This window comes from Ochlerotatus camptorhynchus, unplaced genomic scaffold (assembly GCF_037179485.1).
Source record: "Ochlerotatus camptorhynchus isolate MF236.1 unplaced genomic scaffold, CSIRO-AGI_Acam_v1.1 ptg000176l, whole genome shotgun sequence".
Classification (NCBI taxonomy): domain Eukaryota; kingdom Metazoa; phylum Arthropoda; class Insecta; order Diptera; family Culicidae; genus Ochlerotatus; species Ochlerotatus camptorhynchus.
Window position 1 is genome coordinate 2,536,178 of NW_027040666.1, and position 72,089 is coordinate 2,608,266.

The window sequence follows — 72,089 nt, forward strand, 5'->3', positions numbered from 1 at the left end:
GAATACATTTCATTCATGTTTTATCATCCCAAGTATGGTGTGTAGAAGAGAAACGTAAGATAACTAAAAATAAGTTAACATTCTATTTTTTCCCAAAAAAAAAGATGTTTGCAAAAATTGGGAATTTTATGAAGAATATGGTGTACAATTCTATTAACATATCAAGCTTTTTCTAAAGAGCCCATGAGTTTTTTGAAAGTAGAATGTAAAGATTCTCCAAAAAATTGCATCTGCATTGGGAGTATGAGATCTCATTTTATGCCCTTTTTTCACACAATTAAATACCCCAGAATAATAACTTTTGTTAGTTGATGATGGAAACATAAAAAAAAATTCATTCGTTGGAAGGATGAAATTTATTTGCAACATGCCCAAATTAGTAGGTTGCGTTTTAATTATAATTAAGTTGCGCTAGCCAATTATATTTACCATAACATATGTGTTTTATATAGAAATCACCTCTTGCGCTTTTATCGTGTGACTAGACTAAGTAAAAAATCTTGAAAGCGATTCTGCTGATTTTTACTTGATTTATTTGGTTTAGTCCTAAGAAAACATTTTTTTTTAAATAAACTGCAATGTCTCATTTACACCAATGACTGCGAGCAGAATGCTCTCATTTTCTGAATCAGAAATGAATGAAATCAGCATGCGTTGATTGAAAATGCCATAGATATGAATTTTAATTTCAGGAGGAAATTAAGATACTATTTATTTGGCTATTTGGAAGAATATTTCAATAAAAATATTACAATCATAATCTGTGGCGAATATAAAAGTTTCACCTGCTATATTTGTTGTCACCCACACACGCTCAAATTCTTTAGATTAAGATTGGATAACGACTTCCTAATTATTTTTTTTTATGAAATTGCGATGCACTATTCATGTGATTGAAATTCTTACAATAAACCAGAATTACAATAAAAAGTGTTTCGGAGAAAAAAATTTCTGATCAGCCGTAAGGCTTCTATATAATTTCTGATGATTCGAAAGAATTTTATATGATGGGAGAATTTGGAATAATTCCTGATCATTCTTATATGGTGGGATACTATTCAAACGATGTAGATTCAATTTTTGGTCATTTGAAGGTCTCGACATTATTCCTGAGATCCTTATATTTTGAAATACATTCTAACTGAAAAGATCTTCAGATGAATTTATGATCAATTTGACATGATAAGAAAATATAAGGAGAACTCGATACCAATTTCTGATCAGCCGTAAAGCTTCCAACTAACTTCTGATAATTCGGAAGAATTTCGAAATATTTCCTGACTATCGTTGTATTTTGAAATACATTCTAACTGCCCGAAGATTTTCAGAAGGATTTCTGATCAATTTGATATGTTGATGGAATATATGGAGAACTCAATTTCAATTTCCCGTCAGTCGTAGGTCTTCGATGTAATTTCTTATAATTCGGGAGAATTCCTGATCAATTGATGTGATGATGGAATATATGGAGAACTCGATTTCAATTTCCAATCAGTGGCAATTTCTGATAATTCGTAAACAATTCTGATCAATATGATATGATGAGGGAATTAATGGAGAATGCGATTTCAATTTCCAATCAGTCGTAGGGATTCCATATAACCTCTGATAATTTGAAAGAATTTCAAAATAATTCCTGACCATCCTTGTATTTTTAAAATCAGTCTAACTTCCCGAATGTCTTCAGAAGGATTTCTGATCAATTTGATATATTGATGGAATCTATGGAGAACTATATTTCAATTTCCGATTAGTCATACGTGTTAGGTATAATTTCTGATAATTCGCAAGAATTCCTGATCAATTTGATATGATGTGGAAATATTCAAAGACCTCGAATTCAATTTCCGATCAGTAATTGGTCTTTTTTATAATTTCTGCTGATTCGGAAGAATTCCTTATAAATCTGATATGATGAGGGAATATTTGGGGAACTCAATTTTAATTTCCAATTAGCCGTATGTGTTCGATATAATTTCTGATATTTCGGAAGTATAGCCGATCAACCTGATATGATAAAGATATACCTATATGGAAAAATCGATGACAATTCTTCTATAAGTCGAAGGCCCTGAATATGATTTCTGATAATTCGGAAGAATTCATTATCACTTTGCTAGGGTGTATATGGATCATTCGATTTCAATTTCCGATCAGTCGTAGGTCTTCGATATAATTTCTGATAATTTGGAAGATGTCCTGATAAAACTCGATTTCAATTACCCACCATTCGTAGGTATTCGATACAATTTTTGGTCACACGAAAGAATTCCTGATCAATTTAATATGGTAAGGGCATAAGGACAACTCGATTTTAACTTCTGATCAGGAAGTTTTTTTTTATAATTTCTGATAATTCGAACGAATTCCTGATCAACCTGATTTGATTGAGATATATATGGAAACTTGGTTGCAATTGTTCTATTAGTCGAAGACCTTCAATATAATTTCTGATAATCCGGAAGAATTTCTGAACACTTTGATATGGTACATAGGGTACACATTATGGTGAAATCGATTTCAATTTCCAATCAGTCATAGGGTTTCCATATAACTTCTGATAATTCGGTGAAATTTCGAAATAATTCCTGATCATCCTTGTATTTTGAAATACATTCGAACTGCCCGAAGTTCTTCAGAAGGATTTCTGATTAATTTGATATGTTGAAGGAATATATGGAGAACTCAATTTCAATTTCCTATAAGTCATACGTGTTCGATATTAATTCTGATAATTTGGAAGAAATCCTGATCAATTTTATGTGATGAGGGAACATATGGAGAACTCGATTTCATTTTCCGATATAATTTCTTATTATTCGGAATAATTCCTGATAATTCCAATATGATATGATCAAGGAATTAATGGAGAATTTGATTTCAATTTACAATCAATCGAAGGGTTTCCATATAACTTCTGATAGTTTGGAAGAATTTTTGACCATCCTTGTATTATGAAATATATTCTAACTGCCCGAATGTCTACAGAAGGATTTATGATCAATTTGATGTGTTGGTGGAATATATGGAGAACTCATTTTCAATTTCCGATTAGTCATACGTTTTATATATAATTTCGGATTATTCGGAAGAATTAATGATCAATTTGATGTGATGAGGGAATATGCAGGATTCGATTTCAATTCCCGATAAGTCGTAGGTCTTCGATAGATAAGATAAGATTTTGAAGAACTCCTGTTCAGTTTGATATGATGAAAGAATATATGGAGATCTCAATTTCAATTTCGGATCCGTCGTAGGTCTTCGATATAATTTTTGACATTCGGAAGAATTCCTGATCAATTTGATATGATGAGCGAACTAGCGAAAAAGGACTCGTGGACCTACGAACAAGAAAATGTGGCAACGTGGTAAAACAAATGCGTAATTGCTTATTGCTTCTTTACTATGTCCGTGACGAATTTACAGCGAGAATGTTTGGCGCATGGTTTGGAAATTGAAAAACCATGCTACAAATTTTCGAAAATCATATGTTTATGTATACCATCATGTTGTGCATAGTCTGCAGAATGTCCTGGTATAAAAATATGGTATACTTTCTTGGGAAATTCCCGGGAAAACATAGGCGCAAGATTGCATTTCCTTGCGCGCACATATACACTCACGTGCATATTCTCTTTGGGTGGAAATGCCATTTTCCCGGAAAAAGCACACCACTTGAAGTTGAATGCACTTTTCCACCCAAATTTTACCCCACTAGGAAAACAAAATCCTTGGCTACAATCGGACGGAATTTGTTTCCCGATATTCGCTTTCCTTCACAGGATTTTCGGGACGTTTCCTGGAAAACCACCCAAATCACAGACAAACGGCTCAAAATGTCCGAACGATGGCCTTAAATTGGCTCACTACTTGACTAGCCACAGCGAAAGCAAACGAATAACGTACACCATTCTAGTCGAAATTCTAGTACTACACAATGTTAGTTTTGATTCGCTATGAAAGTTTGACAGATAAAATGAGGGGTTAGTGGATTTTTCTATGTTTCGAGGGGTGCATCGATTAAGCCAAAAAGTTGAGCTCGTTTCTTCGGGACCTTCTAGCATAGAGGTAACTCTAAGACTAGAAGGTCCCGAAATAACGTGCTCAACTTTTTGGCTCAGCTCTGGTACTCTCTTCGGTCCCAAGCTAATCGATTCACCCCTCGAAACGGTTCTGTGACACTACCCCGAATGTCACTACCCCGAACGCCGTTACCCCGAACGGTACACTACCCCGAACGCCGTTACCCCGAATAGTACACAACCCCGAATGCCCATTACCCCGAATGACCATTACCCCGAATCCATTTCCAAAAGCTGTAAGCTGTATTTTTGTTTATTATAGTCACTCCTGGAATCTTCCTTCGCATATATAAAAAGAAGAGAAAAACTTATTAATGGGTCAAGGGGTTTTAGGAGACCTTAATGGATCAAAGGGTTTTCCCTTGTTTGAAAATATAAGAAAAGGAAATAATGAATTCTTTGGATATACGATAAAGAAGGAAATATTTCCTTCTTTGCATATATAACAATATAAAATGACAAAAAAAAGTGATAAATTACTAATTTCATCATCTTTTCTGGAGAATGGTACATTCTGCGGAATGGTTTTCTGGGGAATGTTATAGAATCGGTGTAACTGGTATTATTAGCAGTAAAAACAAGCAGATTTTTTTCCAAAGGCATTATAATCCTTCACGCAGCGATCTGGGTGTATGAGATTCACATGTTCTGCATTGAAGTTTCCCTCTTTAGTGACACTTTAACAAATGGATTGAAAATATAATAATATTCCTTCATAATCGAATATTCTAAGATGAGAATATTCCCATTTTCCTTCTGAAAGAACTGCTCATATTCAAAAGAAGGAGAAATATCCAATAAAGATTTCTTTTCCCTTAATTTCTTCATGAGCTGTTCTTTCGTATTAAATTGAACCATAGTTCATGAAAAGAAGAAAAAATATCCATTTATTTTCTAAAATTAATTATTATTATTTTTAATCATGTTGTGGTCCAATTAAGTTTGAAAGAATAGCTCATGATCAAAAGAAGGAAAAAATTCCAATTACTGTTTATTAAATTACTTTTTCTCCTTCTACAATTACATTCCAGTGTTTAAAAGTATGAAAACCTCAAAACTCCAAAGAACTGCTCATGTCTAAAAAAAGGAAGAATTTCTCAACGGTGTTCCAAGAAACAAATCAAATAATGATGAATAATAAATGAACTGAAAACAAGCATACTGGTTTTGGATTATTATTCTATATATAAAAATGAAAATGCTTTAAACGGCTCAATACATTAATATAGGGAAAAGAGGGGCATAGTGAGCATCCTGTGCTTTGGGAATGGGTTTCTAGCTACTCGAAGCAAATTAATTGGTAGTTGGGTTAATCTCATATTAAATCTTCCATTTGCATGGTTTGAAATTTAAGGTGGGTTGCAATCTGCTCACTATGCTCAATATATAGTAAGAAAATTGCCAAGGTTGAAAAATTCCTAACTTTTTTTTTTTCGTGGGTATGGTATTCGGGGAAATGTAGCACAATCCTTATCCTTTTAATCGCATGCTGTTCTTCCGTTTGTCTTAATTTCGGGGTTATGGTCATTCGGGGTAGTAGGGTATTCGGGGTAATGGCCATTCGGGGTAGTAGGACATTCGGGGTAGTAGCTTTCGGGGTAACGGCGTTCGGGGTAGTGACATTCGGGGTAGTGTCACAGAATCCTCGAAACATAGGAAAAACCAATAACCCCTCATTTTATCTGTCAAACTTTCATAGCGAATCAAAACAAACATTGCGTAGTACTAGAATAGGGTACGTTAATCGTTTGCTTGGGACCAATAGGCTACTAAAGTGGTGAGCCAATTTAAAATCGTTAGTTTCGTATTGATTGTTGCTTCTAGTCTTAGAGTTACCTCTATGGTGCAACTCAAAACACACATCGTTGTCTTAAAATGACGTTTCTGTTGGAAAAATACTACGATCACAGACAAACAGACATCCCAACAAACAATTGCCTATTGAAGAAACGACTTCTTGACGATTTTATTCCACTTCATGCTTAATAATACTTGTACTATTTTTAATAATAACTTCTTGTTCAGGCTTTGTTCACACAAATCTGTAGAATTTATTCAACCACAACATCGAAATATTTGGTGTTGAATAAGGTATGTCGAGAAGCTTTTATTCGACTTACAAGAGTTGTAGCAGAGCTTATTTTTTTTTTTTTTTTTTTTTTTTTTTTTAGTATCAAGCTGGAGCTGCGTGACAGCTTAATTTTCAAGACTTGACCCATTTGAATAAATTTTGCTTCTATCTTTGACAATACAGCAGAAGGACTAGCCTATGTTGGCCGCTTGAACACTGGATTCCGTGTTCACTACTGAGCTTTGTATCAAATAAGTTAATTTAAAGAACGTATCAATCATTTCAAGATTTCGCGACCGCACCGAACAAATTCTATAAGCTCAAAAGCGTTTGACAAGCTCTACCGAATTGCGTATCACTTCTGCGTAAGCTCCGTAGCCGTAGGCGCGTTGAATCCGACAGTCGGCAAAGGTTTAACCTGTACCAACACCGCTTAAGGAACGACCTCGAGTCAGTGAAACCGTTTATAGTTAAACATCTAAATTACGTAAGATACGAAAATCGCGCAAATTGTGAACGCCACGCGAAACAACCGTAGAGAAAAAAAACAACTTATTATCACTTAAAGAGTGCCACCAAAATAAATGTGATAGCCTATGTTGGCAAGTTGATAAATTTTGGTTTCCTCCCTAAATATTCTACTTATTTTACTGTTGAGCTTTGTTTCAATTTAGTTATTTTACCGCACGTATCAATCATTTCAAGATTTCGCGACCGTACCGAACAAATTCTATACTACAGAAGCTCAAAAAAAAAAAAAAAAAAAAAAAAAAAAAAAAAAAAAAAAAAAAAAAAACTTTTGGTGAGCTCTACCGCATTGCAAATCACTTCTGCGTAAGCTCCGTAGACGTAGGCGCGTTGATTCCGACTGACGCGAAAAGTTAAACATGCATCAATACCACATAAGGAAAGATCGATTTTACGTATGGTTTAGTTCATAGATTAACATTGATTGCTGTTTACAAATGTAAGTACTTGAACACTAAGAAATAAGTTAACTCAAATGCTTTAATCGCATATATAAGAGATTTCGCGTATTGAGAGAATAATATAGTAATCGAGTACAACAAACTCAGGGGAATACAATACCTCCAAAAGTTTAAAAGCTATTAATTGTCACATTCCTTTCCTTTTCTTATTTCCTAAACTATTCCTCTCCTTGTTAATCTGCTAAATGCTATTGGTCTGCCTGCGTTTTCTTTTTTTTTTTTTTAATTCAATACTAAATAAGAAGATTTATTCTACAACTATAAAGGTTAGTTGCCTCCCTAAGCGGACCACCCGCATCCTAATTCTTTTGTTAATCTACTTAATGTCATTAGACTTTCTGAAGTTTATTATTTAAATTCATTTGATGGTTATGATATCTCATTAGTCTAATTTAATAAATTATTAAAAGCTCTAAGTCACCTAATCAATCATAACCCATGCTTTATTAAGTATCTGCACTTGTGCTTGTAATCTAAAATTAAACGTGTTTCAAGTACTTTTGATTTTGACCTATACCTATTTATTATATCTTAGTTCGACCCAGGTGACACCTTCAAGTGACTAAAATGCTTCATTTTGAAGTTAGTTTCCTAGCTGATTTTTAAATTACATAGGGTATATGCTCCAACTACGCTCACACGTTTCCACTATGTCGTCCCACAAAATTACGTATGGATATATCACAATAGAAGCACGCAACAGTGGAAATCCCGAGCCATAGTTCAAACATTTATCCCAAATCAAAATGAAGCACATATAAGATTAGTTACAATACCATGTACAAAAATGATGTTTAAAATTGTTCCCTGAGTAATACTTCAATGAAAACAACAATGAAAGCTTGTCACGCAAGTAGAAGGAGCACCGTTGGGCACTTTCTGAAATATTTCAATAGTATAATTCCCTTGCAAACCCAAATAAATCTATCTGCGTAAAAATAAATAAAATAAGAGTGATTTGCGGCAAAACCCGCCAGTATCACACCCAACGTCAGTGCCTATACGTAAGCGTACTACGACGCGGCTCTCAATAAAAGGAGTAACAAGTGTGATACTATCACTGCTGGACTAGATCTTTTGTTCTCTCATGCAGTGGTTTATCAGAGAGGGGAAGCTCAGTAATCCTCATTGCCTGCCCATGGCGCCATTCTATCGCGGCATGAGCCAGCAACGTCGGCCACAAACCCACCGTCTCCAACACTCCACTAGCATGAAATTAAGCCCGCCCACCAACAGCAAGGTGCAAAAACTAGCCAAGGGGAGGGAAGAGTTGTAGCAGAGCTTATTCGATCGATTTTTTGATTATTCAGCGTTTATTAGACATTCCTTTAACAGCGATGGTATAAAGGTGTATATAGACGCTTGATTCTCATGTGAAATAATGTTTAATTAGACACTATTATACATTTATTAAACGATTATTCAACTATGGCATAATTAATCCGAAAATAAGAACGGGACAGAGCAGGGTTGTTTTCTCTCTCGTTAGTGATTTCCCATCCAACAACAACACATGTCGTTGGATGGGATTCAAAACCATGACCTTCCGATCACCAGCCGCTTGCCTTGCTACCCTAGCTATCCTAGTGAACATCATATGGGCAGCTAAATAAGTAATAAAAGCGTGAATCCGAAAACCTATCAGCACTCCCAGCCGTAACTCTAGCTAATTCAAGGAGATGTGAGAATAATTAATTCATTCATAGTTTAACATGAGACCAACGTTACCTCTCCATCTCTCTAATTTCGATGGAAAGGATGCTATTCTTTTCAATAGATCTATGAATTGGTTGTCTTGAGTGATACGATCTATGATTACGATTTAAAAATTAGGCGTAGAAAATAAATAAAAAAAAAAGGGTTGAGATTGTTGGGATTGAACTCGCGACCTTCTACTTGGAAAGCGCAAACGGTAACCACTATGCTACCAATTTCGTTTTGTTGTTAGCCTGAAGCAGGAGCTCATACTAGTGTGATGGCCCGTCATGCTCCGAATATAGTTGATCGGAGCATAAAATGTAATTTTTCAAACATATAAATTTGGTGGGTAGGTATATCCTAGTGTATACAACTAGAATAAAGGCCTAACAACTTTTGTAAACAATGACTCGATGATTTCTAGGAATTCAAGACACACCCACGTTTGCGTTGGTGTGTCTTGAATTACAATTACAAAAGCTGTTAGACCCTTATTTTAGCTCTAGATATGGTACAGCGAAACACGGAGGGCGGGCGATTTTATGGGGTATTTCCCCTACACGTCTTCATCAACTCCCAAGCTAACTAGGTTTTGTTGTTACGATTCCGAACAAAGGACTTTTTTCTTTCCTTCACTGATGGCTAAAGAAGAATGTTTCTTTATATAACATATTTATCGATTATTCCGTGTACTATTTTACCCATCATTAAGATGTTGACGCACTGTAGGTTTTCACAGCTAGATATCGAAATACAATTTCCCACCCTCACGCGGCTGCTCTGCTGTTGGAAATAGTGAGTGTAGATGTTCCAGGATCTGTTGTTAAGATCGCATTCACAGAAGCGCATCTGCTTAATCCTTGGTCTCCAGAGCCGAAGCACCGGAAATAATTTCAATCAGCTCACGGGTGATGACAGCCTGTCTGGTTCGGTTGAAAGTCAGAGTCAACTTGTCAATCATCTCTCCGGCATTCTTGGAAGCGTTGTCCATAGCAGTCATACGTGATGACTGTTCCGAGCAAGCACCTTCCTTCATTGCGTAGAACAGCATCGAAGCCAGCGAATATTCCAAATAGCTCTGGATAACTTCGGAATCAAGAGAATCGTAGACCGGCAGTTTTTCGGCAGACTCGACGGCCTTCAGGCTGAAGATTGGCATGTTTGCAACCGCGTAGGACACAACCGACTTGAACTTGTTGTAAATAATCTTACCCTCGGTGTACTCGTATCCCATATTCAGGATGGCGTTGGTTAGCTTGGCAGCATCCAGGAAGGTTGGTGGCAAACGGCCGATCTCATTGCATACCATTTCGATGTTCTGGCCATACAAACGCTGCAAGATGGCACGCGACTTGTCACCAACGCAGATGACCTTGATGTTGGGGTTTTCGGTCAAATCACCACGGATGCTACGGGCTATACCGGTGTGAACAGCTCCGCACAGACCTGAAAACACAATCAAATTACTCATTTTCCTGTGACACACAACCGTGTCCGTTCAACCATTTACCTCTGTCGGAGGTGATGGCGATGTACAGCTTCTTCGGTTCCTCTTCCTTGGAGGCAACCTCAGCTTTCTCGTAGAATTGCTGAGCACCTAAGCCGTATGGCCTGGCCTGCTTCAAATCGCGTTCAGCACGGGCGTACCTATAATTTAAAACTGCATTAGTTCAATCCTCCAGAGATTATATTTTCAAAAAGATATATGCATACTTGGCAGCGGACACCATCTTCATGGACTGGGTGATCTTCTGAATGTTCTTGACCGACTTCAGACGGATCTGGATGGATTTCAGCGTAGCCATTCCACGATTTTGTTGGCCAAAGCAGACTTCTGCTGGCACCTGGGCCAGGATTGGAGCGACGGACTTAAACATTTTGCGTTCTCCTGGAAGCAAGTGGACAAAAACTATAAATTATTCGCTTATCACAAGTTATTACACAATTCTTTTTCGCCTTTGACAGCTCAACGCATTCTGTCTGGACTGGTGTGGAACCACAAGTGTTATGTAAGATTATTTTACACTCTTCATTTACAAATAATTCGAAACAGAACACTCCAATTCATGCCAGTTGTACATGGTTTCATTCCAATGAACTAACCTTCTAGATAATTTGAAGTCGAAAATCACAAATTTGTCGGAAATCGGCTGCTTTTCTCGGTCGGTCGGAACTTTTCTCGTCCGATAGTTGCGGATGTCAAAAAAGATGGTCGCACACAGAAGAAGTTTACTTCTTGGCAGTCTGCTTATTTTTTTAATGTTCTGCTCATTGCAGGGCTGTGTATACGTGCGATGACGTTTTGATATTCGAAAATTAATTTGACGTTTCAAACATTTAGCACATGTGCACGCTATTTTCAAACTTCTCAAATTTAGGTAAAATTCACTCAGATCGGTCAAAACTGAACCTACTTAAAAATTCAGTGCCAACATTTCAAAGGGGCGTAATTGCATTTGTAAACAATGGCTTTAGTCGTCGATTTCTCGCGAATAAAAGCTCACTAATAAAAAATAATAACACCAGCAGGTAGAGGAATGTCTCCTCTACCAGCTAGCATTGTTATTTTGGAGAGGTAAGATTTCATTCACGAGAAATTGACGACTAAAGTCATTGTTTACAAAAGCAATTACGCCCCTTTGAAATGTTGGCACTGAATTGGTAAACTGTGAGTGACAGGTTGATAAATGAACAATATCGACATGAATCCGATCGACGTTGTTCATTTGCCAACTTTTCATTCTCAACACAGTTTACCGATTTTTGGGTAGGTTCAGTTTTGCCCAAGATGGAACGATTCTACCCAAATTTGGAGAGTTTTGTTTCTGTCCTCATTAATGAGAATTCTTTAAATCAGTACCAACATTTCAAACGGGCGAAACTGACAAATCAAGAGCAAATTTTCATTACGTCGAATGTAACAAAGGTAAACAAAGTCGAGCTAGCAGTGTCAATCGATTCTCCTGCTATTACACTATATACTGTCCGAATATAGGATCAAATCCCATTTTTAAATTTATTTACCAGTCAAATGGCTTTTTGACGTAATCACCTTCCGATCAAAATAGTTTTCGATGCTACTTAAGTCACCCAATTTTTATGGAGATGCCGTTTGACTTAAGTAACAGCGCTGAGAAACCCGTGAAAAGTGTACGTTCGTCGTTTCGCTTTCTCATTATTAAAGTGAATAAATCGAACTGTTTGTTGCTAAGATGATTTCGGTGGTCCTAAAATGATGAATGGGCTGCACGTAAGGAGACGTAATTGATAATTCTCCCGAATATCCTGGTAAATACACTTTGACTTAAGTAACAATAGGGGCCACCAAACGACGTATAATAACTTTTTACTCAAAAACCAGTATTTTTTAGCATGAAAGCTAGCGATTTGCATTTGTATGATTAAAACCCTGCTAAATATGTTAAACATTGCTATCACTATGAGATTATATGTGTTTACTTGAAAATAGGAATAACTTTTCGGTCATCAAAACAAAACTTTATTTTTCTCGGATTGGTGCGAATGTTACTTACGACATAATGAACATTTGCTCTTGAAATGTAAAAAACTGAGTTTTATTTTATAGAAATGGATAACAAGTGATGCAATACTTGAAAAATTTCATAAAATTTCATCAAAAAAAAACATGTTTTGTCACCCTAAATTAACATTTACAAAAAGGCGTAACTAACTTTTGTATAGTTGAAGATGCTAATTTCAAATAACAGACTGTAGTGGTAATTTTTATACGATAGATGGAGTAGATGAAAGCATAGAGTTGATAGTTCCGTTAGAGTACGGCAGTGTGAAAATTGCATATAGATATTAGAATAGCGAGCTAGAACAACTTTTTAAGGAAGGTACAAATCGGTTTTTTCATCTCTCTTTACCAAACTCCCCCTTTGGAGAGGGATGGTGAGGGGTGTCCCCCCCCCCCGCCACCACTGGCAAAAAGAGATGCAATTCTAATACCCCGGACAGACTATGGCTTATATCATGTAATATTCCAACTAACAATTTTAGCTGCAGATTAGCTTATACAGCCAAAAATTGGCTTATACAGCTTATTTTTGCCTGTATAGGCTAGTCTGCAGCTAAAATTGTTTGTTGGGATATGCTGTCTTGCAATGAGCACTCATACATAGGATTTCCAGTGAAAACTAGATGTATGAATGCTCATTGCAAGACAGTCTATATTACATGATATAAGCCATAGTCTGTACGGGGTATAAGCAACAATCAATACGAAACTAACGATTTTAAATTGGCTCACCACTTTAGTAGCCTATTGGTCCCAAGCAAACGATTAACGTACCCTATTCTAGTTGAAATTCTTTTACTACACTATGTTTGTTTTGATTCGCTATGAAAGTTTGACAGATAACATCAGGGGTGTGTGGATTCATGCAGAACATGCAGGGGTGAGTGAAATAGCTTGGGACTGCTTGGGACCGTTGTTCTGGTACTGAGTGAGCCAAAAATAATAATGATTTTCTTCGGGACCCAGTGGTCTTAGAGTTACCTCTATGGTATAAGTGTGTTTTCTCTCTCTTTATATCAAGCTGCACACTTAGAAATTTTCACCTACTTCGGTAATTTTTACCGAAATTAGAACAGCTGAACTTTTCGGTTAAATTTATGAAATTCAATTCAATTCCTTTTATACCCCGTTCACATTACAGCGTATATCACGTGATATACGCTGTCTTGCAATGAGCACTCATACATCTAGTTTTCACTGGAAATGCTATGTATGAGTGCTCATTGCAAGACAGCCTATATTACGTGATATAGGCTGTAATGTGAACGGGGTTTTAGCTACTTTGAAACTAAATCTCCACTAAAATGACCAGATTTGATCCATTAAACAAGGTTGAACACGTTTTGATATTATTTTCAAATTCAATAGCTTTAAAATGAAGGTCAAAGTTTTACCGAACGTTCAGCTGTTCTAATTTCGGTTAAATTTACCGAACACGGAAACAAAATCTTAGGCTGTGGTCCATTTGGTGAATTTTCACTTAAATTTGACACTTCGAAACTAAATTATAATGTTCGAAAATCCCTCTGTTGTTGATCGGCCAATTTTCGAGAAGGTGTGTGTCAAAATTGATTCCTTGTCTGTCAGATATAAGTCTGCTGGAATAGCAGGCTAATTTGGAAATTTTCCATCTGTCAAGTTTAAGTGAAAATTCGCCAAATGGAACACAGCCTTAGTGTGTATGCGTCGGTCAGGAGAGTTGCAATTTAGCGTAACTTTTAATCTATTTAGGTTTAAAAATATTTTGAGTGTGAGAGTACTACACACGCTTACTTCAGCTTACTCACCGGGTGAGTCGATCGTACTCAATTCAGTCTGATGCATTAGGTTGTCAAAATCTGAGTAAACGAGAAATGTCAAACTAAGTAAAAGCCGAGGTAAAAGCCACTCAGTCAGCCAAATCCGGGACTTAGAAAAAAAAATATCAGCCGTGTCGGAGTAAACGATCTAGCAAACGGCGCAATTATTGCATAACACAGGCCGAAATGCATTAAGGTAAGCAGGAATTGCATGCTGAGACGGTTTTCAGTCGTCTTCAGCTCCAGTTAAATAAATCTGGAGCAGCTAATTTCAACTTTTCATCAGAACAAAAAAAAAACAAACTTCCCGGCTGAAAATATCTCAGAGTGGTTTTGGCTCACTCTGCGCGAGAACGTTGTTTACTCAAAATTGAGTAAAAGCGCACCTACTCACTTTTGAGTAGCCATACTTCCCACTGAAATGAGCATATTTGCCTCAATTTTGAGTTGCTGCGAGTTACCGTGCACGCTTATTCTGGTCAACTCAAAATTGAGTCGAATGGACTCATCTCAGCGGCAAGTAGGGCTACTCAAAATTGAGTAGCCTTTTGATGACTCACTTTTGAGTAAACCACGTTCTCACATAGACTGATTCAAATCCAAATCAGCGATATTTTCAGTTGTGGGTGGGGGTTTTTTGTTTTGATTTTATTCTAGGAAATGAAAATTGTCTGCTCCGGATTCATTCTACCGGAGCAGAACATGGTTCAACACCATTGCCCTAAGCAATTCCTACTTACCGCAAGGAATTTCCGTCGGTGTTGAGTGAAACATTCGCCCTTTTTCTAGAACGTTTCCTCCAACATGGTTGACATTTTTTCCAAGTCCAGGATTTTGTTGACTGAGTGACTTTTACTCAGTTTGACATTTCTCGTTTACTCAATTTTTGACAACTCGATACATCGGACGAAAGTGAGTACGATCGACTCACTCGGTGATAAAGCCGAAGTTAGCGTGTAGACCTTAGAGAAGAGGTAACAATACGGGGGCGACAATGAACCACTTTTCTGTCAAACGTGAACCAGCTCCTGATTGGCCGATTTCATGTGCGTAAGATAGAGATAGAGATAGATAAAGATAGAGATAGAGATAGAAATAAAAGAGGAAGAAGCCAATTGTCACCTCTTCCTCTTAGGTGTAGACCCTCTCTAGAGAGGACTATACCCAATGAGCTGGATTACCGAGGTGAAGCAGTCGGTTAAGTTGTGTGAGTAAAACTCCTGTACGATACATGCAATTAGTGATGTCACTAATTGCGTTTACGTTGATTTTTTTGGATTACTAATCCAACCATATTTCGCGATCTGCTTCACCTTTCTTTGTGCCTCATTTGACTATACCGACAAAAAATTCGAACATTGCGATGTTTTGTATCAGTGTAAAAATTTACACAAGCCCTTTTATTTTGTTTCCCTTTCGCTCTCTGCTTCGCCCTCTTCGAGTCTTCGTACGCTGCAGTCAAGGCAGTCAGATATTCATCGACACAAAAGACAAAATCGTATTCATCGGATCAAGCTTCTCGACCGGGTAAATATTATTTTTTTGTAAAGTACCTACCTATTTACGGAAAAGCGGTAGTGTTCTAAAATCCATAAAACACTATTATTAGTGACGACAACACGGAGGTTCCGATTCCGTTAACGATGGCAAACTACACGATGGAGGAAATCAAGCAGATAATCCGCTCGATCGCGATTTCCGGCACCTCAGCTGGAATGTCAGTGAAGGGACTGGTTCAAGATTTTAAAAAGATGGAAGGTTACGATCTGCCCTACCAGCGGTTGGGATTCCGTTCGGCCGATGATTTTCTGCGCAGTTTGCCCGATACCGTCACGGTAAGAATTGGTACATGTAAACTCCTTGAGAATAATAACGACATTTTGTTTATTCCTAATTCAAGGTTCAAGGCTATGGCACATCAGCACTGGTTGAACCTGTTGTGACGAAAAGCAACCAACACATTCGCGATATGGTCCAGCTCAGTAAGACGAACTCACGAAGACGCCCTTACAAAAACAACTACGTTATTCCAGCGAATCGGTAAGCTACTACCAAGTGGGCTGTTCAGTGATAGTATCATTTGAATATAATTTTGCTCTTAGGGCTTCCAATAACAACTATGGTAGAAGTAATGGTCAATTCTATGCCAAATCTGGCGACAATAACGGATTACGGAATCGTACAAACTATAATCGTCCGGCAAACAGTACTTACGATGCAGTAAACCATGACGTTCCCCGAAAGGTTTCAAATAGAGAATATGATTTCTTGGATACGGCAGATATAAATGAATCCGAAAGTTCAGACGAAGGACCAAAATTCGTTGTAACCGAGGACAAAAAGCTCGCGCAGGTTAAGGACTCAATGCAAAAGATAAAAATTTCGTCTCCACCAAATTCCCGATCCGAAGAGGCCATCCCGGATAATGTCTTGAGGCTGATAAACTCAGTGGAAATTCCGGAAGATGCCATGAATCTAACCGACACAATCAGAGTCGCATCAATTCCGGAAAGTGTAATTCCGAAGAAATCGGTGCAAATTTATGTGACCGAAGTTCACAATCCTAATCGCGTGTGGTTCCACTTCAAGGAAAATGCCGAAACAATAGCCGAACTGATGAATGAACTGGATGTCTACTATTCATATCTTGAAGGCGAAGAGTGGCGCTTAAAACCTTCCAATGTAGTTGTCGGATTTTACTGTGCAGCGTTGTTCCTCGGCATGTGGCACAGGGCTAAGATTGTGGAAGATCTGAGAAACAATAAGATAAAAGTTTTCTTCATCGACTATGGAACGGTGAGTTTCATGGAGTTGAAAGATGTCAAGTTCTTGGCAAAATGCTTCAGAAGAACGCCGGCGCAGTCCATGCGCGCTTCCTTGGCGTATGTGAAACCAGTCGGCCATTGGTGGACACATGAAGCTTCCTGGGAATTGCTTTCGCTGGTTAGCGAAAAGATCCTGCATGCCTATGTGGTTGACGTAGATAGAAAGGTTGGAATAATTAATCTAGCGATGATTTATGCTATAAAATCAACTAATTTTAATTTCAATCGTAGGATAATTTCATGGATGTGGTTTTGGTAGACAACACCAAAGCAAAGGACCGTATTATCAATCAGCAACTGTCCACCAAAGGACATGCCATTTGGGAGCAAGATCAGTCGTACGAGGAAAAAAGCGTAAGTTGATGGTTTTATGAACTGATGTGATGATAAGCGGTGCGAGATTTTTTGCATCATTCTAGAAAAATCTTCGTTAGCTTGTGATATCTTAGATTTATGAGATGAAATTCCTAATCGAATCGAAATGAGCATTTGCCTTAGGAGAGTTTGAAAGAATTTCCTTCGTTTCAGTTTAGCCAAGGGTTTCTGGCCCAGCAGAGCGCCGGCTTTCTGCAAATCGCAGGGAATTTGATTGCATATCAGGGATTTTTTTAGCTTACACAATCAGTTATAAAAAAGGGAGAAGGATTAGTAATTTCTAAAGACACAGAATTGGGTAAAGCGGCGACATCTTATCCATTTGACAGGTCTTCTGCTCGATTGGAATATGACTTTGACAAATAATCGATTGTTCCACTTTTGACCTCTTCATACATTCAGACTGTTAAGTAATTTCCATATAATTTCACTGCCTTAATTGCATATCCTTGACAGATACGCGTATATCGTCGCAAACTTTTTTCAGTGTCTTGCACTAATAGTCGAGTATTAGTACAAAACACTGGACAAGGACAAGCAAGTAAGGTTAAATGAAAATTACTAGGGGAAAGTGGGGCAAGATGGCCACCTTAACGAAAGTAGAATAAAATTCTATTATTTTTACAAGAAATCTATACTTATACAGAAGCTTCAAGGGTTGGCCGATAGGAATCTAATGCTTGAAGAACAATTAGGTATTAAAAATTGTTAAATTTCGAAGAAAGTTCAAAAAAGATTGTCTGGCAATTATTTCTACTCAAGAGGCAGAGGTCGTCCCATGGGGCAACAATAACTTTAGGCATAATTATTATTATTTTTTTTTTTAATCTTTATTTAATACTTTGACTATATGTTTTAGTATTACTTCTACGTGAAGTCAACGATTTACATAGTTGAAGATGCTAATTTCAAATAACAGACTGTAGTGGTAATTTTTATACGATAGATGGAGTAGATGAAAGCATAGAGTTGATAGTTCCGTTAGAGTACGGCAGTGTGAAGATTGTATATAGATATTAGAATAGCGAACTAGGACAACTTTTAAAAATCGGTTTTTTCATCTCTCTTTACCAAACTCCCCCTTTGGAGAGGGATGGTGAGGGGTGTCCCCCCCCCCGCCACCACTGGCAAAAAGAGATGAAAACCGACCCGTTCAAGTACCAACTGTGTGTTTGAAACAGTTCTACCGATTTTTACCGCACTTCAATGGCATAGTTTTCGAGTTAGAGCTAATTTATGGCAAGCATAGACCAAAACAGAAAAAGTTCAATAACAATAACTTCAACTGCCGTATATCAGATGACAACATAGCATTCGCAGTAACATGGATGGATAATAATCTTATCTTGCTTCAGAGCGCTTCCGATAGACGAAGTAAAGGGTTTCCGAAAGCGTATAAAATTATTCCTCGTCTACTTATTGTTCAAGAATATAACATCCCATAACTCCCACTTGCTCTAAACAATATTTGGTGGCTTTATATTGGATTCAACCAGGCACCAAACAATATTACGTTCGGATTTTCTATCATTTAACCAGGCATATAGTAGTTGTAAATGCTTGGTTGTATATGGGAAGAAAATTATCAAACGCAGAGGAAGACCTACAAAAAATGCAACACCAGTTCGTTGGCGAGTAGTGACCTCTAGTGGTTCACCTTTTGAAGCACGGTACGATGGAGTAGATCAGGGGCAACACAGAAGAAAAAGAGTTTTTGGGGATGTTGTTAGCACAACATTTCCTGAAGTTTCAATTTCTTGCAATTTTCCTGAAGTTAATGGGGCTGTTTTGAAGTTTACTTCTGATCATCCCCGAGGTAGTTGAAACTTTCTTGATTATAATGAATCTACTGGAAAAACTTTATTCTTCTCTGTACTTTCATGAAGATTTCGAAACTTCTGAAATACTTTCACAATTTTATTGAAATTAGCCTCTTGGAACTTTGCTTAAGTTTTCGGAAATTCCTTCAAAGTTTCAGCAATTTTATAGAAATTAATTGATCTGTTCTGATGTTCTCATAGCTTTCGTAAAGTTAAAGAACTCTCCTGAAACGAATGGAACTGTCCAGAAAACCATTAAATTTCCCTGAAGTTCTTGTGAAGTTGTCTGATGTTTCCTTAGGTTTATGGAAGTTCTCTGGACTTTCCTGAAACTCTCGGGGTCTGGAACAGAGCAAGAAGTTATAACAGAAGTTATTTAAATTGTTTTTAATGTATCGAAACTTAATCTTTCATATCTGCAAACCTACCGTAAAAGCTGCACTTTTCTGAAGTTCAGAACTTCTTGAAAGTTCCTGTAGTTTTCCTGTAGCTAATGGAACCACAATAACACTCTGGAAGAGGGATGTTGAAAAATAAACTGGCGGGAGAAAACGGAAGAACCTTTCGAGCAAAGCCCATCGAACATCGAAGTACATATCCAGTAAGAACCGGTATCATGAAAGAAAATTTCAGTGGAAAGTTGTAAAGATTAAATAAACTTCAGGAAGTTATAAATTTAATATTTTGATTGACCTATTTGTTCGCTGAATAAAAGTATTTCCCGATTCCCAGGAATTATCGGGACGAATCATCAGCTGTTTCTCGATTCCAAAAACGACGAGGAAATGGAAACGTTTGTAGAAATAGTTTCAAGCACACTACCACATATTTTTATTGACGAATTTCCATGTGAAATTCCACACGATTTTCATGTGATTACTCATAAACAGAATCCACTCAGAAGTACACATGAATTTCATGTGTCAAAATTTGTTGATTATATTGCAAAAACTCATGTATGGGGCACATAAAATCAATCTTTGACTTTTTATTAGTGTAGGTAAAAATGTCATTATCACAGGTATGAAAATTAAACTACAACGTGTAGATTCGGAACCTACCTAACTAATAAAAACAAAAAATTTAAGTAAAGCAAAGGAGAAAAATCTATACAACTCTCCAATAAGGACAGACTTGGTTATGATGGAAGTAATAAAATTGGTTTGTTATTTGCGAAAAAGTAAATGTAGTGTTTGATCGGTGCTTGATAGTTCCCGCGATTATTGTGTTGAGATATTTCAAATGTGGAAAATTTGCGTTGCGTTTGTAACGGAGTAATCCGTAGGTTGCATACTGGTAACTGTCATGTATCTACTTTAACTTTCTTATTCTAATTGCTTATGGGGTGTTTACACTTATGCTATTTCACTAGCGCTAATTCGCTAGCTGCTAGCAAAAAACCTTACAGGTAAACAGGACATCAGCGTCTACCAGCATGAGATTTCAGGAGCAACTGAAAATCGTGCTAGTAGGCTAGTACACTAGCGCTAGCATATCCGCACAGATGTTTATTTGTTATGTTTGCATCAACAGACTAGAAATAGTCCCTACACAGTAGGCCTGGCCGCTTTATTGTTTGTTTCGCATCCTTGATGTGCAGCAGGCATTAATAATGACAAGAAAATGATAGATGTATTTCTATCATTTCCAGGATTCTTTCAAGTACTGGCTGTGTATGTGTAGACTAGACATACTAGAAATAGTCCCAATGATGTGTCGTAAAAAAAAGTACAGATTATACAGACTACATATACTACAGTTACAAACGAAAATAACTAGGAAAGCATTGTCAAGTTACTAAAAATGTATAAGTTTTAAATTTTACACTTAGCTGTTGGGCGTCAGCAAAAAAGCATATTTCGTGTCAAGTGGAAATCGAACATCGACGCTACTCGGTTGAACACTCGCTGCAAGCCGTAAATAGCGCTCCCTAAGCTATAATTAGTTCGAAGAAGTAGAAGTCTCAACATAAGACTGTTGCGTATGTCAGCTTTGAGTCTAGAAAAACGCCTAAGTCTTTCACGCAATGCACCCGTTCGATAGTCGTGTTAACACCACATTAAGGAAAACTATTTGGGAATGAACAGTTCTCCAATCAGAATTTACGATATTATACTCAGTAAGCAAAGAGCTAGTCGAGCTCCTCAATTTTAATTCCAGAGCTAGTTTTGCTGCTAGCTGAGGTTCCTGTTTTCAAAATCTAAAACGCGCTTTGGCAACAATTTGTAGGCTTTTATTGTTACGATCAATCAAGCGCTTTGGAATTACAAGTACTGCATATACATAGTTTGAAAGCTATTTGTTTGACAGAACTCAACGGACTGTTTTTCATGTTTATGTTTCCAGTGCTGTGGGAGTGCCCTAATTAGGGGCCCTTTTATTTATTATGTATATTAATGTCTTGCGACGTGTTTTACGATTTTGCAACATTAATCTTTTTGCAGATGATACTGTATTATTCATTGCAGCTAAGGATTTAGATGATGCCGTTTACACTTGATTGAAGATTTTCATTCTCTAAGTAGATGGTTGAAGTATAAGCAATTGAGATTGAATATACAGTGTATCTCAAAATTGAACAGTTGTATTTAAATTTTAGAAAAACGGCTCTAAAAGCACTAGTTAAGAAGATACGTCTCTGAATTTTTGGCAGCTGACTCAGCATACATTTATCAATTATTGGCTCAGTATTGCGCATATTTGATTGAATTTACAAAAAGTTAGAGCAATTGAAGAAAAATTCCTTTTTCTTGAAAAAGCTTATTTTTTTGAAATAAAATGGACATAACTTCTTGAAATTTTGCTCATTTTTAGTCGTAATAAAGATCAATCATGTGACACTAATTTGACTAAAATTCGTCCACTAGGTAAAAAGTTGAAAATCGAGCGTTTTACCAACCGGTGGAAACTAACGATTTTAAATTAACTCACTACTTGACTAGCCTATTGGTCCCAAGCAAATCGATTAACGTACGCCATACGAGTCGAAGCGCTAGTACTACACTTTGTTTGTTTTGATTCGATATGAAAGTTCAACAGATAAAATGAGGGCCCCGTGGATTTTCCTATGTTTCGAGGGGTGCATCGATTAGCTTGGGACCAAAGATAGTACCAGAGCTGATCCAAAAAGTTGAGCACGTTTCTTCAGGACCTTCTTGGTCAATTTAAAATCGTCAGTTTCCACCGGTTGGTTGTACTCCTTTAAACTAGTACATCAATGGATGGCATGTCTGTCGATGGCTTAGAATCTAACTTAGTCTAACCAGAATATTTTTCAGACAGAAACTTTCCGCAGCCGCGCGAAATCGTTTTGGGAGTTGTTTCCTCGGTAAGTATTGTTAACTTTGATGTTTGGTTTGTTTATTATTACCTATTCTTTTTTTTATTGTTATTTACTAGATTTGAAGAGATAGAGAGCGGAGAGTATCCCACACTGGTTGAGCTAGGAGAGAGCTTATCAACAGGCTTTAACTTCGAACAATACTTTATCCTATCCCTATATGATGACGAACCATATTTGAAACACATTCTGACTAAGGCGGTAGCCGTTGACCCAAGTGTGATAGTCAATGCCGATTCAGAAGAGTACATCGATTACACAAACTACATGAAAGTGGTAGAATCAAGTCAACCCGAAGATGACGACGGCTTCTGTCAAGTTCCATCTATTTTGGAAATAGTACCAGACCAAAGTGCAGTGATTGACGACAGCCATACACAAGTTGTGCCAGAAGTAAAGGACACTGTTACTGTTCCCGTCTTGAAACCCAAGAAGCAAGTAACATTTGTGGATCCAGAATACGTAATTATACCGATGTACGAGTACTAAATTTTGACGCATTTTAACTAGAATCATTGTCATAACTTCTCCGATCAGTCTTCTAGGCAAATCTTCTCTTCACAAAATCAATATGTTTCAACATTAATTCAATTTTATTCTTGCCAGATCTGTTGTGTCTGTCTCATCATATTATTTTTACAATAAAGTTAAAATGTTACGTCAATCAATCGAGCATATCTTCAATCTTTAATTTGTGATTTTTAATTTATTAACCGTAAAACCCAACAATGCAGATTGGGTATAGGAGAGAAATGTTCAAATGGTTTATATTCCAAACAAATCTGCTTATTGTCGAGTACACAACACACTACGTTAGCAATACCAAAGAACCTCGAGCAAGAAAATACGAATCCTGATGATTGTGGGCATCTTAGTGGAATACATGTTTTTTTTTTTAATTCTTTATTAAAGAGATTTTTGGAATACATGTATAAAGAAAGAGATAAGGATTAGTAATTTAAATTTAATTCTACTACCTTATTTCCTTATCCTTGACAGATACGCGTATTTCGGTTACAATGTGCAGACTTATTCAGTGTCTTGTAATCGAGTATTAGTACAAGACATTACAGAAATCTGTCAAGGATAAGCAAATAAGGTAGTGGAATTAAATGGAAATTAATAATCCTTCTTTCTTTATATAAGAAAAGACGATTGGATTTTGCCAAAAATTCTGTAAATAGTTCCCAACATGTTTCTAAAGCTATCTTTCAAGACATCAACAAACCTTGGAAGTATTGTGAATGTTTCTCCGCCGAATTCCATCAGAACCGTCAAGCCTCAAAGCGCTCTTCAGGGTCTACCCTGAAAATGTCCTAGATAAAATCCGGCGTCAGTGTTGATCCTTTCGTCTTCCCTCGACGTACAACCATATCAAATACAAATCAAGGCTACTCAAATGTCAACGTGCAGAAATGAACCATTCTTCAGAACTTCGAGGAAATTTTAAGACCAACTCCATTGACTGTCTACAAGTAATTTTTTTTAAAGGCATCTAAACGATATTCAGAACAATTATTTTTTTAAATAACTTGAACTCATCAGACCCGCCATCCCAATGTATTTTTGATATCCCGAAGATCTAATCGCACAGCTCAGGAAGACTTCCTATCATGACCTCTAAACCACAATTGGATCGGTACTCAGGCGTTTATTGAAAACTTCGACATGCTGGATTGACCTCTGAAGTCTTCTGCAATTCTACATTCCTGTTCTCCAAGGTCATACAAATAAAAGTCTAGAGAACGAGCCGTTTAATCAGTTGATTTAATCATACCTTTTGGAGAACTTCCAGAGACTTCTAAGACAAATTCATAGAGTACCATCAATGAACCAGTCTCCGCTCATGCCCCATATACCGCTTACTTTTGTACAAAAAGGCTATTTTTCAGATCAATTGCAATAGGTGTGTATAAATTTGTCTACATACTTACATGTTAAAACCCTTAACTTTCATTGGTTATTATTATTTTTGCTGAAATATGTCTTATTACTGAGAAAAACGTCTTTTTTAGCTGCACACGGCGAATGAGAACGACCCAAATTTGAGTTTAGTTCACTAATAATCGCCAAAAGTGCAGGAACTCAGCGATGAGTAAAATTTGTCTCATTGTTTTCTGTGGAAAACCTAAAAATTTGCCGGAAAATGAGGAAATTGACGAAAATTTTATTCAGTCTCGAAGTAGTACCAATAGACTGAGTGAATCCAATCTTTACTTTTCTCAAATTCGGGAATTTTCCCTGGAAAATCCTGGAAAAATTTGGGAAAACATTAGGCAAATTTACTCATCGCTGAGTTCCTGCACTTTTGGCGATTATGAGTGAACTAAACTCAAATTTGGGTCGTTCTCATTCGCCGTGCATGATTGACGAAAATGTTAGACATCACGCATTGTTATTATTTTCTCTAAGGTGTCGAGCCCTAAGGCCCTTTGGAGTAAGAGGTCACTGAATTGTTGATAAGTATTCATAATAACGTTTCAAATACAGTCAACGCTCCTTCTCCCCCAGAGAGTATCTAGGTTATTCGACCACATTTTAGTGCTACCATAACTAGAAATCCTTTTCTAGCTCGTTGTTCGCTTGAATATATATTTAGAGAGAGTTTACCTTTTCCTCTCGTTTTTCTTGATTTCTATCTCTCTTTCTCTTCCATTCTCTCTTATTCTGTCCTATTCTCATATTTACTTACGCGGCATATAGCACTACAAGCACAAACGAAGTGACAGACGGAGCGGCTCGAAAACTTTGGTGACTAACCTGCTATTTCAATTTTTCAGTGTACCACATGGCAACACCACTACTACTGGAATGTACCACATGGCAACACTACTACTGGATTGTACTAGCATTTTCACCAAATGTATTAGAATGTTTTGGTTCTATCTCTTTCACACTACTCAAAACTGAAATGCATAAAAAAATGACAAAATGATACGCACTCTTTGCACACTGTCAAAGAATCATTGTACACAAAATCAACTTTGTTCAAATCAAAACAAAAAAACTAACCCATCTGGTGGATGATGGCACAAGCTTCCAAGAAAATTCTATTACAGTGAACCACATTATTTTAATGGATTTCTTCGCCAGTTAGTCGTCTGTCACTTCGTTTGTGCTACAAGGCTGCTGATCAATATGTAAGCGTAAGTCCATATGCGGGAACATCGCTATGCCATATATCTCAAGAACGAGTGAAGATATCGCAAAAAATGGACAAAATGTTCGCCCTTACGGATCACAAAATCACGTGTTTACTTAGACTAAGCGCACTGGTGCGTTGTTAAACGCAATTTACCAACCACCATCATAACACGACACCGCACCGGCAGTTGCCAAACTGGTTGGGAAATAGAAACTTACCGTTTCGGTGAACAGTGGGTGTGCTGATTTGGCAACCCGATCCAACCCGATCCAACGTTGCTATTCGAAGAAACAAAACAAAACAAGTGTGAAACGCCAAAAGGTTCCTACGAATCTCGAAGCTCGTCTAGCGGGACCGCACTATGGGAACCGGCATTAACGAATACACGTATAGCATATGCGATTAGAGCTAATTGGGGACAAACTCTTATGATGGTAAGCTCCAACCGGTATTATCCTCGGATTAAATCTCGATCAAGAATGTCCGGCTGGTTTGATGTCGACATCAGAGTTAATCAACATAACTCTGAGCAAACATTTTTCAGATCATACAAACAGGGACGGTATTAAAAGTTAATCCGAGTTGGAGCTTACCGCCATTATTGTAGGGTAATTTGAAGAGATAACTTCCTGGTGTCTTCTGAAAAGTTATTATACAGAAAATTTGCCACCTTTTGGGAACATTTAGCATCCGGAAAGTCACGAGTCTGATCCTCCGGAAGACCCGGAAAATCCGAAAAGTGGTCAATTCATGAAACTAATCCAAGAGCTCCACGGTTTTTTCGAAACCGCTTATAGATGTCTTATCAGAATTAATTCGCAGTTGTGACCTGAATATGGACCCAGAGGACCACGGGATGGTCCTCCGGAAGATCCGGAACATCCGTAAAAGTGGTCAATTCATGAATCTGATCCTAGAGCTCAGAGGATTTTTCTAAATCACTCCTAGACGTCTTATCAGAATTAATTCGGCGTTGTGACTGGAATATGGACACTAGAGACCACGGTATGGCCCTCCTGAAGATCCGGAACATCTGTAAAAGTGATCAATTCATGAAACTGATTCTAGAGCTTTATGTTTTCTTTTAAACCGTTCATGGACGTCTTATCAGAATGAATTCGAAGTTGTGACCTGAATATGGACCCAGGGGACCACGGAATGGTCCACCGGAAGATCCAGAACATCCTTGGAAAATTCATGAAACTGATTCTAGAGCTTCCTGGTTTTTTCAAAACCGCTCATAACCGTCTTATCAGAATTAATTCGGAGTTGTGACCTGCAGATGGACCCAGGCAACCACGGGATTTGTCAATTCATGAAACTGATCCTACACAGCAAAAAAAAAAATGTAATATCGATCAACGTAATTCAAGCTGATGTATGAAATAATGATGTAATAGCAAAACGCAGATACAATATTACATCAATGGATGTAATTTTGTTCGCAAAACCGATGTACATTGTACAATGTGATATTACACAACCGATGGATTGACCTGGTTGCAGCAGTTTCGATGTAATATTCAACAACTTTTTTGCTGTGTAGAGCTTACCTTCAATGACGTAAAACTTCACTTTTTTCATGTCATTTTTTTATTGTACCATGTCTCCCTCTGGACTAAGTATCCCCACCCTCGCCTGCATTAAGGTCTAGCTCAAAGGACTAATACATTAACATCTTGATGATGAAGTCTGTTGGTTTGGACGGCCTAGATTTCAGAATTTATTGTTTAAAGAAAAATATAACAGGTAAGTTCAAACGATATAAGACGAACAAGCCTCGTTTATTATTGCTCATCTCCCTTCAGTTTCCAAAGGTGTTCAGTCAAGTCGTTTTGTAGCTGGTTATGAAGAAATGCAGTGGCGGCGCCCTAACCTCAATCTACCTGTTCAACAACTTTCAAAACTTAAACAAACAAAACAATATTGGTACCAATCGATAAAATCAGTGAAACTAGAAGACCCTGTGTCATTTGAAACTTATTTGAATGTAAAAATGACCCTACATAACGTTTTCAAAGTTGTTGAACAGGTAAAAAGTGAGGTTACGCGACTGAAGAAATGTATCATGAAATTTATCGAAACGTGCTAGAAATGCTCCAAAGTCAACTTCACCCGTCGATAGAACAGGATTAGTATTGGCCGAGGTGTTGCCATCAAATGGCGTTGAACAATCTCTCTGATCTTCAATAATCATTTTGTGGAGAATAATGCAAGTGCGCATTATTGATCCCAACTCTTTCTTATTCCAGAGTCTGGCAGGGTTTTTAATAATTTCAAATCGACTAGTCAGGTGCGTTCTACATCTTTTATCGCGGATTCCTGCATTTCAGCAAAGTGCTATGTTGAAAAGAAACAATAAATTAAAAAATTAAATATTAGCAATGAAAATTTAACACCCATATTCTCGTTGTCGTTCGAACCCTTTTTCCACACAAAAAAATGGTATACGATTCGAACGAAAGCAGGAATATGTATATCTACATACCTTTCGTTTATTGCCAACGGGTGATGGAATCGTTTGAACCAACGTGGACAATGGTGGATAAATTCCATCGGCCAGGTAGTGTTCTGTGTTGTAGATGTGACCGTTAATTACATACTCCACAGGAGGAGCTTTTCCACTGTAAATATCGGAAAACAACGTAAATCTTTGCATCTGGCTTTTGGATGAAATATTCGTTCCGCTCCAATGCTTTCGCAATACGCAAGAACAAACACCTACGCATACGAAAGCGTCTTCGGAACTGTTCGCTCGTATATACTGGTTCTTCTGCAAAATAGCCGTCGAATAGCCGTTGAGCTCCTTCCTCCGCAAACCTGTTTATGATTGGTCGTTTTCCAGGACGAGATCCTCTATGTTTTTCCCCTGATTCTGCTGCTGCCGTTGAAAGTGCATGACACATTACCTGCTGGGCGAATACAAGTTCGTCGAATTCATCGTCACTCGAGTCCACAAAAATTTTAGAATCATCTATTGCAATCAAATATTTACTACACTTCAAGCTGAACAATGCATTAGGTCCTAAGTAACATTGACCGATTCTCTTCGTCGACTTTCTCTTTGTATCACCACGACCATGTAAAAACATTCACAGCTATTTTCAGCACACATATCGATTTATAAAGCATCTAATACGACAAACTCAACAAGAAACGGTTCTGTGCTCAAGTTATTAACGAAAGAGAAATTCGACGAAGAGAATCGATCAATGCAATGTTCAGCTTGAATTGTTATTATCGTTTGTTTTTACTACGATGCGAAGTAACTAGATTGACAACCACCGGTGTGGAAACAGAGAGGTACTTTGGAAACCCTTTTATCAACGACCGGTGCAAAAATGGGTAGTTTAATATAATAGCAACGCCTTGCGTACTCATAATAGACACGCATTTACTTAAGCACTGGTGCGCTTGGTCTTAGAGAAGCTTATGTTTTATATGAAAAAGCTCATCGTTCGACATTTTGGACTTAGTCCCCTTGCGCCACCTCTAAATGTCTAAATGTGATATGTTACTTAATTAGTCCCAATAATCATTTTCTACATGGAAAAACATCTCCCCGAGCGATTTTGAAAAATAAGCCCCACCCTAATGTACACGAATTGAAGATATGCACCGAACACGGACATAGATCATTCACCGAATATGAGACGTCTACTGAACCCGGAACGGCACCACGATGATCCCACGACATTTGCAACACCAAACGAAGGCGAATCAGTCAGCAATATACCAACAACGAGCGAGTTTCATCCCACAGAATCAAGGCTAGTGGGTTTGTAATCGAAGGCCATCCAATGGACGCATAACGGGCAAACCACGGAAGAATCATCCGGCCAACCAAGGAAGATCGGCAAGGTGTTAACCACCAAGGAAGGATCACGCTGAAATACACCATCAGGATAAGGACTCAAAACTGTATTTAACCGATATCGAACGAGGGATCGAACAGGAGGTGGAAGATAAACACCACCGAAATGAAAGTGAACGAAACTTGGTGGAAGTAGAGCGGATCCAGATATTCAATGGTGGGTAAGCACTCGATGTCCTATTGAGCCCCAATACAACGATTCAAGGCACGAAAAATGGACCAAGGATGAAAAAGGAGAATTCGGCGAGGATCGAGGATAGAGATAATTCAGAAATGTAGCACATTTCAGGGTGGGTGAATATGTTCTGGAATAACCTCACCCTACCCTAGCTACGCCACTGCTACCAGTGTGTATTTTATCCCCAAAGCTATCTTGCGAACAACACTATTACCATAGAGGTAACTCTAAGACTAGAAGGTCCCGAAATAACGTGCTCAACTTTTTGGCTCAGCTCTGGTACTCTCTTCGGTCCCAAGCTAATCGATTCACCCCTCGAAACAGGAAATACCGAATAACCCCTCATTTTATCTGTCAAACTTTCATAGCGAATCAAAACAAACATTGTGTAGTACTAGAATTTCGACTAGAATAGGGTACGTTAATCGTTTGCTTGGGACCAATAGGCTACTAAAGTGGTGAGCCAATTTAAAATCGTTAGTTTCGTATTGATTGTTGCTATTACTACGATTTTGCGAACAAAATTACATCCATTGATGTAATATTGTATCTGCTTTTTGCTATTACATCATTATTTCATACATCAGCTTGAATTACATTGATCGATATTACATTTTTTTTGCTGTGTGTCAGTGTAACGCCGAAGCTCGTTCGGTTGCTATCACGTTCGTGCTGCCCATTGCAAAATTTTCATCCGATATTTTTAAAAACGCGTGGTCTTGAGCAGATCAGACATTCCGACATTCCGGCGACAAATATAAGCCTACCCGACACCAACCTGACTTCTACCACACCCGATGTTGACCTGACATTTGGCCTACGTCGATCATAAACCGACATCGAGCCTACATGTCTGTTCGGGATCATTTTTCTGGGTCTTTTCGTGACAGCCCCTTGGGTAAGTTTGTGAAGGCTGTCATGAAGACAGAAACATTGAAAACGTGGTCATAAAGCAATGTATAAATACAGCCTATTCGGTTCACTACGTTCCAAGCACGATGATTTTAGCAAAGCTGGTATAGATGCGACTGTTCTAAAGTGGACCCTTAACGTTTGCTATTATTTTTTTAACTAGTACGTTTATTTACTAGGCTCAGTCGTGTGTGACACTTTGCGGAGCCAAAATCAGTAATGTTTGATTTACATTTTAAATAGCAGTATTTCTAGGTTAGTATTGGGTACCAATTACTCGTGGCGGGCTCGAGGTTAATAGGTAACAATTTCAATTGGAAGGATCTAGGTAGGAAACTGGTTTCTGAAGCCTCCTTCAGATACTACTCTCGGACGGTTGACCAAATCCTGGCTGGGCAGGGGCAAGTAGCACAGGAACAGGAGGATAATAAGACTGGGACACAATGGCGGGAAATTGTTTGGAAAGGAGGGGATAGTCACATCAAACTCTAACATCAGACAAACAAAGGAATTCGTAGATCGCTTGCATGTAGGAAAGATCACGTGTTCCCAATACATCTCTTACTTCACGGAAGGGTTGTCTACCTCGGGCCACTAGGGTATCCAATAGTCGTGCTCTGGAGGCGTCATTACCCGGGCAATACCAAACTGCGTGATCGATGTCATCATAACCGGTTCTGCACCTACATATATTGCTGTCAACGAGGTTTATTCTATAGAGATGTGCGTCTAGCGAGTAGTGGTTGGACATAAGTCTTGACATCAATCGAATGAATCCCCGACTTACATCCAGACCTTTGAACCACGCTCTCGAAGAAACATTTGGAATAATGGAATGTAACCACCGCCCAAGAGAATTATTTGTCCAATCGTTTTGCCAACTTAAAAGAGAACTCTGACGTACTAATGGGAAAAATTCATCATGTGAAATTCTTCTATCATAAATCTCGCCTTGTTGTGCGCCCACCTTTGCGAGAGAGTCTGCCTTCTCATTGCCTGGGATTGAGCAATGTGAGGGGACCCATACAAAGGTAATCATATATGATCTTTCGACCAGCAAACTCATCTGCTCCCTTACCTTTGAAAGGAAATAAGATGAGTGCCTACCTTGTTTCATCGACCGAATAGCCTCAATCGAACTGAGACTATCCGAGAAGATGAAGTAATGGTCTATGGGCATATCGGAAATCATCCCCAATGCGAAGTTGATTGCTGCTAGCTCAGCAACATAAACGGAACAAGGTTCCTGAAGTTTCCGAAAGGCGGTTGAGTATTCATTGAAGACGCCGAAGCCAGTGGATCCATCAATGCGTGATCCATCAGTGAAAAATCTTCTATTGCAATTGACTTGTTGGTACTTTTCAGCAAAAATGCGGGGAATTGAGATAGGTCGAAGTTGATCTGGAACTCCTTGAATAGCCTGTTTCATGGAGAGATCATAGCCAATGGGGGAACTGTAGTTAGTAAAGCATACACGAGAGGGGTTATAGCAAGGAAGGCTAATATCCGATGACATATAATTAAGATAAATTCGCACGAATCTAGACTGGATGCTCAATTCGAGCATTTCTTCGAAGTTTTCAATCACAAGGTTGTTACTGACACTACATTTAATCAATATTCTTAATGAGAGCTCCCAGAAACGGTTCTGCAGGGGTTTTACGCCCGCTAGTACCTCTAGGCTCATATTGTGTGTTGAATGCATACAGCCAAGGGCAATACGTAAACAACGATATTGAATGCGTTCCATTTTAATTAGGTGGGTTTTTCTTGCCGAGAGGAAGCAAAAAGAGCCATACTCAAGAACTGAAAGAATAGTCGTTTTATATAGTTTAATGAGGTCTTCCGGGTGAGCACCCCACCATGTCCCGGAAATTGATCGTAGAAAGTTGATCCTTTGTTGACACTTTTGTTTCAAATACGTAATGTGGGTGCCCCAAGTGCATTTTGAATCAAACCAGACTCCAAGGTATTTGAAGGTTAAAGATTGGGTAATGTCTCTGCCCAAAAGATTTAGACGCAGTTGGGCTGGAAACCGCTTCCTTGTAAACACTACCAATTCAGTTTTTTGCGGTGAAAACTCGATCCCTAAATTTCTTGCCCAGAGAGACAGATTATTTAGGGAATTTTGCAATGGTCTTTGCAAGATTTCTGCACGTGGACCTCTCGTGGAAACCACGGCATCGTCTGCAAGCTGTCTAAGCGTGCATAGATTATCTAAGCAGTTATCAATATCTTTGACATAGAAATTATAAAGCAAGGGACTTAAACATGAACCTTGGGGTAAGCCCATGTAGCTAATTCTAGAAGTTGTCAGTTGACCTAGTTTGAAGGTCATTTGTTTTTCTGACAGCAAATTATACAAGAAATTATTCAAAATACCGGGTAATCCACTACTGTGCAAATTGTCTGACAGTATGTCTATGGAAACTGAATCAAATGCGCCCTTAATATCCAAAAAGACTGAAGCCAATTGCTCCTTGTGCGCAAAGGCCAGTTGAATATCAGATGAAAGCATCGCTAGACAATCGTTTGTTCCTTTACTCTTCCGGAAACCAAATTGCGTATTTGAAAGTAGATTGTTTGATTCAACCCAATGGTCAAGTCTTAATAGGATCATTTTTTCTAATAATTTCCTCAGGCATGATAACATAGAGATCGGACGGTAAGAATTGTGATCAGACGCTGGTTTCCCAGGCTTTTGAATAGCTATTACTTTAACCTGTCTCCATGCTGGTGGAACTATATTGAATTCCATAAATGAATTATATAGGTTAAGTAATCGTCTTTTAGCGATATCGGGGAGGTTTTTTAGAAGGTCGAATTTGATCATATCGCTTCCCGGAGCAGAGTTATTCGATGAAAGAAGTGCCATTGAAAATTCCAGTATTGTGAATGGTTCATCCAGAGAACCGTTACTTCGGGCTGTATCCCGTAAAGTTGGTTGTGCTGGAACAGAATCTGGACAAACCTTTTTAGCGAAGTCGAATATCCATTGGGAGGAGTATTCTTCACTCTCATTGGAAGATGAGCGGTTTCGCATATAGCGAGCCTTTTTCCAAAGCGTTGTCATCGAGGTTTCTCTAGAAAGTCCCTCGATAAAAGTACGAAAGTAGTTTCGTTTCTTTGCTTTTAGTAAGTTTTTAAGCTTTTTTTCAAGCTTTAGATACTTTTCAAAAAGCTCAGATCTTTCATGTCTACGATAATCTTTAAAGGCATTGGATTTCTACAACTTTGTGCATTCGTCATCCCAGCCAGGGGTGGCGAGTCTTCTTTTGAGGGATGCACTTGGAACACGTCGTTTCTGAGCTTCTAATGCGCTTTTGTAGATTAGCTCGGTAAAGAAACGATACTCTTCCAGTGGTGGTAGAGGATCGGTAGAATCAATACCAAGAGTTACCGCCGATACAAATTTTTGCCAATCAATGTTCCTCGTGAGGTCAAAAGGAACTTAAATTGACTGATCTGTTTTTAGAAGACCACTTTTGATTGAAATAATAATTGGCAAGTGATCACTACCATGGGGATCATTGATAACCTTCCACAGACAATCTAATGATAGTGAGTTAGAGCACAAAGAAATGTCAAGACGGCTCTCTCGAGCAGGAGGGTTTGCTATACGTATTGCTTCACCAGTGTTCAAGATAGTCAAGTTGAAATCGTCGCACAAATCATAGAAAATACCCGCTCTATTGTCATCGTATGATTCGCCCCAACCAGTACCGTGTGAGTTCATATCGCCCAGTATTAGAACTGGAGATGGAAGGATATTAACTGAACTCCAAAGCTGACGGCGGTTTATGGAAGTCCATGGAGGGACATATACAGAAGCTATGCAAAGATCTTTGTTCTTCACATTTATTTGGCAAGCGACAATTTCAATGCCTGAAATTATTGGGATTGAGATTTTATAGAAGGAGTAGCACTTTTTGATAATGTTAAAATCGTGGAAGTTTAGTTCATCTTCAGAAGAAAGCCAAGTTTCACAGAGTGCAAATATATCACAATCAGAATTGTGAATCAAATACTTGAACGAGTCTAATTTAGGTATTAAACTACGACAGTTCCATTATAATAAAGTGATCATATCTTGATCCTCACTCGACGAATTATCCATCGAAAGATATGAATTCACCAATGAGGGGCCATGATGCAGTCAATTGCTTGAAGTAGTTTCCGACTATAGGAACAAGCAGGTCAATAAGCCCTCGAAGTGGCGATTCGTCGAGAAAGCCGAGGGCATTCAAAATGTTATCCACAATGTCCTTAAATTTAATCTTTCCTCGCTTGGACGGGAGAGTTTTCTTTGAATTGCGAGTAGACGTGGTGTTTATTTTTGGTAATCTCTTACGATTACCTTTATTAGGTAGCGGCGGGGTGGAAAAGCTGCAGCAAGGATCAGATGGAGCAGCAATTACCGATTTGTTCGGCTTTTTCAATGAATCCCCGCTACCTTCAGATTTTTGCATGCTTTTCAGAGTGGTTTTATTTTTTTTCCGGCGCACTCCCGGGGAGCTAGTCGGCTTCCTTTTACCAGGGGCGTGTACCTCCGGAGACTCACTCTCATCTGCTATGTCAGAGTCCAGTTCATCGGAAGACAAAATCTCAAAAGTGTTTTCATTTTGAGCGGCTGATGCCAACGAACGTTTGCTATTATTGACAATAATCGTATCGTAATACATCGGTATTGACAATAATTCTGTATTCACATCATTCGTTCGTGCGTGCGCTGTTGCCAATACACTTCGAATTCAGATCTGAACGTACGGTAGCAAGCGGTAGTAAAGCACACAAAGCAACAGTCAATTCAGGTATAAACTAACTGTCGCGAGAAGCTTGTACTATTTGGAAGCCTGGCTCTGACTCTTTAGGAGGATGATTGGTGTGTGTTTGCGTATGTGCTGTATTAGCTTTGTAGATGACTGTATAGATGTGAATACATTTTAAGTAAAGTTTTATGTGGAAATATATGTAGTATGTTGTGTGCGGATGGACGAATGTGTTATGTTGTATTGATAAAATGCATGAAAGGAACCCAAAAGAGCGCATACACCCGTATTCGAAGGGCACCCACACCTAGTACGGCAGTGTTTTATTACTCCCTAAACGGTGTTGGGAAGGGTCCGGAAACCCACCACTTAGCGCTTCTGACCAGTCAAAACTACGCTAGCGCACGTACTTGAATCACTTTGTTCACGAGAGCTCGACAAAGGTATTTATGTACGCTTTTCCCTACCGATGGGAAATCAAATGAAAATGTACGAAAAGTGACTATAAACCTGTGAAGTCGAATAAGTAATATTCAACACAAAGACCAAGTATCCGATACGACTATGAGATCCTTTCTCATCCGATCCGATACGACAATAAGATTCCTTTCTAACGGTACGGAGACATCAGAAAACGTCGACTTCATTTTCAGTTTGGGTTCCGAGGAGTTAACCTATAAGTCTGTTCCAGCGCTTTCTGCAGAATTTTCCTTTTGCAGCAACTAGCAGGTACTGCGTACCGAAAAGGGTACATGACCGGACCTGTTGTAGTGTTCCAATGTTGAACGTTGAAGGTTTGTAATTATTATTATACGGTGTTCTTCGCTTACTGAAGCCATATTCCAACAAATCAAAAGAAATGATTTCCGCCATCCTCCTGTACAAACATTGATCCAGTGTCTACTTAGAATAAATAAAACAAAGTAGATTTTTCGTTTTTAGGTGGTTTCATATTTTCTCCAATTTCTTTTTTGCTAACTTATCGTTTTTGATGTTGCTTGTTTTTACTTGTGTAACGTTATAAAGGATTAGAGCAAAAAAAAAAAAAAAATAAAAAACTGCGATTTTTTTACAAAAATGTTGATAATATTTAAGCGAATTTGTTGTGTATAAAAAGATGTTGTTTTCTACGAATATATAAATAAGACAAATTATTTATTATTACTTTTTCGCACCATTTCTCGGGTCTGGAGTTGTTGCTTAGACACGAGAGACACTTTCAAGAATAAAACATATACACACTGTTAGCTGGTGGAGTTCTCTAAAATGCATACTATTTCGTCCTTAAAAATGAAGAGGATAATAAATAATTCATGCTATTTGCCCGTGGTTCTAAGTTATTATTAATTATTCTGACGAGTTTTTATCATACAACTAAGCAAAGCTTCTCTTTACATTAATTTATGGGCTAAGTCTGGTTTAGGTGACGAAAAAACAGTGATTATTTAAACAAAAAATAAATCAAAATCTTGATATGAGTTCTCTGTAAAGTTTAAAAGCTGTTGTTTCCATTAAAGATGTTGTTGTTTGTTATTTTTGTTGTTGTTCTTAAAGGGATCACTACGACACACGCAATTAAAGGATAACTAATGGGACAAACTACTTCGCAACTGTATTGTTTCTTTATAGTTAATTGGATGTTATTTGGTCAAACTAGTTTTTGTCTTCTCTAGTTAGTTGTCAGTTCTAGAAAAAATAAATAGCAAAGTTGACATTACCGAAGATGTTGTCTACATTGGGTGTAGCTTTCATTTGTCAGGAAATAATCACTGCTTTTTGCTGCATGTTTTATAACATTACAATAGTATGGTAAAGTAAGTGATTACAGTTGTTTCTTCTTCTTTTTTTTCGTTCGAAGATAGATTCCTACGCTGAGTAACATTAAAATATATATATATATATAAACTAGCTATTTTTTAAACATTTTCTGTCTTTTCATTCACTTAGCAGTTAATTACTAGTATTAATGATTATAAACTAACAAACCTTCTTTAATTTGTTATTTGCTTGATGTTATTTCCTTGATCTTGATGGTATTATTACAAACGAACATTATGACATAACCTCAATATTTGCACGATGTTAGTGTGCTTGCTGTTGATGTTATAACAGATTTTCAAACTTTCAAAGAAGGAGGCGAGAAATATTTCTTAAACATTAAAGCTAACATTTAAAACACCGTAACATATATGAACAATAATAATTAGAGTAGTAGTTTCAGTAAAAAAAATTATTAACTTTATATATTGTGTTCATTTATCGCTAATAGTTAGTGTATTTCCAGAAAAAAAGTCATTCTCAAATTGAACGTTACAATTAAAGTTAAATGGTTGATATTGATTCTCACTTGGTTTATATGTACAAATACAAACGAAACAGAATTTTTAAAGAACGGGCTTGAACGATTTGCATGAAGCAAATCAGTCCAGTTGTCCTGAAAGAAAAAAAAAATCAGAACTTAAACAAAATTGAAAGCTGTTGGTAGAGGCCGATCAACGTGAACTTGGATGATAACACCCGCGAACCCGTTAATCAACGCGCACACTATGTCGTAGAGGGCGTCGGCGTTCCGTTGCTATAGTAGCATGGTGATCCGTGGATGTTGTGTTTACTTGGAACATGGCTTTCATTGAACAGGGCCCAAGATGATGTAGGGCCGAGATAGGATCACCGGTTCAACTACCGCCTGCAGAAAGAGGCTTGATTCGGGCTGTTATCTGAATCGCTTTGGATAGCTAGAGTTTGGTAGTTTTATTTTTTTTATTAAATTTCCATATGGTTAACATTGTTTTTTTTTCTGCTCCGATGTTGTTTACTTTAGGCAGATTGGGATGTTTTAGTATTCGAATCAGGATGTTGTTTGATCGAGAAGTTGATTTAGATCTTTTCCTCTTTCTCACTTCTAGCATCTATCTTCATCTTGTTCTATGGCTGATGCTTGACAGTTCGCCATGATCTCGAACTGCGTGTACTATCAAGCAGAAGCGCAATACGGTTGTTGGTACTTTAGTTGGGATGGTGAATCTTCGAATGTTGGTTCAAACAGCTTATTCTGGGATTGGGCCATACAGATAGACGGCCGAGCAGTTGTCGCTCTCGTTACCCAAGAACTGGGCGTACAGTTCCTGGTATCTCTGTAGGGTGATTCCTCCGCGCTTGTTGTCTTCGTCCTGGAAGAGATGAGCGAAAAAAAGGAAATCGTTTTCATTCTTCTGCGTGAGAAGCGCATTTTTTTATAGTTTTAGACCGGCATAAACGTTGTGGCAGTAATCTGCAGGATTCATAAAAATAGCTAATTTAAATGCCAATAATACCCCCATAGTTAAATCGCGCTTGAAAAAAATTAATAAGGTTATGGTGTGATTTACGTCATAGCATGTCATAATTAAAATTTATGAATCCAAGAAGGCTTAGCGTGCAGTCATGGCCTACCATGCGTCTGCATTTTGTGGGGATTTGAGGTATTACATAGGTATAGGCATCAATACTTACACTGACGAGTTGGTTGTAGGAATCATCGACCTGCTTGATGTCATCCAGAGCGATTCTGGTGATGCAGTTGTAACGGTACTCTTCTATGCTGACCAGACCGTCGGCGTTGATGTCCATCATCTGGTAGTGAGCATCAATGAAAGCCTTCATGGCCTGCAGAAGATCAGAAAGAGGGAATCGATTAATTCCATTAATTGTTCATGCATTGCTAGTGCAATTAATTTATTTCTGCTTGCTCGGATGGTTTAGTGGAAAAAGGATACCCTAGAACAGTCAAATCAACTGTGTCATTGTTTTCTATCACCTCTATTCTGTATTCCGTTCGAAATGGATTCTCCATACAAAATTAAAAAGTTTAGAACGGAATAGAGAATAGCGGTGTATTGCAATCTCGTCGGTAGTGGCGCCTGAAAACTGTTCCATTCGAATTAGGTGAGACAAACAAATTCATTTGATGACGACAGCTTCCACCACAAATCGCACGTCCGACAATGATGGTTTGTTTAATGGTAATTTAAGCGATTGCTCGCGACGTGTGATGGCTGCTGCGTTTATCACGAGGATTCAGCAAGCGCGAAAATTTGTTCATTAGCAAAATTTATCAAATTAGCCACAAATAAGTGGTCGTTCGAACAGACGCATTCTGGTTTTTATTGCTTTTGATATAGTTTCATCCGTTTCTTGCTGCGTTTTACGATGCCACTAGTAGTCTTAATGTCTACTGTTTAGCTTGAGAAATAATTCAGCGTGTGTCGTCGTAAAAAGGACCAAACATGCAAAGACATATTATACTTGGAATTGTTGGAAGAATATTTCAAAATATCTCTGGTACGAAGTGTCTATTAATTAGCGTTTTTCTTAAATTTTTATTTCGTTCAAGTCTCATAGAGAAGTTCAGATGTTCAAGAAGTTTTAGTACAAGACAGGTTAGCATCGTTCAAATACCTTTCCATTACAAGGCGTCTTCTTGTCGTTCAATTCAGTCAGCACTCAGAACAGTAACAGAAGCTTTATTCAGGATTGGTATCGCGGACAGGCTGCATATTAAATTTTCATTATGCTGCATCTTTACGTATCACTCTGGTCCTTTTGCCTGAAACAACGTTTTTCCCGCACTAATGTGCTGCTTTCTCAAGTTATGATGAGAAGTCAACAGAACGAAACGTGATGCTTGGAGCTTAGTCATAGCAGGCGGAAAAGTAAAAAAACTCAAAACCAACAAATAATATAGGATCACAGGAAACCATGAAACTGTTCAAGCTAAATGCTGGAATTAGATTGACGACGAGCCTCGTGAGTTTTCTGTGAAAGCTATTGGTGCGAGATGTGTCACGCACTCAATAGTCGGTGTGACCGGGCATATTGTCCGTTCCACTGTAAATCGATGTGAACATTTGGCTGGTAGTCATTCGCAAATTTAACTTCGTTTCACAACTTACTGCTGATTGCAGCCACTAAAAAATTTGCATAAAAAGAAGCGGTCATTGAAAATGCTAACACGGTTTGGAGACTACTTTAAGAGCCACACATTAGATACGATACCGAGAGGGTCTGCTCCGGAGGGGAAACATGAAATGCCACAAATCATGTGCAGTGTTGTGGAGTGTACCATTCAGCCTCAAATGCCTGGTTTCATCGTCGCATTGTTGTTTAGTGGCTAACCGGGCCATGGGCCAGGGTATTTATGAAGATAACGACATTCATCGGGATGGATTCTATAAGATATCTGTATCATCGGGAATGATATTCAAATTGTGGTTGGATTTTTTTTTCGTTTTTTCGTTCGCTTTTGTCAGATTCGGAGTATTTAAGTTAGTTTCATGACCGCTTTGAATTGTGTTTTGTTTACCCCATTATCATCCAAGGTATTTCACATTTGAGACTTACCAATAAACTTTGTGGAAAAATAAAAGTTTCATGAAAAATTTGAAATTATTAAGGAGCTGACAACTTGGATATATTCATAAATATCTTAAAATATTAAAAGCAACATCGAAAAAAAAGTATTTCCAAAAACTTATAGTTTCTTTGGCAACACACTTAATGTTTTTCAGTTGTCAAAAACGGAATAATTTCCAATTACGAAATATTTTGTTCAAATTTACAGTACTAAGGATAAAGATGTTTGATTAATAATTTGTATCCAACCTACAGTGTTGTTTTACCTTCTTTGGTTTTAAATGAGTGTAGTTCTTTTTTTCATATTTTCCTGTGCAGATACTTTCTTGAAACATAAACAAGTTACCTATGTATTCATAGAAGTACCAGAAGGCATGTAATTGTACTGTGAATTGCTCGAGAAGAGAGGCCAACAACGACAACTACCAACGGCTGTCCATCGAAGGGCCTTCTGTGAGAAGCTACCGACGTCGCACATCGATGCAAGAATTTGGTGAGACCTTTCAAACGCTTTGCTAAATGCTGGATTCAAAACATTCCTTTGACGTTGGAAGTGTGTATGCAGTACCCTTATCCATTTGATAACGGACATGTGAGACCTATTCCATGTGAAAGTGACCTAAGAATGCGTGTGAATTTCCATACTTTGTGGAATTGGTAGTATTAGAATTGTCACTTTCTAACTAGCGGACTAAAGTAGCTATCAATAACCACCAGCAGATTTCTTCTATAATGCCACTTCCGTACAGTAGGAGCTACATTAAAAAGACATTATTTGACATTTTAAAACTCAATGTCTCATAACTGTGACGATCGCACAATATTATTGCGCTCTCAGTGAAGATAAATACACGAGCAAGTGTTGAATCCACTCGATGTGCTACATAGTGCAAATGGAATTCAGTATATTATTTCACGTTTGTCATCCTCTCTAGATGTTCAATTGTGCTGCAACTTTCCCACTGCTTCTTTCTACTATTGGATGCATCGATTTCAAATTAAAATGTCCGAGGGACAATGTGAAGAAAGATATCAATTGCGCCTTTACTCATTGTAACGCCAACTACACCTACATCAACAAGGTGCTATCAATATGAACCGTATGCAATCAATTTCAATGAAAGTATATCCATCCATCGAGAATATCAACCCCTACATCAGATTTAGTCCACAGCACAATACGTCCACTTCCCACTCGATGTCAAAGGCCTCACTCATCTAACGCCTCCAGGCTGTATATTATAGGAACGGATATAAATTTACGCCACCTCCTCAGGTGATACGGATGTGCATAGCCAATGAGTCGAATTTTATGGTCTATCCATCAATGGGCCTCTGACATTGATAACGATTCTGTTACGAACATTCCATAACATAACAACATGTCAAACTTAAGTAGGCATTTACATACGCTTGGTATAGGTTGGGTGATTCATGAAGAGCAAGCGGCTAGTTCTGCAGGAAAGTTAATCCCGTTGTAACTCCGAGATGAGATGCTTGTCACGATTGATGCCTATTCATGTTATCCAATTAAATTGCCACTTTACATCGGTCGTATCTTTGGAGGTCTTTTGAATGCACCGCAGCACCGATTACGCGGGAGAATTATGAGCAAAATAACGAATGGCACGTGTTATACATGCTGGGGAAATTATTTCTTCATCGCATGTTACATGGTAGCGCCTCTTGAAAGCGTGCTTTCATTGGGAAATTTATGAGCACTACGGCTTGGAGGGAACCGCCCGCTATAAACGGTTCGTTGTTTTCGTCGAATCGATTGTTGGTTCCTATATACAGCTAAGTTGAGAACAGGAGATTTATGGCCCTGTTCGAAGTTTACCTCTACCTATATGCAAAGGTATTCCATTATTTGCTGAATTTGGGATAGTCTAGCTTAGACATGGGTGTAAATAAGGGGCCACCCTTGATGAAATAAAGAATTAAACAGATGAATCTTAAATTTGGTTAGCAGTTATATTTTGAATATTTTCAGAAAACGACGTCTCAAAATTTTGAATGTATCTTATAATTAAGATAATTCATAAAAGTCTGACTAGGGATGTTTAACTTTCCCGATTAAACGATTATTAACTAATTGATTATGTTTTTAATTCATAAAACCAACATCGATTAATGCTCACGAAATAATTCGTTAAACGACATAATCGATGAATCGAAAAAATAATGTACGGAGATATGATTTTTACTCTAAAATTATCGATTTTGGACTAAAAATAAAAAAAAATATGATCCATTAAAAGTTTATCCAGTACCTGTACCAAATGTTATTTTGGAAAAACGTCCTTGATTTGTTAATATCAACATTTTCCGATTTTCTTCAAACAAACAAAATCTCCGTAACTTTTAATCACGACATCTGCTCCAAAGTAGCTATTCCATTAAATTTAACATGGAATAACACTTATCCATTTTTTACGCTCGTAATTTTGTTCAACTTTCTTTTTCTGTTGTGGACATAGAGAATAGTTTATTTGATTTTTTTTTCTGGATTTTTAAACGAGTCACATCATTGGGTTTCATATGTAGGCCGTAAAGTTGGGTCGGGGGTATACAGTAATTACCCAATTTTGTCAGCCCCTCCGCGCATCTAAAAGACTGACATACATTTACCAGTCATGCTTGTTAACCCCTTAAGATCCTTGAAGTTAAGCTTAAGTTTAAGGTCTCCAATGTTGACTATTAGAAGATACATTACTCTCCTTTAAAACCTTTGAAGTTGAATAAGCAGGCTTTCAATATTCGCTGTGCTTTCGAATTGACTGTGAACCAAACATATTGCCCGAGCACGCAACCCTGTTTCCGCATAACCGGGAGGCGAACTGTACTTTATGTTTTTTAATGAACCACCATCACCATGCCACTCCATCCATCAGCCAAAACTAAGCTGCTTGGCGTCTACTTCCCACAACATCAAAATCTATGAGCCATTAATTCTTCGTTTGTATTACATACTTAGCTCACCACTGACTGTAGACCAACGCGTGTCGCTCGCTAGATAAAAATTGCTACACTACGCACATCACTCATCGGACGAGGAATTAAGATAGCAATTAATTATTCGTACTATATTCCCCCTGGATTATTAAATAACAAGTTCTCTTCTCTTAAGTGATGATGGTGGTGGGCTTCCAACTTCTCCTTTCTGTTGTTGATATGGGAAATGGGCGCAAAACGCCGATAGTGGACACAATGCGCCCCTTTATATCTCAGCTGCTAGTTGATATTATAGTGAAAAAATGCGGACATACGTTGCACTTAAAACGAACTATGTGAATGAAAGCAAAAATCTGTTTAATGAAAGTCGTTTAAAATTTATAAAATTAAAAAAAAACACACAATTTTGGCAGAAAACCACGGAAGAAAAGTCATTTCATGGTCTGAACACTACCAAAATTAACGATTTGATTAATGCAAGTTGTTAGGTACATTCTTCATCTTTAGGCTCGATAGCTCAACTGGTATGCTTATTAGAAAAATAGTAGCAATTTTCCACAATACTATTTGTTACACTAAGTGGGGCATAATGCGCCCTGCGAATTGAAGTGTCGAAAGCATAACCATCAGGCGTGAACCATTTCAATAGAGGAAAGCCTAAATGTATGCTTCCTTGGCAAGAAATCAGTAAGCGCATTTTGCCTCACAGTATTTTAAAATAGTTTTTTGTTGGCCTTTTTAATGTTACTAATTTAAACAAGAATATTGGAATGTTCTTAAAGCATATCAATAGTAATATCTTGCCAATATCCTAATACTGCACTTAAATATCGGCTCACGTTGTGGATTCAGCGGAGATCTTCCTTAGCCTAGGCATTTAACCCCCATCTCTCCTACATCATCTCCTGACACCTTTCCTAGCACATAGAAAAAGTCATATAAAGCGCACGCGAAGCGTGGAACAAGAGAACACTCTCTTAAATCCCTTGCGTGCTTCTTTCCAACACGCGGTCGGATACTTGGTCGGAAACAAATGAATCCTATCCTATCCATATGCACGTGTGGTGGTTTGTAACCCGAGAATACTATGTGAGAAAATCGAAAGAAAAGCGCGCGCCGCTGCTGCTACTGATCTGGCTGGGATAATTAAATGTGGCGCGTAGATGATATTAAAAATAGCTTACATCACGATTCACGCGAATTATGCTCCCCTCTTCTTCTCAGTACTCAGATTATGAGCCGAAATAAGTGGAACAGGTCGTTTCGGGCGGTAGCTACACCCATTTAAAATAACAATAACATGTTCGTCGTCGGCTAAATAATTGGTATGTTTTCGATTCTCCCGCTCAGCAAAGGAAAATTAAAGTATAAAAACATGTTTATTTCAGGTAATTTTCTATAGTCACAATATCGTTGGATGTGCTGACAACCGAGTGGAGTATGTATTCACCTGAAACGGAGGTAAATTGATTTCAAGGGAGTTCAATGGTTCATTTCACTTGTTGGCAGGTATGGTACAGGCGATGCCCAGGTCCATTTGAGAGGAAAAACACAGGAAGTGCATCCTTTGAACCGAGGTGGCATTTGGCTTGCCTGCAGGCAATACATTACTGGAAGATCATTCAATTAAGTACCTTCTTCTGCAGTGCCGTCGTATCGTGGCAAATGGTAGTAAATTTAATTATATAATTAAATAGGTGGAAAAACTAAAGCGAGTGGACGCTGTATATGATTAACTGTCAGCGGTAATCTAATTCATGTTATTTAACGTTGATTGGATGTCTCAGTAAAACAATTAATTTTTAAAGCAAGCTTGAGCAAATGTTGTTTTTTTTTAAAATAGGTTTGGTGCGAAAGGAACCGAAATTGTGAAGCTCCTGTAATTAGTTCATCTTGAACGATTGGTAAACTGGATGAAAATAAGGCTGAACATAGTGGCACATTGAAGTAGTTCTTTCATAATGCTTGCCGTTTTGCTAAATTGGTTGAGATATTTCTAACTATAGATATCTCACAAAAGGATTTTTATTGTATCTATGCATACTGGCATACAAATATAATATGTTTTCTTTAAGTCTACCTTGAAGAGGGTTTTTTTTCTAGAGAGTAAAATTAGCGCAATAACTGTGCAAAATACGTAAATAATATGAGCAAAATAATCTTATTTTCATAGCATGGGATTGGTACATCCGGACTCCATGCTACTAACCAAAGTCTGCAGAAAAATTCGTACATAAATCAGCTCCAATACAGTTAACCGCACGATTGTTTGGGCAGTTGTAATTCCGCCTTCGGCACCTAATAAACTGTCAGCTGTTCACCTACGAAAAAAACGCAGACTGTGCTCCCGCTGGAGCTGGGAATGCACGCATATTACAACGATTTCGAAGGGTGATTACCTCTAAATTCATCTCCCAGCAGCAGTAATATCAATTCCTTAATGTTGCATGTGACTTACCTTGGGGAAATCGGAGTATGGCTTTCCGAGGCAGGTGGCCTTGACGGCATCTTTGAATTCATCGGTGGTGATCTTACCATCCTGTTGGGAGTAGCGAGAGAAAAGAAAATGTCGTTAGTTAGCTATTCAAAATCATGAGTTCGATTATTGGGATAAATTTGTTTGACGTCATCCATTTCAAAGCGTCTGTAATCTAACCAATGCCGACAGTTGATGCATCTACTCAGCCAAACAATACGCTGACCGCATGTAACGGTGCGAGTTTGGATTAAAAATAAACCAGAGTGGACTACGACTTCTCTGTTTAGTTTCACTAGCAGCACTTCACCATCAATGCGGTATTAATTTAACGGTTAATATGTACCATTCACAATCCACCTAGGGCAACAAAATCAGTTTACCCCAAAACAGCGACCGAATGGAAAAAAAAAATAAATAAAACAGTTCCACGGTGTTGATTTGAAATCAGTCAACGGTACATGCTAATCGCCCCGGTTTCCACAGGTGATGAAAATCAAAGGGAAAACTAGATCGTGTTTGCTATCAATCAATTTTAATGTGCGTTATAACGTTCCTTTGATTACTTATTCATACAGTAGTCACCATTTCTGCCATTTTTGATGGAGTCAATCGGAGACTGTGCACGGCAAGTGGCGTTGTTTGCAATCTGGGTGATCCAAAAGCGGTTTTTCAGCGATTAGGAGCAACAAGAAAAACTCTCATACTCGCGTATCACATCGGCAAGCGTAGGTTAAATTGGAAATGAAAGGTAAACAGCGTGCTTTTGGTGGTTTCCGTTAACTAGTTAGACGTACCTCCCTCCCGGTATAGGTGTCGAGAGTATATGACGGTTTTAGTAGAATAGAAACATGTTGATGCCGCTTTTCAACATGAGCTACATTATCGCTACATTAGCTACATTAGCTCTAACGGCGAACACATTATATTGTATCGGTGATTTCAAATTCTGCATATGGGTACTTTTCATTTCATTAATCTTGCTTATTTATGGTATTTTTTAATAAAACCATGAGTTTTTCTTCTTCTTTTGTGAGCGAATATTGATCATAGGATTCTTTTTAAATATTCTCTGTGTATCACTAAGTAGTTTCCAGTTTTCTACACAAGGTTCATTGTATACTATATAGCAATGAAATACTGTTAGTTCTCTCTAATTTGATAAGGGTCATCGAATTATTGAATTAAATTAACTAAATAAAGTTTGTGTGGGAAAAGTGATTAAAGTAGACTAGATTTCCTTCGACATACGACACATAGTCTTCAAATGGTTGTCGGATACTATTATGACTCCGTGCATGACATTTGATTCACCATATTTACTGCTGCAAATGTGGGGAATCAGTTTCGTCTGTATAAGTTTTTTGGTAGTTGATATTTATACTCTGGAAGATTCGAAGGGACAATGAGATCCATCAGAAAAAGGTCACGAGCTCTTTTCACCTTAAACGTTATGTAGGTGGAAGTGGAACGGCATTTGCAAGTTTTAGAGTAGTCATAAAGTATATCAAGATGTCTGACCGAAGTCGATATTATTATAACATGTTATAAGTCTGTGATTTGAAAAAAAAAACATAAGAAAATTGAGATACCCAGAACTGTGATGAGCTTCGATTATTTTTTAATTGCTTTTGGCAATCAAAAAGCATCTTCGTACTATTACCATCTGTCTTGATGCGTTCTAACTCAGGCATTGGGTCTCGAACAAAAATCGATAAAAGGATGTTTTCGTTCTCACGCTTGCTTGCTTTTTTAAGAGCGCATAATTAACGGATAATTTCGAGTAAACCTAGTTAACCCTTCTGCTGATGCTTCGTCGTTTTCCGGTTGAATAAGAAAAAGGGAACGCTACGCGATTTGACGGTGATAGAAAGGCGATTAATTTAACTTACCTTATCGAAATCGGCAAGGGCAGAGATCTCATCCCACAGAGCCTTCATGATGGTCCTGTACTCATTCAGGCGGGCTGGGTTGATGGTGCCCTTGCCTTCGACGACGGTGGCACGCAGAGCCATGCACTGGAAGTCCTGGTTGTCTAGGAAGCCATTCTTGTCAATGTCTGTAGAGATAGAAAGAGAAAGAGTTATAAATTAACACAGCGCTACTAACGAGTGGTTTCATTACAAAGTTTAACAATTGAATTAGCTTCGGACTGTATTACAGCATGTATGTATGTACACGGCAGTAATTGACCCTGGTAAAGTTGTTAGTTCACCATTGAGAGTGCCGGACGCAAATGGTACCATATGAGCAATTTTCTGCTTAATTACATTTTGATAATAGCAAACACATCGTGAAGTGCGATAGTTTGGCATGCTTTTGATGGCAGCACGCAAATAATGCAAATCTGCACCGGACGGAAGCCACTTTTCTGTTTGACTCTTCCATAATATTCCGGTCAGCCAGAGGTGACGGGTTCAAATTTTCTTGACTTGCCTAGACGTGCTCGTTTCAAAAAATAATGCAACAGGTCCATCCATAACTACCTTTAATATCTCGATGGATATCATGTTGACAACTTGTAGTCAGTTTTGAATCATCCTATCTAGGCTTTATTTTCAATTGAGCGGTTATTTGACTTAAAGAAGTCAATTTTTTTTGCACTAGGTCTTTTTCAGAAATCTATCTTTTTTTAAACTATGCTTTGATTCCATTCAAACCATGTTAAAAATATTGCGAAATAAGAGAGATATGACAATTTAAAAAATTATTTTCTTGGAAAACACATCTTTTCTAGCTCTATTTTCGTCTGGCTTCAATACACTTCTAAAAGCCAAAATGCATAATTGAGCGTTATACTAAATGAAAGTAAAACAATTGCGTAATTGGACTTTTAAACATAACTTTTTTAGCTCATTCAGAGAGTTGACAAAGTTATACTATCTCAAAATCTTCAGAACGTGAAAAAATGGATGGAAATGCATTATCAAATGCGTTGTCATTTATTTATCATCACTCAAAGATAGTAAATGATAATCATGACATTGATTATAGTATGTTTTAAGATTTTACAGCCTTTTAACGTGATTTGTGTAAAAATACGATTTATTTTTAAAAATTTGGTACCTCATTCATCCGCGCTGTATTTTTTTCCGGCGCTTTTTCACAAAAACTCCATGAAATTTCACAATTTTTTTTTTTCATTGAAAGCTTAGACTCCAAGCTTTATTTTATGAAATACATAAACAAGTTTGTGTAAGCTCGGAAAAATAGGATCTCCATGGTTTTAACCAATTATTGGTGTATTTAGTAGTTTAGTATGATTTTCGTTTCTAGAAAGCAATTGAAAAAATCTCAATTGGCTCTATCTACACATTAAAAAAATTCATCATTAGAGGAGTTTCCTGAACACTTGTGTACGTGGATCATAAATCTCCTCTTGGCTGGAAAATTGCCTGAACTTGAAAACATAGCTAAGCACCTTAAATTGTTTCTGCTGTAGTGAAGTTTCAATTTTCCGAAATTTGAATCCACTCGCTAATAAAGACCATCATCGCTCGCAAGGCACGGTTTCAAGTGGGAGGATAACGCTCAGGCTGCCATTTTCGTGGAAAGTATAACCCGATCTTATCTTCCACGAAAGAAGCCCTTGGCGCTGCTTACTGTGATGTTATATCTATGCTGTTCTTCGCCTGATAGGCCTATATGATACAAATGACGACGGTGATAGGCGGGGGCGTGAGAAAAATCAAATATGTACCGGATTTTCCTTGACTCGGTTAAAAGTGAAACCGAATTGGTTGTTGTAAAATGGTGTATCCAATGGTGATTTGTGTGTGTGTCATTCCACGAACCGAGGAGATCGCTGGCGCGTAGATTGATTCATCATAAATTCAAGAGTCTAAATGTCAATCGCTGGATTCGAAGAACGCATTTCATATGTCAATATGTATGCCATTGAACAGTACGGGGAAGTTTCGACATCAACCAGCACGGGGATACTTGTAGCAAGTATGAAATGTAAACAAAATTATTCGGGAACATTCCATTGTCTATGGAAGTTTTTTTTTCTCGAAGTGTGTGGAAATTGCCTTAATTTAACAATATACGCACGCTCTTCAGTTAGGAAAGAAGATTAAAGAACGAAATGTATACGAGGCTATCAGATGCAGGAGCGATCGGGTTGGTAAATTTCCCATTTCATTGTTGTAGCACGGCTTGTTTAGAGAGAGCTGGGCATTGGTTTCAAATTTCAAACAATGTTGGGTATTGAGTAAGATTTAATATTATTGTTTTACAACCTATCTACCGGTTCGAAGAAATCATCATATTGCGTGTATAAGCTTTAGGAAACGCCACAATAATAATTGGGAAAAAAATATGGGCAGATTTGCCTTAGTGGGAATATTTTCCTATCTGACCTCCTATCAACGTATGAACATTTTTTGGCGCTCCCTGCATGCAGCATCATCATTGCTCGTTATATGTTTTTTTAAGATTTTACATGCAATGGAGGTAAACGACTTGTTGATCTGATTTAGACTGAAAGAATGCGTTAAAACCTTGACAAAACTTGTAATGTTGCTTGGATGAATTACAATTTCTAGTAAAATCGAATTCCTGTATCCTCAGTTTAAATCTAACACGTTAGTTTAAGAAAGTTTAAAATTCTAAAAGGAAATGCGAAGATTTATGAATTGCGCTCCGTAGATTTGTCAGACGCATTTCTCGGAAGGTTAAGGTAACGCTTTGCTTGTCAGGAATGAAAAAATCATGGTTTACACAATGCTGTTACCCCTAACAGTCTCCTACTCTGGAAGGTAGCAACGAAACCATTCACAAGATAGGAAATCCTTAATGGGATGGCTTTCCCAGGTACGACAGGACGCCGCTCACGTATTCAATCAGTTGAATTAAAACAATTCAATTTGCCGCCTCTCTGAAGAATAGGATGAGACGCGTGAGCTACTAACAATGGTGTTAGTCGTTTATCATGCAGTTCAGCGCATGACCGCGTTAAAGTGTTTCCACTCGGTACCGTAATTGGTAGCTTTCAGTAAAGACATTTTAACGAGCAATTTTAACTTTCATATTTGATGGGTCAATGAAGATGACGATGTTTCGCCAGGACTGGTCTAAGCATGCCATGGACAATTGACATGGAAACCAGAATTTGGAATTAAGATAAAATCATTATTTTGCTTTATTGATTGCGACCAATTATTCCTGCTGAAGCGTTGCCACGTTTGCTTGGCCCAAGCGGATGCAATGAAATCCACGCAAAAACCGAACTAATCCGTGTGCTTGCCTGATATCAAATTGGAGGTCACTGTTGTTTTTAAATGATGTGAAGTAAGTCATTTCAATTCTAAACTCAGATATATTTTCATCAAAGCTACCTGGAAAAAGTTTACCCAGCCAAGCTAATTACGTTGAAATATAACACAGTAGTCGCCGCGGGTGGGATCCTGGAACAAAATGCTCAGCGCCTCTTTCCCTCGACTGTTCTTGTGATTGACATAGTCGAGGAACAGCAAAAAGTACTCGTAAAAAGTTGCATTATGGAAAACAACAACTGTAAAAATGCTTCTACATTGAGTGGGGAAATTATTAGCCATATCGAACAAATATTGAGCGGTCGCGCATTTTCTAGGGAGATCTTCTGCTCCTCGTAGTTCAGCCAAGCGTTTTATTTATGTAAATTTATTTGTTTATGTCGTATGCTAGATTGAAATTGCTTTGGTGAATAGTAATAGAGGCAGTTTTTAATGTTCTCTGGTGTCCGCGAAAAATGATGTGGAGAAACATGAAAAGTAGTTTATGGTTTGTCAATCTGCAAATTTCTATAAAACATTTTAAATATGTTGTTTATACTTTTTAACAATCTATCAAAACCGAAAACTTGGGATTATTTAAGTGGAAAAAATCATCATCGCTTTGGGAGCTTATTCAAACCCATCAAATCTAACTGAACTCCCTAACAACCGATCTGCCCGATTCTCCGAATGGAGACATCAAATACTCGTTAAAATTTCATTAGTTCCGTTGAAGTGTATCATTCTTTCACAGCTCATTTGCACTTGCTTCGTATTTTGCACCTACACTTTCCGCGGTATGAGGATGGTGTAGTGAACACCCCATTTTGGCACTCCGATGGTGGAGAAAGAGGACGGATGGGGCACGTAATTCTGAACGCCTTGATAACATGATAGGCATGCTGGCTACATTTGAAGTGTTGTTAATAAGTATTAAATTATTACTACAACAAGAAGGGGACTCATTTGTCCCATTAAATAGTCACTGATTGATGGAAAATTTATAGCAAGGCTGGTTTCCCACGGTGAAGCTTAATTTGATAAATTTTTCGGTTAATTTTAATTCAGCAAAATTTGCCACAGTTCAGATACTTATGACCAACCAATTCCAGCCCAAATCTTTCATAAAGAGCCAAAATACTGTTAAACGCAGTAGGGTCTGCCAGTGGGTGGTTCATTCTGTTTGCGCTGTCACGGTTTTTCTACATTTTTTTTTGTACGTGTGAAAGATTAAAAAATAGCTTTGTTACAATGAAGATATTTCGGAATCTTCGGTCGGTTTACTGGCTTCGAAACGTGTTTTCTGGTTTTTTAGTAATCTCGGAGGATTCGGGATATCTCAGAAGCCATCTCACCATGAGAAAGTAAACTTTGGTCGCGACGTTCCAATAAGAGCTTACGCCTGACTTAGTGTTCTTTGAAGCACTTTCAAAGTTATTAACTGCGAGCTTTCTATGTCAACCAATGCACGAATTTGTATATTGTATGGCAAGTATAATGATATTCTATGCACAGGGATGTTTAGAAAATTAACATTCTGAAAGATTCTCTAGATCGAACCGGGAATCGAACCCGCTGCCTCCGGTTTGATAATACCGTGGCTTAAATGACTAGGCTTTGCCGCATCTCTACTGACCTACTTCGTTTGCAAATGACGACATGTGTAAATATACGAGTAGGTCTAATGATAATAACAGGCGTGTAACCCCCGAGCGAGAACCTGGAACCAAGCCGTATGGTGACATTTAAGATAAACACATTCATCTTTTGTGTTACTCACAAGTCAACCTGTTTGCAAAAGTCATACTAGGCCAAGTGTATCACACAACTGTCGAGTTTCCTCTACAAACGGCATATGAATAACCATTTCCCTGCATCGCAGTCCAGTACAATTCCACACTTAAAAATTCACTTTTCCCAAGCTGCTGGCTTCTCAAAACTTTTCCGCCTACATACTGCTTCGTTCTTGGCAACAGTGAAAAATACTCCCCATTGTGATAGCCTAATACGTTTTCTTTCGTTTCGTTTGTTTGAACCCAAGAGGACCACCACCGTTTCGGCTGAATTATGTTTAAATTCACAATTATTCAGCTTGTTTCCACTCTACAAATTGCCTCCTCAAGTTGTTGTTTTTCCATCTCTGTTCAATGCAGAAAAATAAACCAGGGTCTTAGCCAAAAACAGAAGAAAAAAATCAACCAAGCAGCCAAACAGTCTGGGGAGGCACAAATCTGATCAAAGATCGGAAATGCGACATCATTTATCCTTGTGTTCATAAAAAGATACGCTGGAAGCATACTTTAAGATATTTATGCATAGGGAAGGTGCACGGGTTATGGCATTTCTTGAAAAAATGTGCCAGTTGAGGGCATGAATTTTAAATGGAGTAACACCATTATGACTGGTATTATAGTGTTCCTATATGTTGTAGTGCGATATCCAGCGCAGTTACCATAACTGGTATGCCTACCCTATGTATGTATACAGCTTGAAGGTATAGAGGCGAGAAGAAAGGAATTCTCATGAGATCTGCCAAAAATGTTGCCGAATCCAACAGGTGGATATACTGTGCTTTCATTTAGATCACAAAGAAAAGGATTCACCTTTTCAACAAAATGCTGAACTTGCGAACAGTTGTGAATCATGTCATATTTACGTTAAAATATTGAATCAAATAGGTACTATTTGATGTTTTCCGGTAGCCAGTTTATGAAATTGTGGAGACGCATGGTTCTCCATTTTGGATTACAACTTACGATGGCTAATTACATTTTCTTTGTTTTAACGTAGATAATCGTCGACATTATGTAATGAAAACGTCAGATAATTTGAAATTTGAGGAATAATTTGTATCGTAAAATTGGATGTAGTTGATCACTGAGTTAAAACCGTTCAATTTTCTCTTCTCGACAGAGACTTTATGTTGTGAACGAAGCTCTTCAGTATTTTAGATACAAATTGTAACAAAATAATGAGAGTCGTGATTTTCTTTAGGTCAGAAGTCGGAAGTCAGACTTCTGAACTTTAATTTGGTGCTGGCGCCACAATATTATTTAGCTTTCAACCTCGCCTTCAACAATCCTATTGCATCGTTTTTCCTGACAAATGATGCATTCTGTCGCTCTTAATGTACAATTATGTCAGAGTGATGGAAAATGCAATTTTTGACATTCCTAAAATGTTTTCATAATCTGGGAACTTGAGGTAAAATCTAAACAATTACTTTTCCAAAACATTCTCGGAACTCATCATGTATATGATGTTCATTAGCACAACATTTCTTCCTATCTCAATGATTTGAACAGTCCCTTGAGATGCCCATACTTTCAGTTCTCTATATCTCGATCTCAGTCTTTCTCATCACCATGGTCCCTAGAAAATATTCGGGACCAAGTTACTCTCCATATGTGAATAGAAAAATCTAGTTCACTAGTTTTATCTTCGTTTGAAGTAAGCGATCGAGTTTTGCTTTGGATTAGAGATAAACAAATACAATTTTGCAGCCGACGTTCTTTTAAAATCGCACTAGTAGGCTAATAAATTACTGTTCTGAATGTCAAACTCATCCTATCTCGATTGTAGCATTTTTTGGTACAAACAACGTAAATATTTACCTTTTTTGACAAAACCTATGTAATCATGACGTTTGATTATTGAAAACAATATGAATGAAGAAAAGAGACCAACTGCTGTCATGATTACCTGAGATTTGTCAAATAATGTAAATATTTACATTGATTGTATCGAAGAATGGGTACATAAGATATCGAAATAGCAATGCATGAAAGGTCCACGAACAAAATCTTAAAAGAATGGCAAAAAGTCGTGTTATCCCAGGGACTTCAGGTACTGTGATGCTGTGTTTAGCGAAATGTCTTACTTTTACTTTATTTTGTGACGCTGAAATTGATTTTATAATCTGAATTCTTTTAAATGAGTGGTGTTTTAAAAGTATTCCCATCAAATTAGAAAGTTCTATAGCTTTTAGCGTTTGTTTAAGGCATAACCTGGTCGCTGCTAAAGCTCTATTACTAGAGTGTTTTAGTAGTCTTGTGTAAAATGTACACTTCTGTATATTTTACTGGTAAAAGCTTAACACTAGCTTTCTGATTCAGCACGATAAGCAATTTCTGAATTATTTGTTCGTTGTCTCATAATGATGTTCCAAGAATCATCAAATATTATAGAGATAGGGTTACGAGCTGTGTTGGTGCTTTGGGTTTCAACCATATTCTATTTGACTTTTTAAATGGGATCTCCCAGGATTTCCAAATGGAACTGACTGAATTTTCAGAATAATTTAAAAACGTCAGAATAATTAAAAAATGTCTATTATAAACACTCATAGTAATAGACCTGCCGATGTGACGCCATGTTGTATGCAAAACGACCATTTTTATCAACGATTTGACAGTTCGCTTGTATACATCAGCTTACATTGGCAGGTATATTACTACCCTGGTCACAAATCGGTTGTTGAAAGTTGAAACTGCTATACAACTTATTTCAGTCATAAAAAATTTACTTCAATTTTATGTGACGGAAATGTGCCACTCGATTATACTGTCTTTCCTATTCTCCAGTTTGTAAAAGTATTTATGTCAGCACAAAATTGGAAGAAGTTGTTTCAATTGAGCAAAGCAGTGCATTTTGAAGGTTCGATTGAAACAACTGTTGACAGACGTCCAGAGTATTTAAGCTTGTATTCCCACCAGGTCTCAGGGTTCCTTCAGATGATTTTTCATAGAAACATTTCAAAATTATCAGAACCATATACTTTATAGTTTATCATAGTTCACCTATCAGTGAGAAGATGGCTGATTGAATAATAAAGCAATTCTCGCGAGTCGAATAAGTGTCAAAATATTTAACTATAGTTAGTCTCCCAAATGCTCTGTAGAATGAGAGATGATAGACTTGTTGTCACAAGAAAAAGCTGCATTAATTTTTTTTTAGTCGTAGCACATTTCAGTCAGCACGCGTCAAAATCATGTATGTTAAGAGTTCATCGATTGATTTATGGTGCCTGGCCATAACTCTCCCGTGAATCTTATAAAAATCACGATAATCCTGCTAGGGCTCTTACTTCTAGCACGACCAACCAACAAGGTCAGAGCAGAGCAGAAAACGTAAATCGTAGTAGCTTGTTGTAAATCCCCAGGCAGCATTCTTCACGCGTTTTGAATTTAATTACAACAACTGTCGACTTGACAACGTGAAAACGAATCCTTTAATAAAGTATTAAGTCGTGACACTTCAAGCTGAATATTGCATTAGGTCCTATGTAACATTGATTGATTCTCTTCGTCGACTTTCTCTTTCGTTAATAACATGAGCACATAACCACATCTTGTTGTGTTTGTCATATTAGATGCTAGATAAAAGCTTATTTTAACGATCTGTGTGCTTAAAATACCTGGCCGGTCGGATACAAAGAGAATGTCGACGAAGAGAATCTGTCAATGGTACTTAGGACCTAATGCAATGTTCAGCTTTACTTGTCTTTGTTTAAAAATAGTACTTTCGGACCTGCGGCCACTGCTGCAATGAAGGTCCTTAAGATGCACAATTTTTATGATAATAGTTGAAGACAGCACATGCCAACTTAATGGTCTGCTTTCAAATATAAATTCAGTGGCAATTTATTTGCACTGCAATTTTCGCACGTCTGTAAGATTTTGACACTTGTCATTCTCTGCATTGGTGTTGAAGTTATTTAATCGTAACATTGCGCCACTTATTTCGTATTAAAATCTCATTTTGCACATTCACCGATGTATTTTACTTGGTCAATTAATTTTTCTTCGTTGACTTGGTAGAAACCGTGTAACCCACATAAATGCCGTAAAATTCCGTTACCAATCGATTTGAAATTCATACAATACTTTTCGAAGATGATACATACCGTACATGTGACCGACGATGAATTCGACACGCTTTTCCCATGGGTAACTCATTTTGATTTTGGTATGAATTTAGGTTCTACTTGAACTAACTGCGATGAAAGGAAGAGAATGAAAAAAAAACTTTCATTAGATTTTACTTGATGTTTCCTTTTTTTTACATTTCACGTAAATTCAACACAGAACATCACAATGTCAGTTTTCTTGTAGCATCAACAATACTGAAACTGTCGATGTTATTTTTTAAACTAATCCATTAGATTGTTTCCAGTCAGTATCAGAGTTGTGCTAGGCAACACCTTTCAGTATTGTTGTAACTGTTAGAACACGTTATTTCAGGTCCAATCACTTAATCACACAATTATCGAAAATGTAACTTCGGGCACAGAACACAAATGGTGAACAATGCTAGCACGGCTAACAGTTGAAGCATGCACTGAAATGCGTTGTAACAAACTCCCGTAACATCAAAGTCACACAACAATGATCTCACTTAGCAGTAGTACTAGAGAAAGGAAGAGGCTCTTACTTGTCTAAACCAACTCCCGTCGAATACTAAAACAATCTTGAGAGTTGAATATTGAAGTGCTCAGTTTTAAAAACTTTGTGCGGCTACCAAACTGATAAAAAAATGTCCCGGACCAACCCGAAATAGCCATCGAGCGTGCCGAATGAGGGAACGATCGTCGTCGGCCGAGTGTGCGCAGTGAGTCGGAATAATTGTCACCGGTAATATCAGCTGGGCGCGGGAAAACATCCCCGGTACAACAGGTGGTTGAGCGATGCAACGTGCCTTTCAGCATCCGTTGTGAAATATGCTTTCAAAAGAACTATGAAAACAGAACATATGTTTCGTCATTTTCACTTATTTGACAAGTAGTAGATCAAAATGATGAGATTAGTTGGTTTTTGAAATATGTTTAAATACAATTAATTAAATTTATCACACTCAAATTTATTTGGTTTACTGTAATGGTTTTCATGCAAATGGAACTGAGTAAATTAAAAATCAATTATTTAACCTAATCGAAGATGAAATAATAATAAGTATACTGTCTATAATCGCATTTCAGTCCCATATAAGGTTTCGTAAATGTTTAGATAATAACACTATTCACTACCTATTAGAATCTACCTTTACATTGTGTGATAACAACAAGAACCTTGTTTCTAAAAAGCTGAAAAATCGTCTGATGGGGTAACTTGCAACAATTTCCAACTGCACTTAAAGACAACCAATTATTTAGTTCATGAGAATTGATTTATACTTCTCGTTAGCCTATTCTATATATCATTCATTCATTCTTTCACATTGCATTTATAATACAAATCAAATCACCGAAGGACTGAAAATATTTTTAAATAATTTAGATCAATAGATCCAGCCTGAGCGGAGGCTGGAAGAAGTGAATATAAAGATTCTTCATCGATAAGCTGAAAATAAACTTATATAATTTAAATCAATAAATAAATCAGTCTGAACAAAGGCAGAAAACAAGTTAATCATCGATGAGCAGAAAATGAGCTCAAATAATTTAAATCAAAAGGGTCCAGTCTGAAGGAAGGCTGAATAAAGTGAATCATTATGATATAAATCTAGGGATTTTCCATCATCGAAGGGCTTAACATAAATTTATATCGATAAATCTAACCTGAACGATGGTTGAAAAAATTGAATCTAAAGATGTTTCCTCATCGAAAAGCTGAAAATAAACTTAAATAATTTAAAACAATAGATCCAATGACAGTTTTGTAACATCTGTGTCTCAGTGTACTGCACGATAATTTGGAGCACTTGCACGCCAACTGACAAATATATTTTATTTTACCCTCTCCGAGTTCCATGATACTTTGTATAATTGTTCACTAGGGGCAATTAACCAAGTTTTTGTAGGAATTCAGCCATTTTGATTCCCGCCTCATTTTTCAAAATTGCATTTTCGAAATTTTTCAATATATCATAGCACGTAAAAGGCTCATCTAAGCGAAATGACGTCACAATTTTTGTCAAAAATAAGAAAAGAAAACTGTTAAACACTTCTAAAAAAAGGTTCGCGTGGAAAAAAGTTCTTATTTTTTTTTACTAATAGTTCATGTCCATTGTAGAAAAGTTAGCTTTCAAATAAATATAATAAAAAAAAATGCATTTTTTGTTATTGACGAACATTTGTGGTTTTTTCAGTGTACAGCAACACAGTTTCCTTCATCTTTGACTCAGACTTCATTTAAATTAGATGAGCCGTTTTTGTACTATGATTCATTGAAAAATATCAAATATGCCATTTTTAAAAATTAGGCACAAGTTTGGTTCATACTAGGGGTAAACAATTATGTGAAGTTTAATGGAATTCTGAGAGTTAAATCTAAAATTGGATAAGTTTTTCGCTATTTGCTAATGGTACTGCTAATTACCATCACCTATTCTTCCGCATAATGTTCACTATCTCCCGATTGGCCCTTTAATCACCAATCCCAAGTACACATTCCGATCAGGCAAAGGCTACTCTAAAAAACTGCAGGAATGTGTGGCTCATCGTAACAAATAAATGATCACGCAAGATCGTAGCAATAGGGGAAATGGATGTAATGTCGGCCTATATGCCCCTAATTTGGGCCCATATATAAATTAAGCAGGGAGCCTCCCTTAGCTCAGTCGGTACAGGCGCAGCTACAAAGCAAGAGCATGCTGGAGGTGGCTGGGTTCAATTTTCGGTCCGGTCTAGGAATTTTTCGGGTTGGAAAATTTTTCGACTTCCCTGGGCATAGAAGTATGATTGGACTTGCCACACAATTATACCAATGCAAAAATGGTACAGGCATCGAAAGCTCACAATTAATAACTGTGAAAGTGCGTCTAGAACACTAAGTTGAGAGCACGCAATAAGCTAATATTGAATAATTAGCTTGAAATGCGAAGAAGAAGAAGAAGAAAAAGAAGAGGAAGGAGAAAAAGAAGAGGAATAAGAAGAAAAGAAGAAGAAGATAAATTAAGCAATCGACTAAATTTTCAATAACTACCAAAAATATCCATTAGTACCGTTCATCTAGATAAAATTGATAAATAGCAGATTTTTAGCGATGGGCCCAATCTTAGATCCATAGGCCAACATTAGAGCTATTTCCCCTACAACAAAAGAAAATGCAAAAGCAGGCCATGCACCATTGCAACTGCAACACGATCTCCACGGTATTCTCTGAGAATTGAAGATAAAGCCGAACATTTTAACGTGAATTCTATCAAATTCTAAAGTATTATGAACTTTGAACATTCCAGAAATTTCCGAAACCTACACACATAAAAATTCTGAATTTTAATTGTGATGTAAACATTCATACACGTAAACTTGTATTTCATTTCACGCAACCGAGCAACTTGTAAACAATGTTGTTTACAAAGATGGGCTTTTGTATACAATAATTGCTACATTGCATGAAATGCTTCAGAACTTTACATGATTTATAATGTTAAGTTATATGATATGTGACGCTCCATTTATGTGCATCATATTGAACATAAATTTACACTACTTTTTCGAACTGTTTGGAGCCTTCAAAGGAACTAGACGTAATCCATATTATACGTAAATCATGGAACGTAAACAAACATTCCATGTAAAATTAAGTGTTCTCAAGCCGAAGCATAAGCAAGTCCAACCTGGTCTATACAAGGTGTGGAGATCTAGCCCTGAGGTTTGTGTTGGAAGAGGGAAAAATGTAAACTTTGCGGGAGACGTTGGTGACGACGTCATAACACTCGAAAGCAAATTTGCGAAATAAGAAGTAAATCAAATGCTAGTTATTTTTGCATGATGATTTTGCTTGATTGTATTCTTTGTGAAGTCACTTGGAAATATCAGCTGGCGGTTTGTATTTTTATGATAACTCGTTACTTGAAAAGAGGCAAAACTCACAAACAGACTGCTTTGCATTTGTGATCAGTCAATAATCAATAAATTATCTCTACATGTAGTGGCAAACCATGCATAAAGTTTGGTAACATACATACATTCTATAATGTTTATTAAGTTTCTTATGCAAGCGCCGATCAAAACAAACGTTATGACGTCACTACAAGGGTGATTGAGTGAACGAAAGAAACGAATCGTGCGAAACGAAATGAAAGCCGAGTGAAAAACGAAGTGCACCAATACATTTAGGCCTACAATTCCACACCTTGTATAGACCAGGTTGAAGCAAGTCGACGAAGAGCAACTAAGGTGTGGAATTGTAGGCCTGAATGTATTGGTGCACGTCGTTTTTCACTCGGTTTTAATTCCGCTTCGCACGATTCGTTTATTTCGTTCACTCAATCACCCTTGTAGTGACGTCATAACGTTTGTATCGATCGGCGCTTGCTTGGAAATTTAGTATGATTTATAGAATTTATGTATGTTACCAAAATTTATGAATGGTCTGCCACTAAATGTTGAGATAATTGATTGATTATTGAATTATCACACTGTATACCATGAAAAAGCAGCCTGTTTGTGAGATTTTGCCTGTTTTCATGTAAGGAGTTATCATAAAAAAACAAATCGTTACCTGATATTTCCCAGCGACTTTACACAAAATAATACAATCAAGCAAAATATTCATCAAAAAATAGCTAGCTTTTGTTTTATTTCTTCTTTCACAAAATTGCTTTCGAGTGTTATGATGTCGTCACCATCGTCTCCCACAAAGTTTATATTTTTCCCTCTACCAACACATACGTCAGGACTAGATCTCTACACCTTATATAGAACAGGTTGGACGAAGAGAACGTTTCAACAGTGAGCATGCATAAGGGCGTAAACGCGAGGATCGATTCTCTTCGTCGATTTTCTCTTTTCTTAATAATTCGCTAGAGTTAACGTTTCTCGGTTCGTTTGCTGTTGATTTTGATAGCCAATACAACCTGTTACAACTCTGCATTCAACAAATTCTAGAAAATTGTTTCGCTTAGCTGTAGCAATGCAAAGAGAAAATCGATGAAGAGAATCGATCATCGCGTATACGCCCTTATGCATGCTCACTGTCGGTTTGATTGAATTTATTTCCTCGTTTCTTTCAACTCAAGCTGAACATTACATTAGGTCCTAAGTAACATTGACAGATTCTCTTCGTCGACTTTCTCTTTGTATCCACGGCAATGTAAAGGTATTTCAAGGTATTTTCAGCACACAGATCGGAAAAGAAGCTTTTATCTATCTAAGAGAATCGATCAATGTTACTTAGGACGTTATGCAATGTTCAGCTTGAACTGATTATTATGCCAAAAGGGTCGCTTACATGGGTTAGCCTCAGGTAACTAAAATTTACACTTTTTCGTAGTGTGTAATTATTATTTCCAACTCAACTCTGACTGCCTCCGTGAGGTATGAAAGTATTCATGCACCGGATTTTGTATGCTGAGAATGTACTGTGCATGTACTGTACTGTACATTTTACTGGTTGAAAATAAAAAACAAACCGCTGTCAAGTCGAACTCTTTGACAGCGGATTTCGTGGTTGAAAATAATAAACAAATACATTGAATATTTTTCAATATAAAACATCGTCACTAAAACACTACCGCCATCTGTTGAGTATACTGTGATGGGTAGTACGCTGAACAGATGGCGGTAGTGTGTAAACGTCAAACGCAAGGGTTATTGACTATGTGCGCCACAGGTTACGGTACTACCAACTAAAAACATTTAAATTGGCCGTTAAATGCGTGTTCGATGAACAAATTGCCAGTGTTATGTCTGTTTGTCTGTGCTAGCAACGTTGTATTTGTGAAATCTTGTGGCAAGAAGTCAATTGCTAATGCGAATCGTTTTCGTTGCTATAATCAGCTATATATTAGGTAAAGCAAAATACACTGCGAGGGGTTGTTCTTAAATTGGCAAAGAGTGCTACGTCATGAATGGATGATCCATAAGTTGCCTTTACTAATATTCCTATTAATTTACGTAACTCTACACAACTCAATTTTTTCTATAAGTCGATGGATTCAGTCAAGGAGTAAGACAACTTACACACTTAGATTTTTTGCCGAGATGGGCACCACCGAGCAGCTCGGCATTTTATTTTGCTGGTGGTGCCCATCTCGGCGAAAAAATCTAAGTGTGTAGCTGTATTTTCTTATGTTTCTGAATATCATCGAAAATATTTAAGTTTTTCAAAATCTAATGCACACAGTTCGAAAAAGTTGTGTAAATTTCTGTTCAATATGATGCACATAAATGGAGCGTCACATATCATATACGTTTACATTATATATCATGTAAAGTTCTGACACATTTCATGCAAATATTGTATACAAAAGCCCATCTTTGTAAACAACATTGTTTGCAAGTTGCTCGGTTGTGTGAAATGAAATACAAGTCTAGGTGAATGAATGTTTACATTACAATTAAAATTCAAAATTTTTATCTGCGTATGTAGGGTAGACCGCTACTTCGTCGTAATCGCCTATTTCCGTTCTATCGAACAGAAAAGATCAATAATATTACTCAATACTACACAGCAAAAAATTCTGAATTTTAATTGTGATGTAAACATTCATTCATGTATTCTTGTATTTCATTCCACGCAAAGGAGCAACTTGTATGCGATGTTGTTTACAAAGATAGGCTTTTGTATGTAATATTTGCAACTTTTCATGAATTGTATCACAACTTTACACGATTTACAATGTAAACATCTATGATATGTGACGCTCCATTTATGTGCATCATATTGAACAGAAATTTACACTACTTTTTCGAACTGTGTAGGTGTGTTCCTATGCGTTAGTTCATTAGCTACAACATAAATCCTGTTAGAGCGCATTGTATGAATATTTACGCTCATTGTTCTCAAAACAAAAGAAGCGATCCTAGCGAATCCTATTTTTCTACGTTTAACCGTAGGACGAAGAAAATCTAATGGCGTGTCAATGCGTGAGGACGGAATTAAAACTCGTAGAACGGATATATAATCAAGAAGCAGTATTAGATGTTAAACAATATCTCAACAATTTGTGACTCTTTATCAAATCCAACGGTACGTATGGAAAGTTGAATAAATTTAGAAGTCATCTTTGACAGAAATATTCCATTTTTTGTTTAAGCTCGTTCAGAAAATAGAGTTAAAGCACGGGTTATGCTTAGTACGACGGAATTTAGATCAAAAACTATGCTATTGAGGTGCAAATCACATCACATCAAATGGAATCATGATAACTGATGGGCATATTGAACATCAGCCACAGCAGTACATGATTTGGATGTCCTCGGGAAAATGGTTCGGATCTTTAATTTATACTCAAATCTACCATGTGGAAAATCAATCCGGTTTTATTGAGTACTGCCACATCCAGAAATATTAGCAGATGCTCTAGAAGCATCACCCGTTGTGCCTTAGATCAAATCCATTACTTTTAATAATTCAATCATTTATGATTGTATTGAACTACATACACATCCAGCATTTTTCGGGCGGGGCAAATGAACAGATTCTATCATGAAGCAATTTTTCATGCGAAAATTTAAATTTCAAAAACTGACAGTCCTATTGCATGATTTTCTTCATATTGACTTAATATTAGGAATTAACTACTAAGAACTTCTGTAAATGGATTAAACTATTTTTTGTATTCATATAGGTAAATAGGGCCATACAAAGGGGTGGCTTGGCTGAATAGGGTCAGGGCGACCCTGGCGTAGTGGTTAGAATCCATTCCTCTCACGCCAAAGTCACGAGTTCAAATCTCACCCCCAGACAAGTCACGAATGACCCAAGACCGTTAATGTGACTATAATACACAAAAAAGGGTCAGCACAAAAATTTCTAACTTTTAAATGTATAACTTTTTGAAAATACTTAAACATTTTCGTTGATATTTACAAATAGGTTATGTGCTTTTCAAGTATACCTAAGTTGTTTTGCTTATGGATTAGGCTAAAAAAGTAGCTTTCATAAGAATAAAATAATTAAAACCACAGTTCTTACAGATCGCCATAATCCCCAAAAAAACACAGAAAGGTTCAGTAAAACGAAAATTCATTCTTCCAAAATTTGACCGAAGAATTTAAAAAAAAAATTGAAAAAAAAAACACTTACAGGCTTTTCAGTAATCCAAAAATCACCGAACACATTATCGAACGTTCAGCTGTTGAGATTTTGGTAAAATTTTAAAGGTTTTTGTATAAAACTCTAAGTGTGTAATTTGTATTTTTCAGCGATTCACAATGTAAAAAGCTTCAAGAACGATATAGTTGCAAACAACTATGTTTTGCGATAGCCCGATATACATGAGATGCACCCGAGTATTATTTATACGGTGTCTACTGATCGAGCGAACACAGATTTAATGTTTACTATCGTTGACCTTCCTAGTAGCGAATCATCTGACTAAGTAGTTTTTTGCAGTACATATCGAGGAACTAAAAGTTTACTGCTCAAGATGCCAAGAAAAATGTGTCGCAGAATCTTCCGAAGGACTCCAAGCTGACCAAGCGGAGTCTTCGTGCAGGAAGCGCTGATCAATCGTCAGGAACGCGAAAATGTCTGATCGAAACCAGGAAGAATGTTTGTAGATCTACCGGATTTCTCAATTGACGAAGATGTTCCATTAATATTATAATAAATCATTTAAAATTATATGTTGGGAAAGCATAAAAGTTATATCCAATTATTTGAATTATTCCCATAATAGTTTCATCTTATCGTTTGACCATACAATTGTTTCGGATAGCTCTTTATAAAGTCTATAGTCAATCATCATATCATACGACCAAATCGTATTTTTTATACAAAAAAAAAAGTATTTACAAATATGGAGTCCAAAATCGATAAAGGATAGAAACTATATCCTCTCGGGAGATTAAAAAAAGCTGTACAAAAATAAATTAAAAACATTCCCAAGGTTCAAAGAGGATATCTCGCTTCGATCGTATTTAGATAAGCGGCCTTGATTATTTATCATCTTCTGAAATAAATATGATCTGCGTTTAGAAGGTTCAAAGCTACGAAAGATTAAGATTAAGATTAGTTAAAAGATTTTTCTACTTTTGATTTTGCTTGGATCAGGCTATGCTGATATAATAATGATGACATGGAACTACCACTCACTGTAGAGCAATTCTCTACAGATTGACGAATTGTTTAATTTCTTTTTTTATTTGTCGGCTCCGATTTTGATGAAAATTTGCACAGTTGTTCTTTTTAAGTAAAGATGCCAATTTGTTTTATCAGTTCTTCAAATTGAATCACGACTACTTTTCTAACAAGGCCTGTGTAAAAATAGTACTAATGAGTTATTGCTGAAACGCTTTGTTCGATTGATTTGGTGTCTTGAGCAAAGTTGTAGATATTATTTGGGCAATAATGTTAAAAATATACACTGTAAAAAATTTCGTTTGTTTCAATGAAAAAAAAAATTTTTTTTTGTTATTAAAAAAGTTAATTTCTCAAAAAGTACAAGCACAAAAAAAAAATCCGTTTTAACCCTCATTGAAGCTCATAATGTTTGCTACGAACTGGCAAAGTTTGGTGATGGTAAACTCAAAAACAAAAAAGTAATTATTTTTTGAAAATTTCACGATTTTTACATTTTTATTAAAAACACATGTTTTTCAACCGTGTATATTTTTTTTCAAGAATTGCATTTTAATTTTGCACAACTTTCCCGAAGACACCATAGCAACCAAGCAAGTCGTTTTTGCAATATAGGTATGTTTATTTCATTAGTGTTTTTCTACACAGGCCCTATTGAAAAGTTAGGATTCATTACATCTGATACCATGAAAAGGTAACGTTACTAACAAAACTAAAAAATTCATTTGATGAATATTGAGCTAGAACTAAATAAAAGTGATGTGATGTTCAAACTAGCGACCCTTACTGAAGGAGCAATTCCATTTAAATTGACGATTTTTTAATTTTCTTTTTTATTAATTGTCTTCAATTTTGCATAGTTGTATCAGTGATCTTAACGGTAATAAGTCAAATACTCAACACTGTAGTAGTGAACACCAAAAACATCTGTCTGTACCTAATGTAGAAATTGTACACCTATCGATCTGATACTTAAATGAGTTTGAATGGTGAAAACAAGCAGTTGATCACAAAGATTGCTTTTTACCGCATACATCTTAAAAAGTTATCATAGGAAATAAGTGTAACACCATTTGGTTAAAAGGTAAGCATAACCTTCAGTTGTATTTCAATGAAATCATTTTTAAAGATTATTATTTTTAATTTTTTTTATACAGGAAGCAACATGAGTGAACGAGCATGTTTTATCAGCATTCGGCCGTTCGAGGAAGTCAAGTGCTCGAAAAAGCTGAGGAATATTTCGAATATTATCATCCAGAAATTAAAATCGATTGAATATTCTGAAGCATCAGGATTGAATACTGGTTTTCGCATTTGCACGTCCTGCCGTCATCTCAAACGAGGAACAGCATGTTGCCGGAAGCTCAAAGATGCCAACTACAGTGATAGTACCTGTCGTACCGAGCTATGAAAGCCTTACAACTTTACTACCAATGACATCAGTTACTTCAGTTCAATCGTACCAAGAATTCACTCAACCAGTCAACATCGAGATATTCAACCGAGGCATTGCAGGAATCCAGGTATCACCGATAGACGTGGGAAAACTCAACTACATCCACTACCCCGAAAAGAAGCACTGTGAAATCAACGAAGGTATTAGAAAGAATTTTTTCAACTTCGAGCCTGAGGCTGACGAAGTGAATGAACTCAAAGAAGTTTTAGAAAACATGAAGGAAAAGTTTTCCAATGCATCGACTGCAAGAAGTGAAAAAGTATTAATTTTATCGTTATTGCCTTATTCATGGTCAACACAAAAAGTTATGGATCAATTTAATGCTAGTAGATATATTGCAACAGAGGCTAAGTTGATAAAGGAAGGTCATTCGTCAAAATTCGCAAAATATGGCACAGCCCTAAGTGATGAAACAAAATTGGCAGTCATAAATTTTTTTGAAGATGATGATATAAGCCGGGCAATGCCTGGTCAAAAAGATTATGTGTCTGTGCAGAAAGAAGGAAAACGACAAGCCATTCAAAAAAGATTACAAATGATGACTTTGAGAGAAGCTTATAAACAATTCAATGAAATTCACTGCAATGTAAAAATTGGATTCTCTTCATTTGCAAAACTCCGCCCTAAGCAATGTAAACTTTTAACCAGCTCTGGAACCCACAATGTTTGCGTGTGCACAACGCATGAAAACATCAATATAATTTTACACAGTTTGAAAAAAACTTAACCATTTAAATGATGTAAAAACGTTCACTGACAGCCTACTTTGTGAAAACAAGACAACATATGGCTATCTACGGTGTTGTGAAGATTGTCCAGACTCTTCCGCATTAGAAAACATTTTATTAAAACAATTAGAGGAAAAATGCATTGATCAGCTTTCATGTGAGCAGTGGGTTACCACGGATAGATGTGATTTAGAAACTATTGTAAAGCCTGAAGACGAGTTTGTTTCATTTTTCTGCTTGAAATTGACAAGTTTGATACCACATGATTTCTTAAAAACACAGCAATCTATTTTTTTGAAAACTACACGAAATAATTTGCAATAAGGTGAATTTTTAGTTACTTGCGATTTTTCCGAAAACTACAGCTTTGTGTTACAAGATGAAGTTCAGTCTCATCACCGGAATATCCAACAAGCTACCATTCATCCATTTGTTATATATTTTAGAGAAAATATGCAAGTTAAACATTTAAGTTTTATTATAATTTCTGAAGAGTCAAGGCATGACTCAGTGGCTGTTAAGTTATTTATTTCTAAAATGATAAGTTTTTTACGCATTAACCAAAGTAAAAATATCAACAAGATTTATTTTATGTCCGATGGAGTCGCGTCACAGTACAAGAAACGGAAAATTTTTGCTAGCCTTTGTAAATTTAAATCAAAGTATGGAATTGAAGCCGAATGGCATTTCTTTGCAACATCACATGGGAAAGGTCCTAGTGACGCTATTGGAGGTACAATAAAACGCATGGCTACTAGAGCAAGTTTGGCCAAAAATGCAAGAGAGCTTTATAATTGGGCAAATAATCGAAAAGAAGAAGAATTAACAAAATTATCATTTAGTTTTGCCACAACAGAGGAATACAAAAGTATGGCTTCACACCTCAACGAGCAATATAATAATGCAAAAATAATTCAAGGAACTCAAAAGTTTCATTCTTTCATTCCTGTTTCAGAAAATAAAATTAAAGCCAAACATTACTCAAACTGTAATGATAATGATGCCAAAATATTCGATGTATTTAAAAAGTGATGTAAATAAAAAAAGAAAGTAAGTGCACAGACAAACAGACGTAACTCTTCATTGTGTATCTTCGTTCATGCATTTAACGGTTGATTTGAATATTATCAGTTCCGCGAACTACTCGCCGCAGCGCTGGCATCAGATCACTTTGACGTTTCTATACATTCTATAGAACTTTTATGCAATATTGTTTACGAGTTAGCGAGCAAGCTTGTTTTCCGCGAGAAGCCAGAGAGATGTCGTTGCTGAGGTTATATGTTTTGAGATACTATGTTTTCAAGAGCAAGTTTTTCAAAGAGTTACGTCTGTTTGTCTGTGGTAAGAGTATTACAATGAAAATAAATTATGTATTATTTGTCCATAAATTTTCAGAATAAAAAAAAAGTAAAAAAGAGCAGAAAAATGTATTTTGTGGATTTAAGTTAAAATTTGAAAATAAAAAAGTAGTCGGGATTCGCTATTACAAATTGTAATAGCGAACCCCGACTACTTTTCCAATAGGGCCTGTGTAGAAAAGCGCTTATAAAATAAACATTTTAATACATTGCAAAAACGGCTTGCTTGATTGCTATGGTGTCTTGGGGAAAGTTGTGCAAAATTAAAATGCAATTCTTAAAAAAATATACCCGGTCAAAAAACATGTGTTTGTAATAAAAATGTAAAAATCGTGAAATTTTCAAAAAACCATAACTGAGTTTACCATCACCAAACTTTGCCAGTTAGTAGCAAACATTATGAGCTTCAATGAGGCTTAAAACGAAAATTTTCAAAAATGTACTTTTTGAGAAATTAACTTTTTTAATAATAAATATAATTTTTTTCATTGATTCAAACGAAATTTTTTACAGTGTATCTTTTTTACACAATTGCCAAAATAATATCTACAACTTTGCTGAAGACACAAAATCAATCGAACAAAGCGTTTCGGCACAGACAAACAGACGTAACACTTCATTGTGTATCTTCGTTCATGCATTTAACGGTTGATTTGAATATTATCAGTTCCGCGAACTACTCGCCGCAGCGCTGGCATCGGATCACTTTGACGTTTCTATACATTCTATAGAACTTTTATGCAATATTGTTTGCGAGCTAGCGAGAAGCCCGAGAGATGTCGTTACTGAGGTCATATGTTGTGAGATACTATGTTTTCAAGAAAAACTTTTTCATAGAGTTACGTCTGTTTGTCTGTGGTTTCGGCAATATATATTTTTAAACTCATTAGTACTATTTTTACACAGGCCGTTTTCAAAAAGTAGTCGTGATTCAATATGAAAAACTGAGAGCACAAAATGGCGGTTTTACTAAAAAGGAACAACTGTGCAAACTTTCAGCGTAATTGGAAATGATCGGTCAGGATCGATTTGCGAACCTTCGTGGAATGCCTCTGTAGCAAGACAACTGTCGGTAGACTGTGAACTATTCTTGCTGTTCGACTTGATCCAATTTAATAACCTCTAATTGCACTCAAGCTGCCATTGTATGAAGCCTGGTATGAAGGGCCAAAAACGGTTTGGGGTTATTCGTGGGCAACATCGCCTACGTGCATCCACGGGATAAATGGGAATCTCCTTCCAACAACAGAAACATAGAGCCGGTAAAACAAAACAGGCCATCCAACAGGAGGATGTCCCTATGAATGGGTCTCCCCATGCATTTTGTTCAATCGGGTGCCCTAAAGGACCCTCCCGTACCCAGCATATGTTCATATAAGAATGGAATGAAAAGAGACAAATAAAGAAAAGATCTCACCCGATGTTGCAAAGGAATCCATGACATCTCGATGATTTCGAAGATCTCCCATAGATATGCTGCCGCTACTTCTTCAACCGGTGTTAAAAACAGCACTCTCGCCTTTTTTTCCTCCCACAATAGCGTAAACTCCCATCAACCACGAAACACACTCTAGCTGCTCGAACTACAGAAAAAAAGAACAGCGTCCACTTTCCATCACCAATTACTCGCAGTACACAGCCTATTTTGCTTAGATCATGCTATATAGGGGAAATGGATGTAATGTCGGCCTATATGCCTCTAATATGGGCCCATATATAAATTCAGAAATCGACTAATCTTTCAATAGCGACCAAAAATATCCATTAGTACCGTCCCAATGACGCGTGCATCTAGATAAAACTGATAAATAGCAGATTTTTAGCGATGGGCCCAATCTTAGATCCATAGGCCAACATTAGAGCCATTTCCCCTTCACAGTGCGAAACCGAACTTTTTGTCAGTGCGAACTTCAACCTGAGCTGGGTTTTAAAAACAAACGATCGAACTGACCGATCCAGGTTGGTATTAGCATTCATTTATTTATTCAGAAACAAGAAGAAGACACAACCGCAGCTGTCATACATTCCAAACACTCACACAAAAAGTATTATTAAATGAATTGTAGACTCCGAACGGATT

At 37.2% G+C, this 72,089-nt stretch overlaps 3 protein-coding genes and 1 pseudogene across 4 annotated transcripts; 1 reads left to right on the forward strand and 3 right to left on the reverse strand.

The window, feature by feature from the left end:
- Window positions 1-9,674: 9,674 nt before the first annotated feature.
- ATPsyngamma (ATP synthase, gamma subunit) lies at window positions 9,675-11,084 on the reverse strand. The gene is made up of 4 exons (XM_065222555.1): window positions 10,947-11,084; window positions 10,557-10,731; window positions 10,354-10,490; window positions 9,675-10,289 (listed from the first exon to the last, which is right to left on the reverse strand). The coding sequence occupies exons 2-4, from the start codon at window positions 10,718-10,720 to the stop codon at window positions 9,697-9,699; spliced, it is 894 nt and encodes a 297-aa protein (XP_065078627.1). The 5' UTR covers window positions 10,721-10,731; window positions 10,947-11,084; the 3' UTR covers window positions 9,675-9,696.
- Window positions 11,085-15,630: 4,546 nt separating this feature from the next.
- On the forward strand, window positions 15,631-23,203 carry tej (tejas). 2 transcript variants are annotated; one of them, XM_065222670.1, is made up of 8 exons: window positions 15,631-15,710; window positions 15,793-16,018; window positions 16,084-16,223; window positions 16,286-17,174; window positions 17,240-17,362; window positions 22,482-22,531; window positions 22,603-23,019; window positions 23,081-23,203. In XM_065222670.1, exons 2-8 carry the CDS (start codon window positions 15,827-15,829, stop codon window positions 23,127-23,129), a joined length of 1,860 nt encoding a protein of 619 aa, XP_065078742.1. In that variant the 5' UTR covers window positions 15,631-15,710; window positions 15,793-15,826; the 3' UTR covers window positions 23,130-23,203. The 2 variants fall into 2 exon arrangements, with proteins under 2 accessions (XP_065078742.1, XP_065078743.1); XM_065222671.1 differs by having other exon boundaries at window positions 22,603-23,171.
- Window positions 23,204-27,475: 4,272 nt separating this feature from the next.
- Window positions 27,476-28,594, reverse strand: LOC135701784 (uncharacterized; annotated as a pseudogene).
- Window positions 28,595-38,170: 9,576 nt separating this feature from the next.
- Window positions 38,171-58,031, reverse strand: LOC135701729 (sarcoplasmic calcium-binding protein 1). Its single transcript, XM_065222593.1, has 6 exons — window positions 57,931-58,031; window positions 57,404-57,493; window positions 48,136-48,302; window positions 46,226-46,306; window positions 38,914-39,066; window positions 38,171-38,591 (listed from the first exon to the last, which is right to left on the reverse strand). Exons 2-6 carry the CDS (start codon window positions 57,453-57,455, stop codon window positions 38,469-38,471), a joined length of 576 nt encoding a protein of 191 aa, XP_065078665.1. The 5' UTR covers window positions 57,456-57,493; window positions 57,931-58,031; the 3' UTR covers window positions 38,171-38,468.
- Window positions 58,032-72,089: the final 14,058 nt, after the last annotated feature.

Excerpts from the sequence above, each read along its gene's own strand:
- ATPsyngamma (XM_065222555.1), bottom strand. The coding sequence starts at position 10,720 with ATGTTTAAGTCCGTCGCTCCAATCCTGGCCCAGGTGCCAGCAGAAGTC. Across the intron at positions 10,491-10,556 it reads AAGATGGTGTCCGCTGCCAA|GTACGCCCGTGCTGAACGCG; the intron begins GTATGCATATAT and ends TTTAAATTATAG. Across the intron at positions 10,290-10,353 it reads CGCCATCACCTCCGACAGAG|GTCTGTGCGGAGCTGTTCAC; the intron begins GTAAATGGTTGA and ends TTGTGTTTTCAG.
- tej (XM_065222670.1), top strand. The coding sequence starts at position 15,827 with ATGGCAAACTACACGATGGAGGAAATCAAGCAGATAATCCGCTCGATC. Across the intron at positions 16,224-16,285 it reads TACGTTATTCCAGCGAATCG|GGCTTCCAATAACAACTATG; the intron begins GTAAGCTACTAC and ends TTTTGCTCTTAG. Across the intron at positions 17,175-17,239 it reads TGGTTGACGTAGATAGAAAG|GATAATTTCATGGATGTGGT; the intron begins GTTGGAATAATT and ends TTTCAATCGTAG.
- LOC135701729 (XM_065222593.1), bottom strand. The coding sequence starts at position 57,455 with ATGAGTTACCCATGGGAAAAGCGTGTCGAATTCATCGTCGGTCACATG. Across the intron at positions 46,307-48,135 it reads CCCTTGCCGATTTCGATAAG|GATGGTAAGATCACCACCGA; the intron begins GTAAGTTAAATT and ends TACTCCCAACAG. Across the intron at positions 39,067-46,225 it reads CATACTCCGATTTCCCCAAG|GCCATGAAGGCTTTCATTGA; the intron begins GTAAGTCACATG and ends GATCTTCTGCAG.